Source organism: Hordeum vulgare, chromosome 2H (assembly GCF_904849725.1).
Source record: "Hordeum vulgare subsp. vulgare chromosome 2H, MorexV3_pseudomolecules_assembly, whole genome shotgun sequence".
Classification (NCBI taxonomy): Eukaryota; Viridiplantae; Streptophyta; class Magnoliopsida; order Poales; family Poaceae; genus Hordeum; species Hordeum vulgare.
In genome coordinates this window covers 356,959,226-357,031,314 of record NC_058519.1, presented here as the reverse complement: position 1 = coordinate 357,031,314, position 72,089 = coordinate 356,959,226, and the positions used below count along the sequence as shown (strand labels likewise).

At 45.4% G+C, this 72,089-nt stretch overlaps 2 protein-coding genes and 1 long non-coding RNA gene across 3 annotated transcripts; 1 reads left to right on the top strand and 2 right to left on the bottom strand.

The window, feature by feature from the left end:
• Window positions 1-38,000: 38,000 nt before the first annotated feature.
• Window positions 38,001-38,489, bottom strand: LOC123426275. Its single transcript, XR_006622127.1, has 2 exons — window positions 38,398-38,489; window positions 38,001-38,299 (listed from the first exon to the last, which is right to left on the bottom strand). It is a non-coding gene; the product is annotated as an uncharacterized LOC123426275 (long non-coding RNA).
• On the top strand, window positions 38,299-40,673 carry LOC123426274 (N-acetyl-D-glucosamine kinase-like). The gene is made up of 7 exons (XM_045110075.1): window positions 38,299-38,658; window positions 38,763-38,910; window positions 38,997-39,188; window positions 39,325-39,453; window positions 39,660-39,829; window positions 40,023-40,153; window positions 40,420-40,673. The coding sequence occupies exons 1-7, from the start codon at window positions 38,457-38,459 to the stop codon at window positions 40,501-40,503; spliced, it is 1,056 nt and encodes a 351-aa protein (XP_044966010.1). The 5' UTR covers window positions 38,299-38,456; the 3' UTR covers window positions 40,504-40,673.
• Window positions 40,674-41,782: 1,109 nt separating this feature from the next.
• On the bottom strand, window positions 41,783-47,079 carry LOC123426273 (WPP domain-associated protein-like). Its single transcript, XM_045110074.1, has 6 exons — window positions 46,891-47,079; window positions 44,405-46,365; window positions 44,201-44,327; window positions 43,400-43,501; window positions 42,982-43,079; window positions 41,783-42,531 (listed from the first exon to the last, which is right to left on the bottom strand). Exons 1-5 carry the CDS (start codon window positions 46,906-46,908, stop codon window positions 42,996-42,998), a joined length of 2,292 nt encoding a protein of 763 aa, XP_044966009.1. The 5' UTR covers window positions 46,909-47,079; the 3' UTR covers window positions 41,783-42,531; window positions 42,982-42,995.
• Window positions 47,080-72,089: the final 25,010 nt, after the last annotated feature.

Genomic DNA, 72,089 nt, shown 5'->3' with positions numbered 1-72,089 from the left:
TTAATCAGGTTCGCCATTTTTATTACGTCCAGGCAACCTACACGCTAATAGGTAAAGATAGGTCCTAATCCCACCCGAGTATGTGTAGATTGGGTTCGTTTTCCCATGCTCTGCTCCGGATCCAACGCAAAATTTCGGCAGCACCTCCCCGCTGTTCTCCTGATACACGTCTCCGTAATAAACAGAGAGGATGTGCATTCGGGAACAACACGGAGGCACTGACGAAATTCCGCATCGGATCCAGACCACAGCATACGGGAAAACGAACCCAATCTACACATACTCGGGCTATCCATAGATAATGTTGGACAATTCGAAATGGTGGCGGTTATAAATATGCAAAGACATGCATATTTATAGATGTCGCCCTTTCGAATGGGAGACACATACTGGTCACGCATAATGATAAATTATTTTAATTACCTAAATCTAGAAAGTTTCATCCGAAAACCGAGCCATAGTAAATGAAGGGGCGAGGAGGAGATGAAATTTGTACTGACCCACGAATGCAGGGGCGGAGCTCGTACAACGCACGAGGAGGTCTTCGCACAGCAGACCTCACAGCGACGAGACAACTATCACATGTAAATCCACCCGATCAACACAAATATTCTAATTATGTCATTTTAGAGGAAAACAAGTTAAGAATATAATATTCATGAGCTAACCAAGTTTTTTATGCCATTTTGTAGCAAAATGGGCTAATTATCTCATTGTTGGGGAAGATAAGGTAAGGAGAATAAGATAGAGGAGAAGAAAGAGGAGGAGGAGAAGAAGAAGAAGAAATCAAGAAGAAGGAGAAGGAGGAGGAGGAGAAGAAGGAGAAGGAGAAGAAGGTATTCTTCTTCTCCTCTTCTCTTCTTCTTCTCTTCTTCTTCTCTTCTTCTCTTCTTCTTCTTTTCTTCTTCTCCTTCTTATTTTTGTCTTGTCCTCCTCCTCCTCTTCTTCTTCTTCTTCTTCTTCTTCTTCTCCTCCTCCTCTTCTCCTCTTCTCCTCCTCCTCCTCTTCTTCTTCTTCCTATTCTTTCTATTAAGCTAACTAACTAACTAACCTAACTCACCAAGCTAACTAAACCTATCGCTAAACCTATATAGCACTAAACAACAAAATAATAATAAAAACAGAATCTACCACTAAGTAACTAAAAAAGAATCTAGCTACCACTAAATACCAAACAATAAAAAATCAACTTCTTCTTCTTTTTTCTCTTCTTCTCCTTCTTATTTTTTTCTTATTCTCTTCTTCTCTTCTTCTTTACTTCTTCTCCTTCTTATTTTTTTCTTCTCTTCTTCTTCTTCTCCTTCTTATTTTCTTCTTCTCTTCTTCTTCTTCTTCTTCTTCTTCTTCTTTTTCTTCTTCTCCTCCTCCTCCTCCTCCTACTCCTCTTCTTCTTCTCCTCTTCTCGTCCTCCTCCTCCTCCTCTTCTCCTCTTCTCCTCCTCCACCTAACTAACCAAGCTAACTAACTAACCTAACTAATTTAACAAGCTACCGCTAATTAACAAAACAAAATCTACCACTAAACTACCTACTAAATCTACCAACTAACTAAATCTACCACTAAAACTACTAACAAGAACAACTACTAAAACTACTAAAACTACTAACAAGAACAACTACTAAAACTACTACCACTAAAACTACTAACAAGAACAAAAATCATGCGGGTGCGGGTGGGTGGTGGGGGTGGGGGCTCACTGGGAGGGGCGGTTGTGGCGGGGCCGGGGTGGCGGGGGTGGCGGGGCGGCACCGGGGGCGCCAGGGGGGGGTGGCGGGACGGTGGTGGGGCAGCGGCGGCAGGGGCGAGGTGGGGCAGCGGCGCGACGGTGGTGGTGGCTCAGGTGGGCGTCTGGGAGAGGTGGGGCAGCGGCGCCAGGGGGTTGTGGGACACCGGGGCGGCGACGAGGGCGGTGGGGCGGCGGCGGGGGGGTGAGAGGGGCGGCGGCGCGACGGGGCGGCGGCGCAACGGTGCTGGCGGCGGTGGGCGTCGGGGAGAGGAGTGGGAGAGAGAGAGGGGTGGGGTGAGCCGTTACACAGTGTGGGTGAGAGAGAGAGAGGGGCGGGGTGGGGGCGAAGAGCTGTTAACGGAGTTACCTCTTTGCCGTCCGCCGACGGACGGCAAAGAGTCTAGACTCTTTGTCGTCTGCCTCCGAACTCTTTGCCGTCCGCTAGCACATGGCAAAGAAGGGACTTTAGTTTGCCCTACCGTCCCCGCCATCAGGTGGGCCCATCTACATGTTTGCCGTCTGCTGTGAGACTCTTTGTCGTATGCTAGCAGACGGAAAAGATGTGACTGATGGCAAAAACACTCTATGCCATCAGCCAGTGCTTTGCCGTCCGCTTTGTGGAAGCTGACGGCAAAGACACTCTTTGCCATCAGCTAGCAGACGGCAAAGATTTGACAGATGGCAAAAAACTATTTTCCAGTAGTGTGAACTTAATATGTAGAGAGGCAAGCATAGAAGCGCTCTTTAAGTGAAGTAATAGTAGTATGTGCAGGCAGGAGTCGGTCTATTTGCTGATGGACGTGATACCTATATACAGATGGTCATTGCTATGAACATCGCATGACTATCCGATTTTTTTGTCCATTGCCCAACATTAATTTGTTACCCACCATATGTTGCTTTCATGAGAGATGCCACTAGAGAACACTATGGCCACAGGGTCTATTCACTTATATATTCACAAAACCTATCTTTACCTTGATGTTTTTATTTGTCTTTTATTTTATTTTGCAGTTTATAATTATCTACACACCTCATTTGCTTGCATATAACGAGATCAAGGGGATTGACAACCCTCTTGCGTGCATTTGGTGCAAATTGTTTGCTCTTTTGTGTGCAGCCGCTGAAGACGATTGAGGATTGATATTACTATTGGTTCGATAAACCTTGATTTCTTAACTAAGTGAAATACTTACCTGCATTCTGCTGCAATTACCCATTCTTGTTCATGGAAAACCCAACGCAGATCACAAGCATCAGGAAGGATTTCTCGCGCGTTGCCGGGGAATATCATCACCAACTATCAAGTAACATCACACAAATTATCATTCACTTGTTCTTCTTTTTATTAGCTGTTATATTTAGTTTGCTTCATAAAAATCAAAAATACAAAAAAGATTATCTTTGCTTGTCGCTAGCTCACTTCTTTGCTCGCTAGTTTACTCGTCTTACTTGTTACTTTGCTTACTCGATCACCATGTCTCAAGATACTACTAAGTTGTGTGACTTCTCAAATAATAATAACAACGCTTTTATTAGTACTCCTATACCACCCGCCACTAGTGTGGATGCATTTGATATTAACGCTGCATTGCTGAATCTTGTCATGAAGGAACAATTTTTGCGAAGTCCTAATGAGGATCCAGCTGCTCATCTTAATACCTTTGTTGAACTTTGTGATATGCAAAAGAAAAAGGACATGGATAATGATGTTGTGAAATTAAAGTTATTTCCTTTTTCATTAAGAGATAAAGCTAAGTCTTGGTTTTCATCTTTAACACGTAATAGTATTGGAACATGGGATAAGTGCAAAGATACTGAAAGGATCGATATGGTTGACTAGAGGGGGGGGTGAATAGGCAACGACCACTTTTTAATTAATCTTAGCAAGTTAGGGTAAGCAACATACGGGTTCACTAAAATAGCAACAAAGAGGTGAACCTATATGATGCTAACAACAAGAACAACTAAGACAAGTAAGAGATACACAACAACATAAGCATACACGAAGTAAAGGTTAGAGATAACCACAAGTGGAACCAATGAAGACGAGGATGAGTTACCGAAGTTCCTTCCCTTTGACAGGAAGTACGTCTCCGTTGGAGCGGTGTGGAGGCACAATGCTCCCCAATAAGCCATTAGGGCCACCGTATTCTCCTCACGCCCTCACACGATGCAAGGTACCGTGATTCCACTATAGGTGCCCTTGAAGGCGGCGACCGAACCTTTACAAACAAGGTTGGGGCAAACTCCACACAAAGCTTGGAGGCTCCCAACAAGACCATGGAGCTTCACCACAATGCAATGTGGCTCTGAGATGACCTCAACCGTCTAAGGTGCTCAAACACCCAAGAGTAACAAGATCCGCAAGGGATTGGTGGGGGAATCAACTTTTCTCTTGGTGGAAGTGTAGATCTAGGCCTTCTCAACCAATCCCTAAAGAATCAACAGGTTTGATTGGCTAGGGAGAGAGATCGGGTACTTTTGAGCTTAGGGAGCAACAATGGAGCTTGGGAGGGTCAAAGGTAGTGTTCTAGAGCAAGAAGAACCCCTTATATAGTGGGGGGGGGAATCCAACCGTTTTCCCACTCACGGCCCGAGCCTAGCGGTACTACCGCTGGCTGCAGCGGTACTACCGCTAGCACTCCAGCGGTACTACCGCTGGCTGCAGCGGTACTACCGCTAGCACTCCAGCGGTACTCTACCGTTGGGCCCATGGTAGTGCAGAAGCACTACCGGGCCAACCACCGCCAAGAAAGTCTTCGCAAAAAAGTCCGACGGAGTACAGCCGCTAGGAAGGCGGTACTAAGTCCCCGGAGCGGTACTACCGCTGACCAGGGGCGGTACTACCGCCAGCACAGCGGTACTACGGCCAGCACTAGCGGTACTATCGCTAGGGCTAGCGGTACTACCGCCAGCTCCAGCGGTACTACCGCTAGGCCCAGCGGTACTACCGCTGGGAGACCTTTTTGCTTAGAGGAGATAAACCATAGGCGGGAGCCACTCCAAAGTTGCAGGAAAGGGGAAGGAAGATAAAGTGTGTGCGTGCAAAATTGATTCCACCCAAACCTTTCCAGTACGGGTCCCCTCTTAATAGTACGGCGTTCCTATGACTCAAAGAAAGAGAATCGTAGAGTACACCGTGCTTTTGTTCCATGGAAGGGGGGGCGAGTCGTCTTGTGCCGTTGACATGTGTTATCTGAAATCTTAACACACCCGATTAGTCCTTTGCGGTACTATCATCAATCACCAAAATTACTTAGGCATAAAATATGCCCTAACAATCTCCCCCTTTTTGGTGGATTGATGACAATACCGGATTTGCACAGTGAATAGCATGTGAACATAAAGATAGTGGTAGAGAAAATTAAGGAGCATATGACTCACATCATATGATAGAAATACGTCTCACACTAGTTCAAGTCTCACATCACACAAAGCAAAGATAGCAAATAAGAGCAAACCAAGTCCAAAGCAAACACGATAAGATAAGCAAAGCTCAAATCCAGCTCCTAGACTCTCTCCCCCTTTGGCACAAGACACCAAAAAGGGGCACACCTAATGACACACGTGGTCACTCCTCATCCTCATTAGCCCCAGACTCGTCCGTGGCATCCGGATCGTCCTGCTCCTCCTCATTGTCCTCCTCAGACGCCTCCTCCTCTGCATCAGACCACTGATAACCTTGAGCCCGCATCCAATCAAACTCTGGAGTGAAGTCGTCCTCTGAGCCGCTCGAGATATCAACATCAAGTGTCCTCAAGACACGCTTGTGCCTCTGACGGTTCTCCTTCTAGGCCACATGAGACTGATATTGTCCCTTGGCCTGCATACAGAAGAGAGTCTTCATTTTATCCTTCAGTTTCACTGCCCAAGATGGCATAGCAGAAGAGTGGGACTGAGAAGCGGGGCCTCTTTCAGGAGTAGTCTCTGTGTCAGTGTCCATGTGCTGAGACGAAGTGGATGGGTTGGCCCATTTGTCTTTGATGCGGAGCTTGATAGGATCATGCACAAAGTAATCAGCCTGAATAGGGAACTCATCGATCAGATAGACTTCGTGCCACCTCTAGCGAATATAGGCAAACAAGTAGGGCCCGTAGATGGGAACCTTGCGGTTCATGATGCAGTTCCAGAGCTCATTGAACATCACGTCGGAAATATCGAGAGGGGCAGATTCCTTAGTCTTAGCCTCCTCACAAAGCAGAAGCATCTCAACTAGATAACCATGCACCTCGTCAAAGTTGCCAATGCGAGGAAAGAGAGTGTTCGGAAGATCCGATGCATGATATCCAGATGATTGGGGAGCACACCTTTCTTCACATAAAGTTGCTGCATCCTGTCCTTGGGGGTGGCAGTAGATGAAGATGGAGCATGAGGACGCAACCCAAGAGGATTGTCAGCTCCCTGAAAGTCGACCTTGAGAAGCTTCATGAATTCTAACGAGGAACCTGTCATCTTCTGAGTACCGGTCATCCAAGTCATGGTGCGCTTGTCATCAGGTGAAAAGTGAACAGTGACATAGAATTGGGTCACAACGTCTGGATCAAAGTCACGCTTGAAGGTGATGATCTCCTTAATGCAAAGCTTGTCAATCAAAGAGAGGGCCTCACCAAAGTAATTTGGGTTCCGCTGAAGGTGAGCCAAGTCAATCCACTGAACTGGAACAAACATCTTCTTGAAGTGCTTGATGATGTCGCGATAGATCATGCAGTGATCCCGTGACCAAACATGCTCGACATTCTTGATCTGAGCCTTCTCTTCAAGATAGTGATTGTGGGTGTGGAACCGAAGAAACTCCTTAGGGGGCATATTGCGAACGTTGACCCCCTTGTTCTTGTGAGCTGTCTTCTTGAAAGACTTCTTTTTGGGATTCAGACCAGAAGTGGCGGAGCCCTCTGGAGCATCTGGAGTGCGATACTGCTTCGGTTGGGTGTCCCGTGGGGCATTTGAGCGACGAGCACCACCTGTGACACACGAGACACACACCGAAAAAGAGCGACAGGAGGAGTCAAGGCAATGAACAAAAATAGGCATAAAAGTAAACTCACATTGCCAAGAAAACGGAAAAGAAGAAAAATATCCTCCTGGCGGTAGTACCGCTACCCCTGGCGGGAGTACCGCTGGGGTCCTAGCGGTAGTACCGCTACCCCTGGCGGTAGTACCGCTGGGGTCCTAGCGGTAGTACAGCCAGCCTGGCGGTAGTACCGCTCGGGTCCTAGCGGTAGTACCGCTACCCCTGGCGGTAGTACCGCTGGGGTCCTAGCGGTAGTACAGCCAGCCTGGCGGTAGTACCGCTAGGGGGTTGACTTTCAGATCTGAAATAGAAAAATACCCATAGAAATGGCTAGATTGGATTTACGAGGGCCATGGCTACTGCATAGAATCACTACAATAACCACCATAGCCCTAAACACATGATGATTCAAGTTTTAGATCTAATCCAAAATAAGAGAAAACGTGCTTGATCTAAAACATGAAGAACCTAGAGCATGTCAATATAAACGCAATGAATCATAGGACGTACACTCCCCTAGAATATCTCCTTCGTTCCATCCAAGAACAAAGCACAAAACCATAGTCATGGATCCAAATCACCAATGCTCCTAACCCTAGAACAAGAAAACACCAATCAAGAGAATAAAGGGAGGAGCTTTACCGGAGTCCATGGCACTTGGTGGAGGAAGGAGGAGTGGAGCAAACCCTCCAACTCAATGGAGAGAAGGGGCTCCACAGATAGAGATCCAAATAGGGGGAGTTCGGGGTTGGGGAAGGAAGAGCCACAAGGAAGAAGAAAGAGGGCAGGAAAAACGGTCTCCCCCTCCTTTATATAGTCCAAGGGGTACGGGCCAGCGGTAGTACCGCTGGGGTCCTAGCGGTAGTACCGTTGCCTGTAGTGGTAGTACCGCTGGGGTCCTGGCGGTAGTACCGCTCCCCCTGGCGGTAGAACCGCTCCCCTTTGAGACTGCCCTAAAAGCCCTAGTCAGTTCGTGGTAGGCTGGGGTCCTCGCGGTAGTACCGCCATCCCGAGCGGTAGTACCGCTGGGGTCCTGTCGGTAGTACCTCTACCCCTGGCGGTAGTACCGCTACCCCTGGCGGTAGTACCGCTCAAAATGGCACAACAAGACATAGGATTGCATGATAAAAACGTGGGCAAATGAAAAGTCAGTGTAATAAGTAGATAGCACCAGCAAGATATACTGACTCGTCATTTTGTATCCTTTCTTCCATATGAGAGAAAGGTGGGGGTGGTGGCCGAGGCCACCTATGTTTGAGACAAAGGTATGACACCGCGAAGAATTATCCTTGGGTTCATGACCAACGCTCGTCTTTGAAGCACAAGTGCCATTTGGTAATGGCTAAAGTGAAAGACTTGATCAATTTATGCATAATGGGGGGAGGAAAAGTTCATTGAGAGAACAACACTCCCCCTATGTCCATGCCTACATCTAGAACAAGATCGAATGCATAGTGAGGTGCAAAGTGCCTAGCTTCAATCCACATTACTTGAATCAATGATATTTAGCTCATGCCTTAACTCCCGGAACCTTGCTTCATCTAGGGGCTTAGTGAAAATATCTGCAAGTTGCTCTTCAGTGCGGATGAAGTGAACCTCAATATCACCAAGCTTGATATGTTCACGAATGAAGTGATGGCAAATATCAATATGCTTGGTCTTGCTATGTTGCACTGGGTTGAGGGAAATCTTGATAGCACTTTGATTGTCACATAGAAGAGGCACTTTGTCACAAGTGACACCATAATCCTTTAAAGTTTGCCTCATCCATAGCAATTGTGCACAACAACTTGCAGCTGCCACATACTCAGCTTCGGTGGATGATAGTGAGACACAATTCTGCTTCTTTGAAGACCAACTTACCAGTGAGCGACCAAGGAATTGGCATCCTACAGAAGTTGACTTCCTCTCCACACAATCTCCTGACCAATCTAAGTCAGAATAACCCACTAGGTTGAAGTTTGCTCCTTTGGGATACCATAGACCAAAGTTTGGGGTGTGAGCCAAATATCGAAAGATTCGCTTAACAGCCATATAATGACTTTCTTTTGGTGCGGATTGAAACCGTGCACATATCCCTACACTCAACATAATATCTGGTCTAGATGCATAAAGGTAAAGGAGGGATCCAATCATGGAGAGATATACCTTTTGATCCACTGCATTACCATTGGGATCACTGTCAAGCTTGCATCTTGTTGGCATGGGGAACTTGACCGGCTTGACATCTTCGAGCTCGAACCTTTTGAGCATGTATTGAGTGTACTTGGCTTCTTTGATGAAGGTCCCTTCTAGGCCTTGTTTAATCTCGAATCTGAGGAAGAACTTCAACTCTCCCATCATGGACATCTCAAATTTCTCGGTCATTAGTGCAGCAAATTCTTCATTGAAGGAAATGTTAGGAGAACCAAAAATGATATCATCAACATATAGTTGGCATATGAACAAATCCCCTTTAACCCTCTTAGTAAAAAGAGTGGGATCTATCTTCCCAATTTCAAACCCACGATCTTGTAACAACTCGATAAGATACTCATACCACGCACGTGGGCCTTGTTTAAGGCCATGGAGTGCCTTATTAAGTTTGTACACATTATTGGGGAGCTTGGGATGTTCGAATCCCGGGTTTTTTTTGACATAGACTAACTCATTTAAAGGACCATTAAGAAAGGCACTTTTCACATCCATTTGCTATAATTTGAAATTATGATGAGAAGCAAATGCAAGCAACATGCGAATAGATTCTAGACGAGCAACAGGGGCAAAGGTTTCACCGTAGTCGATACCCTCGACTTGGTAGTAGCCTTGAGCCACCATTCTTGCCTTGTTTCGAATCACAATCCCATTGGCATCTTGCTTGTTTTTGAAAATCCATTTGGTCCCGATGACATTATGTTCCTCCTTTGGTCTTGGCACTAAATCCCAGACTTGATTACGCTCGAAGTTGTTGAGTTCTTCATGCATGGCCATAAGCCAATCCTCATCATCGAACGCTTCATGTACCTGTTGAGGTTCACAATACGAAACAAACGCGTGATGCTCACAATAATTCCAAATCTGTTGACGGGTGGATACTCCCTTTTTTAAACTGCCAAGTACATTCTTCATAAGATGTGACTTGACTCTCAGCTTGTTCGCAATCTTGGCTGCTCGACGCTCCAAGAGTTCTTCATTGGATAACTGGGGAGCATCGACTTGTTTACTTTGCTTGCCCTTGCGTCTTGAACCTCCCTTGGCACCGTCAGTTGGTGCTGCAAAAGGGAATTGCGAGACAGTATCCTGATCATCTTGACTTTCGACTTGAGCAGGTTCACTTGTTTGTCCTTGTACTTGTGGTTGCTCTTGATCTTGATCTTGTGCTTCTATTTGGTCTGGATCTTGTGGTTGAACTTGATCTCGATCTTGAGCAGGTTCGGAACCTTGGGTAAGTGCTTGAACATCATGGGACACATCACCATCGTTGGGCAATTGATCTTGACCTTGAGCTTGTTCAACTTGTTGAGAGTCTTCTCTTCATTCATCGGAAGCGTGTGGGGCTTGTGCGGGTGATGGCTCCACTTGAGTAGAGCATTGTCCTTGTCCTTCGGCCACAAGGGGTTCCTCAATGGGGAGTATTTGACCAATCCCCATTCTTCTTATGGCTTGGGGAGGAATTTCATCACCTACATCACAAAGACCACTTTGCTCCACTTGGGAGCCATTATTTTCATCAAACTCCATGTTACACGTCTCCTCAATGAGTCCGGTGGACTTATTGAGGACACGGTAAGCATGAGAGTTTGTAGCATAACCAACAAAGATGCCCTCTTGTGCTCTAGAGTCAAATTTAGCTAAACGTGCACCTTTCTTGAGAATGAAACACTTACAACCGAATACCCGGAAGTACTTGAGATTGGGTTTATTTCCAGTGATAATCTCATATGGAATCTTGTTCAAGCCTTTGCGGATATAGAGCCGATTGGACGCATGACATGCTGTGTTGATGGCCTCAGCCCAAAAGTTATATGGAGATTTGAATTCCGCCATCATTGTTCTTGCAGCATCCATCAAAGTCCGGTTCTTCATTTCTGCCACGCCATTTTGTTGAGGGGTATATGGTGTTGAATATTGATGTTTTATTCCCTCATCACCTAGAAACTCATCCAAGGTGTAGTTCTTGAACTCAGTCCTATTGTCACTTCTAATCATCAAGATCTTTTCTTCATGTTGACGTTGAGCTTCATTAGCAAAGTTGATGACAGTTTGTTGAGTCTCACACTTCCTTTTGAAGAAATATACCCAGGTGTATCTTGAGTAGTCATCAACAATCACCAAGCAATACTTTCTGCCTCCAAGACTATCAAATGATGGAGGACCGAAAAGATCCATATGGACGAGCTCCAATGGCCTCTTAGTGTAAATGAGAGTCGTTGGACGATAAGCAGTTTCATGAATCTTTCCTTCAATGCAGGCACTGCAAGCACGATCTCTAGCAAAACTCACATTTGTTAGTCCACGAATATGGTCCCCTTTGAGAAGACTTTGCAAAGATCTCATATTGACATGAGCTAGTCGGCGATGCCAAAGCCAGCCCACATCAACTTTAGCCATTAAACACGTCGCAGTCTTAGTGGGTCGCTTTGAGAAGTTCACCACATAAAGACCATTTTCGACTTATCCAACATAGGCTACTTTAAGAGTCTTGCTCCACAGGAGGACCACGGTATCAAGATTAAAGAAAGTGGAAAAACCCATAATTGCAAGTTGACGAACCGAAAGTAAATTGTAGGCAAGAGACTCAACAAGCATGACCTTCTCAATAGATAACTCTTGAGAGATGACCACCTTACCAAATCCCAATACCTTTGACGAGGATGCACCGGCGAATTGGACATGGGTGGGCATAGATGGAGAAGGATGCACATCCACCACTAAGTCCTTGCTTCCGGTCATATGATTTGTTGCTCCACTATCGAGCAACCATGACACCCCACCGGAAGCAAACTCCTGCAATAGATCAAGGCTTGGTTTTAGGTACGCATTTTTTAATGGGTCCTTTAATGTTAGAGACAAGGTTGTTAGGAACCCAGATAGCCCATTCAATGGACTCATAGTAAGAACCAACAAATCTGGCATAAACATGCCCATCACCAGCACGACATAAAACATAGGAAGGATTGAGTTTGTCGGCTGTGTTAGTAGGAATGGTTTTGCCCTTCTTGACGTTACCATCGTCCACCTTGTTCTTGTTCACCTCCTGAGTCCCTTCGCCCTCTTTGACAAAGATGTCCATGAGGGTAGGGGATCGTTTGTTCCTGTTCCTCCTTTTTCCTTTTGACTTGGGGGTAAGTCCAAGTCCCTCCTTTCCTACAACACCCTTTTGATTGCTCAAGAGGTCGTTCAGGTCACCCTGTATGCATGCCACAAGGCCCTTCTCAAGCTTCTCCTTTAACTTGGCATTTTCCTCCACAAGATGTACATGCTCACAACAAGGGTTAGTTGTACAAGCATTATCAATTAACACAAAGGGAGGACAAGTAGAGATTTCCTTGGTAAGCTTTGCTTGGAGTTGATCATGAGACTCTTTCAGAGAGAAATGAACACCTTTCAAGACCTTGTGAGCCTTGTCAAGTGTGTCAAACTCCACTTTGAGTTTGTCATGGCCAACCCCAAGAGCATACTTTTCAGACTTAAGCATACGAGTAAGAACAGTATCATGATCTAGTTTCTTTTGCATTTTAGCGCAGTCATCGTTGTATAACTCCTCAAGATCCAAACGAAGAGTGCGCTCCTTTTCTAGTGCAATAGATAATTCAGCAATTTCATCGGCATAGTCACGACTATGTCCCTGAAGCTCGGAGATGGTGTCCTCATGAGACTCGATGAGGTCATTGGCCTCACCCAGTTGTTCCAAGAGAGCAACAAAGTGCTTCATGGATTCTCCCTTAATAGTGCACAGAAATTTGTCAAGATCATGCTCATTAAGTTTCCCAACATCACTATCATCAACAAAATTCAACAATGAAGGAGCAGTAGCGATGTTGGTCTTAATGATGGGGGTTACCTGATCGATACCTTTTGCCATGAGGCACTTGGCGATGTGGTTCTCGTTGGCGGCGTTGAAGAGAGACACCTTCTTGGGAGAGGGGGTGACAATAGCAACAGTTGTCGTTGCCACCATATCATCATCATCATCATCGGAAGGGTACTCCTCAAGGGCCACCATGCCCTTTGGGTGGGGTTTCCTCACAAAGTTGTTCTTGATTGGGAATGACTTGGTTTTGTCTTTGCGAATGAGCTTGCCCCCGTTGTCTTCCCTTTTCTCATAGGTACATTCGGCCACGAAGTGACTCACGTTACCACAGTTATAGCATGTCCTCACTCGTTGCTTGGGTTTGAACCCACTTGAGTTGTTCTTGGTGAAGGTGGGTCTTGAGTTCCTCTTGTTGCCCCAGAATTGCCTTGACGCAAGAGCCATGTGCTCATGATAACCATACTTCGTGTCTTTAGGGCAGCTCTCCTCTTCCTCATCCTCTTCTTCTTCTTCAAAAGTTGCTTTTGCCTTTAACGCAAGGTTGGGTGAAGCTATCTTTGAGCGAACACGAGCAAGTGCATTGTCAGCTGTCTCGTTCATGATTGACATTGCAATGAATTCATCCAACACCTCATTGGAAGACAAGGAGTGGAAATCTGGTCGTTGACGAATGACAAATGACATGGCTTTATTGAAAGGCATGATGGCTTTGAGAAACTTGCGCTTGACCCATGTATCATCCACATCCTTGCTCCCATGGTCCTTGAGTGCCACATCAATAGCAGTCACCCTCTGATAGAGATCACGAGGGTCCTCGTCTTCCTTCATCACAAACTCATCGGCCTTATCAAGTACCACTTCATAGTTGGACCATTGAATGCTTGAGCTTCCCTTGTACAACACCATAATGTGCTCCCAACAGTCCTTGGCCAAAGTGAAGGGACGCAAGTGAGGAAGATCTTCAGGTGGCACTGCGGACTGGAGAATAAACAAAGCAGAGTGATTATATTGATTGTCCGCTTCTTCTCTTGGAGTGAGGTTGCTTGGGTCATGGGGATAATAGCCTTGCTCGATGATTCTCCACAAATTTGTTGAGCTTTGATTCAAATGAGACTTAATAGAAAATACCCAGTTAGCAAAATCACCTTTTACAAGCTTAGGAGGAGGACCAACAGGATTAAGACGCGGTGTGGGAACCGGTCCTCCATAGACTAAGGGTGGTGGAACAGATGCATACGTCCCATTCCCATCATTTTCGAGAGGAGGGGAAGGTTGCATACCTTTAGCCGTTTCCCTAAAGGAATTGGCCTCCGAATCCGTGTTGGTGGGTTTAACCACCAATGCCGGTTCGGGAGAATTTTAAATTCCCTCAATTAACTCTTTAAGCATGGTCTTGACCTCGTTCGTCATGGACGTCTTGAGTGCGGCCATAGCCGTATTCAAGTCGTCCCTTGTGATCGAAGTCAAGTCCATGCCCTTAGTTTGTGCACGGGGAACTCCCTCGTCATCTTCCATACTCTTCGGGTGGTTAAACCCTTAATAAAGAGACGTGGCTCTGATACCAATTGAAAGGATCGATATGGTTGACTAGAGGGGGGTGAATAGGCAACGACCACTTTTTAATTAATCTTAGCAAGTGAGGTAAGCAACATACGGGTTCACTAAAATAGCAAAAAAGAGGTGAACCTATATGATGCTAACAACAAGAACAACTAAGACAAGTAAGAGATACACAACAACATAAGCATACACGAAGTAAAGGTTAGAGATAACCACAAGTTGAACCAATGAAGACGAGGATGAGTTACCAAAGTTCCTTCCCTTTGACAGGAAGTACGTCTCCGTTGGAGCGGTGTGGAGGCACAATGCTCCCCAATAAGCCACTAGGGCCACCGCATTCTCCTCGCGCCCTCACACGATGCAAGTGTAGTGCCCCAGATGTAAACCTTCCCTATTTTGGAACCTATTGCAAGTGGGTCCACCTTGTCAGGGATATGATGATATCATTTGTGCCATGATTCCATGTGTATCACCTTGTTTTGATTTCCCTTTGCATGCATGCATCCCATCCATCCTATGTCTTGTGTTGTGCCTTTGTGAATCCATGTGTGTTTGTGGTGTGATGAATATGTCATGCGTTGTTAGTGCATGTGAGTGATGGAGTGGTGCAATTGCTAGTAGGAACTATGTGGTTTGCATAGGCTTCAAACCCTCTCCCTCTTTTCATCTCAAGCCCAATTTTTAACTTGTTCCTTCCCTGTTAAAAAAGTCCATGTTTTAGTATATTTTGTGGTGATTGTGGAGGTAGGTATTTGTTGTTTTAAACCTTGTTTGAGAGGTGATATAAATTCACAAAACAGTGGTATAAATACTGTTTTTGTAAATATTTGCTTGCCACTAAAATCCCTTTTCTGTTTTATTAAAATAGGTCTTATTTTTCTATCTCCAGGAATGTGCTTGTGATATTTTTATCACTTGTATATTTCCTTGTGCATTTCTTCTTCTCTATTTGTTTTTCTGTAAATAGGATATCTAAGGGAATTATTTTCCCTTATCTGCCGCAACATGTAGGCTCCCTCCCACTTTGCTGGCCCATCTAACCCCCCTCCCTCGCGCCAGGAGCTCACGCCTGCGGCCTCCTTCCCTCCTTCTGACGTCGTTTCCTCCCCGCGCGAGCTGACCGTCAGGCGCCACAGAGATCACGCGCGACGCCGTGAGGTCTCACCGACGTCGACGTCCCCCCTTTTTAAACGCGTTGGCGTCCGTGCCCTCTTCCCCTCATCTAGGGTTCCTCCTTCTCTCCCATCTCGCGCCGCCACCATCTCTTTCCCCATCTCTCTCCCCCTCTCCTCTGTCAGGTAAGTCCCTGGTAGGAGCAGCAGAGAGAGGTAGAAGGCCACCGTCGGCGTCCGCCGCGCCCCCGTCTCCTTTCGCCGTCGTCGCCATGTCTGGGAGCTCGGGGTGGATCCCCGCGATCCATTCCCGGCGCTAGGAGCCCCGGGGATCGACCACACCGACGGCCCCGAGCTCGTCAAGGACGTGCCCGCGGCGTTCTTCCACCTCTTCTTCGGTTAGGCAGCAGGAACTTCTCCGAGCTTCTTCTTCCCCTCCGGCGCTTCTTCCTCCTCAGACCAAACCCCTTCTTCCTCCCCAAGGTGAGGGTCAACCCCCTCCTTCCTTCCCCCTTCGTAGATCGGCCGGATCTGGTAGTGCTCGCATGTTTTTGTCAGGTAGTCGGCAGCAGTAGTTGTAGTGGTGTAGTAGATGGTTGGCTTGCAGTGGATGTGGGTGTGTAGTGCAGCGCAGGGTTCCCCTCCCCCTCGTAGCGCCACCCCATCGATCAGAGTAGAGGTGCCTCGCGTGAGCGCAGTAGTAGCAGGATCTGCCCCGCCGTCGATCTCTGTCGCCGGCGTGCGCGTGTTCTGCAGAGCAGAGGCAGGCAGAGCCAGCTGTTCTAGTTTCGGTCCCCTTCTCTGTCAGTAACCTTGCCCGTAGCGTAGTGGTAGTGCTTGCTGAATGCCTGATGAGAGGGCGCGGGTTCGATCCCCCCTCGACACATCTTTTATTTCTGATTTTTTTTCATGCACAGCAGCAGATAGGGACATGTTACTCTGCTCTGTTCCCCTCTCTCTGTCAAAACAATGCTAGCAGGAGAGTGGTAGGAGGCAGTGTGGTGCACTATGGGGTACAGGGTTCGAATCCCTTCGAGCCCCTTTTTGCTTTTTTCTTCTTTCTTTCTTATTTTTGTTTTCTTTGCTATTCTTTGCTACTTCTTGTGCCTAAATAATGGGCATTAAAAGGGTGCAATTATTTTTCCTTCCTGCAATGCATTAGAGGTGTGTTATATATGTGTGGTGTGAAGGTGGTGTGTTGTGCACATACATGGTGATGTGCATGTGTGTGTGTGTGTATGTGTGCACATGGTGATGTGCATGTGTGTGCAAGTATCATGTTGTGTGTGCACCTTGTGAGTGATTGGCACCATGAGATGATGCATAAGTAGATGCATGTGCTAGTATAATCTTGTGCTTGCGAGCATAGTGGAGTGCATGTATGTGTTGTTTCCAAGTGTACTTGTTTAGTAGATTTTACCTTCATGTTATACTTTGGTTCAAGTGCTTGTGGAGTGTGTGTGATGACTAGAGTTTCATATGTAAGTGCATCTTATGGGGGTTATGATGTGTGTATGGTGGCCATATGATGCAAGCTATGATTAGCATGTGTAGGTATGTGATTTGATCTTGAGAAAGATGTGCTTGTGGGTGATGTGGAGTAGATGTGTGTGTGAGAAGCAATCCACCTTGGCAAGCAAAGCCATGCACCTCCACATGTCCATATGTGAGAGGGCATGGTATATTGTTTGTGTGGGAAGCTTAGTAGTAGGGTTTGTAAAGTTGATGTGCATGACACAAACATGGGGTTCAAATCCCCATGTCACTTTGTCATTGTGCACATGAGCTCAACCATGTAGTTGTGATATAGTTGAACTACATGAAATGATGTCCTATTCACTAGGCATGATTTGGAGTGGTTTCCTCTTCCCTAATATGTGGTCACTTGTTCCAAGTAAGTGCCCACATATTATATATGATTTTGGGGTAGAATCTCCCAAGGAATCCAGTGGTGAAGTTAGTTTTTCCATTGGGATACTTTATGGAGTTGACATATTCAGATTTGTTGCAAGGTTGCTCTTTGATTCCATGGAATAGGTGGAGCCCAAGGGCATGAGTTTTTGTGTGATAGTAGTAGGGGTTTTGCTCTACACCATAGTGGTGTCATTTATCACTTGGTGTTATTTGTGTGCAAACTATGCCTAGATAAAGTGGGCATGTGGCTGAAAAGGTCCAGCTTAGTGAAATCTGGAATTTCACTAAGTCTGGGAATTCTGGAAACATTTTCTTCTCCTATAGATGAGGATGTGCTGGTCATTGTGTTGAGAACTAGCCTTAGTTCAGTGCTAGGATTTTGGACCTGATATACTTGTGAAGCTCCCTGTCAAATTTCATATCATTTGGAGTCCAGTAGGTTGTATTTTGATTGCTGTAAAAAAGATTCAGAACAAAGACAGAAATTCAGGTGCAGGAATTTTCACTAAGTCCTTGAGATCTGATGGTTTTGGGAAAGTTTGTGGCCTTGTATCTTCTATAGTTTAATTCCTTTTGCTGTGATTCTTTCTGGTGCTTGTAGTGTTCTTGGTTGGCTACAGCCACATATATTATTTGTCATATTTAGGGGGCTGTAGATAAGTTGCATGTAGCTCAAAAAGAGCTAAGATGCAGATTGGGGCAGATTGAGTTGTATAGTCATTTTGATCATTGGGTGTGCTTAGTTGATGTTGTGGTGTTCTTCCTTGCTCCAATATATTCATGTTGGGTTGTTACATGTCTTGGCAACCTGGGAATACCAGATTTGTGCCAATTGTGGGTGTGGTGTTGATTCTTCCACGTAGAGCTTCATATCTTGTTTCGTTGATTCTCGTTGATCGGTAGCTCTGTTTGCAATGTTCTTTATATGGTTTTGCATCGTTTTCACGAGACGCATCTATTCATGCCATCCTCATGCATGTCAAAATAGCTTAGTGTACAGTTATGTCCAGAAACTTGCAGTAGTTTATTTTGATTGTGCTAGTGATAGAAATAGTGGTGCATGCTCACTTGCGTCTCATGCATCATGTGATTGTTGCATCTTGTGGTGCTGCTGTTCATTGTCTTTTATTCTTATGTTGGGTAGCACCGGGATCGGAGAACGAATACGTGGAGTCAGGAGAGTACGTGTAGGACGAACCAGAACCATTCCAAGCTGAGGATATCACAGGCAAGATGATATGACCTTGATTCCATCTCTAGACTTGTTATGCTAGTTTGCGTTTCCATGTCATATTGCTCGCTGCCTACCACTGAAATATTTGCCTCTTGATATGCCATGAATCCAAACACTGATCCCTTCCTAGCAAACTTGAATGGCTAAGTAGGCTTTGCTCAGCTACTAATGTTAGCGTTGCTAGATGCAGGTGCTTTGTCTCATGTGATAATATGAGCTTGATATCATTATCTTAAATGTTGTTATTTAATTAATGTACCTATATACTTGGTAAATGACGGAAGGCCTAGCCTTTTGCCAGGTGCTTTGTTCCGTTATTGCCGCCTTAGTTACCGGCTACCGGTGTTTGATTCCATAATGATCGCTCCTAACATGTTCGGGGTTGTTATGGGGACCCCCTTGATAAATCGTGTAGTGCTAAGGCTTGTCCGGCAGGACCCAACATTGGTTTTAATCTGCTAATCAAAAAATAATCTTCATAGGGAATAGCTACCCCGAGGAATTTAATCAACAACCCGGGCCAGTGCTCCTCATGAGTGTTGGTCCCACCTGAGCGATGTCCGGAGCCCCACTGGTCACCTAGAGGTTTAGCCATCCCGACGTCTAGCTCATCCATCGTGTCCTGAGACTGAGATACGCGACTCTTATCAAGGTCATCGACACGACGGGAGGTCCTGCTAGCCTTGTCTTACCTTAGCGGTATATCTTGCGTATAGGAATCCCAGTGAAGCTTTGGTTTCCCCCAGAGTTGAGGTTTTCCTCTAAGGAATCCGACGAGATCACGAGATTCATGATAGAGGATGCCTTTGCGGCCTGTGTTCGTTTGTGATGGACTAGTTAGAGCACCCCTGCAGGGTTTAATCTTTCGGAAAGCCGTGCCCACGGTTATGTGGCAACTTGGAATATTTTGTTAACATCCGGTATTAGAGAACTTAAACATAAGCTAATAAAATTGCCAACTGTGTGTGTAACCGTGACTGTCCCCTCGAAGATCTCTCTTCGATCGGGAACACGGTGGGGTTATGAATGTCGTAGGTAGGTGTTCAGGATCACTTAGTGATCAAGTAATCCCGACCGCTAGTGTAGACCACCTTCACAATTACTTTGCGTAAGTTAGCCACTTAATCCAGCTTAGGATGCTGCAGCCTTATACACTTCACCCTTGCCCTACCTAATAACATGACTAGTTCTGGCACCAAGGGCTTAGATTGCTGAGTCCTCGTGACTCACAGATTCCTCCGAAACTCCCAACAGGTACAGGTACCCCAGAGATAGATGATCCCAACGGCACCCAGTTGGCGTGGCAGTACGACGAGGAGACAGACCGCCTCTACGTGAACTATCCAGAGGACTGAGGCGTGGTCGTGATCATGGGCCTGCAGGCAGGGTAGCATAGCATTTTCATGTTTTGTAGTCCGTAGCGGAACTACCTTGATTGTATCTGTGATGTACTCTGAGTTAATAATGAGAAGACAGTTGAATCCCGAATTGTGTACTTTTATTATTATTTGTGCTATGTTACTTGCTTGTGAAACGCTTAGATGTGCTTCTTTCCTATTCGGGGGCCTCGACCCCCAGATCGGAAAGGACCGCATCTTGGTCGTTACAAGTTGGTAATCAGAGCCTTACGACCATAGGAGCCTTTGTGTGATCGTATTTGGCCGAGTCGAGTCTAGAAAATGTTTTGAGTCTTAGTTATATCGGAGAGTAGGATTCTTTTTTCTCCTCTTCCATTCTCTGGTGAGGTCCCGTCTTAGGAAATCTTTAACTCTACTCCTTTTCTCGCTCAAAAAAAATTTAGGATCACGCGGATATTTGTGAAATCTATATGATTTCGATGTGATGGAATCATGTCCTGGTGCCTCCTATCTGCTCTAAGTATCAGGGAGTTGAGCTCCAGGGATTATCGCGCACATCGCCATCATTCAGATTTCTGAGTATCTAAGAACGGAGGATGTTCGTTATTGCTTCAATACGGGTAGTGGTGAGATAACCCCGATGTCCCCAGTACTGGTGTAGATTGTTCGGGGGTATTACCACACTTGGTATCGTTGTGATCACGAGGATCTGTTGTAGATGAAGGTCCGAGATGCTGGTTGTATGTTGAAGGATGTGATACAGGTGACGGGTTAGTTTAGGAGTTGTGTGAAATACTCCTTGTATCTGTGTACTTGATTGCATGACCAGTTATTTCGGGAATTCATAGGTGGGATATCTAGTAGTATCTTATAAGACTATCTTCCTACATACGCTTGATTGAGGTTTGGGAAATCTCGGTCATATGTTTGTTCCGAGCAGTTCTAGCTCACACTTGTTTGTAGTGGTCCTTATCAGAATTTTGTTGTCTGTTACTTTGAGGATGCACTCTTGCTATGTTGATCGAGTGAAATGCTAAATTCTGTTCAGATATTCTGTCTTTTGATTCAGCAATATCTTCAATTATTCTGTGGACTAATATGTTGTCCGTCTTCAGGATGGCTCCACCGACTCGTCAGACCCCAGCGCGTGAGGATATGCCGCCTCCACCTCCTCCTCCTCCTCCGCCGCCGCCTCCTCCTGCAGAGGCCTGGCAGGCGATGATGGCAACTACTAATGCAAACACTTAGATGTTGTTGCAGTTGATCCAGGAGAGAGCCAATCATCAGCAGGGCAATTTCCAGCAGGGTGGCAATCACTTCGCCAATCTGAGTCAGTTCTTGTCAAACCAGCCTAAGACGTTCACTTCTTGCGACCAGCCGTTTGATGCGGAAGATTGGATCCGTGATATGAACAAGCATTTTGAGTGTAGCAATGTGCGTCCGGAGGACTATGTCAAGTTTGCAACGTTTCAGTTGAAGGGACAGGCTTCTATTTGGTGGCACCAGCTTAAGGACTCCAGAGGCGACAGGGTGATGTCTTGGGACGAGTTTTGTCGTGACTTCACGTCCCACTACACCCCTTCTAGTTTTGTGGAGGAGATGCGCGAGAAGTTCACGCGTTTGAAGCAGGGCAGCAATTCTATGTACAAGTACAATGTCGAGTTCCATGAGCTGGCCCGTTACGCGCTGCAGGATGTCCCGGATCAGAGGAGCAAGATCTATCAGTTCAGGGGTGGCTTGAAGGAGGACTTGTAGTTAGCGCTTGCTTTGCACGATCCTGAGGAGTTTGACAAGTTCTACAACTTAGCTCTCAGAGCAGAGGCAGCCTTGCTCAGGGTGGAAACTCCAAGAAGCGCTTCAGAGATTCCAGCTCTTCCTCGACTCAGGTGGTTCAGAAGCAACAGAGGTTTTGGGTTTCTCCTCCTCCTCCTCGGCACTCACAGCAGCTGAAGCACTCAGGTGGACGTGGTTCTTCCCACCCACCCAACCCTGGCTTCCAGCAGAGATAGCAGCATCAGAAGCAAGGGCCTTCTCAGACTCAGTACCGGCAACCAGCAGATGTCACTTGTCAACAAATGTGGGCAGAAGGGTCACTATGCCAACAAATGTACTTCTCAGCTCCGTCTTCCTCCTCCTCCTCCAGGCAAACCTCCAAGCAACGCTATTGTCAAATTCAACCCCAGATCAGCTTGAGTCAACATGGTGAATGCAGCTGAAGCAGACAACTCCTCTGATGTGATCATGGGTAACCTCCTCGTCAATGATATTCCTGCTAAAGTGTTATTTGATTCTGGTGCTTCGCATTCGTTCCTCTCCATTCCATTTGCATCCAAGCATAATGTTCCTATTGAAGAGCTTCCTAGTCCGTTGTCAGTAGTTTCACTAGGAAAGTTCATGCATGCTAGTACTCGTGCTCCCGATATTTCTATCAGGATGGGCAATTATTCTTTTCTAGCCTCTCCGTATGTCTTACGCAAGTCCGGCATCGACTTGATTCTTGGTATGGACTGGTTGGCCATGAACAAGGCGTCAATTGATTGTGAAGCCAAAGAAGTCAAGCCTACCCACTCTTCGGAGGATGTGATTATATTCGCGGCGCGCGATGATACAATCCGTTTGTTCTCCTTGAATGAAAAGGGTGAGATCAATCCTATTGAGAAAGTTCCAGTAGTCTGCGAATATCAAGATGTGTTTCCTGAAGAGCTGCCAGGCATGCCTCCGCACCGTGAAGTTGAGTTTGTCATTGAGCTTGAGCCAGGCACAGAGCCAGTGTGCAAACGGCCGTACAAGCTGGGTCCAGAAGAATTGAAGGAACTTAAGAGGCAACTCGATGAGCAGGAGCGTTTGGGTTTTATCAGACCGAGCTCGTCTCCGTGGGGATGTGGTGTTCTATTTGTCAAGAAGAAGGATGGTTCGGACCGGCTGTGTGTCGATTACCGCCCGTTGAACAAGAAGACAATCAAGAACAAATATCCACTTCCAAACATAACTGAGTTGTTCGAACAATTGAAAGGTGCTAAGGTAGTCTCCAAGCTTGATCTCAGAATGGGCTATCATCAAATTCGCATTCGCGAGGAAGACATTCCGAAGACGGCCTTCAGGACTAGTTTTGGCTCGTATGAGTATACGGTCATGTCTTTTGGTCTGGCAAATGCTCCTCCGACATTTTGTCGATTGATGAACTATATTTTCTCCCCATACAAGAATGAATATGTCTTTCTCTATCTCGATGACATTCTGGTCTTTTCTGAGACTGAGGAAGAACATGAAGAACATCTCAGATTGGTGCTTGATAAGCTGAGAGAGTACAAGTCGTATGCTAAGTTTTCCAAGTGCGAGTTCTGGCTGAAAGAAGTGGTTTATCTTGGGCATATTATCTCTATCGAGGGCATTAAGGTTGATCCATCCAAGGTTCAAGCCATTGTTGAATGGGAACCTCCGCAGAATGTGAAGCAGCTTCGAAGCTTTCTCGGGCTTGCCGGATATTGCAGAAGATTCATTGAGAACTTATCCAAAATCACCAAGCCGCTCTCTAGTCTTCTTCAGAAGGGTGTCAAGTATGCTTGGTCTCCAGAGTGTCAACTGGCCTTCGATACACTCAAAGAGAAGCTTATCTCCACTCCTGTATTGGCCCCTCCGGATGATTCCAAGCCGTACCAGGTCTTTTGCGATGCTTCTCTCCAGGGTCTCAGTGCAGTCTTGATGCAAGATAGGAAGGTGGTTGCTTATACCTCCAGGCAGCTGAAGCCTGCGGAGAAGAACTATACTGTGCACGATCTCGAGCTGGCAGCTGTTGTGCACGCCTTGATGACTTGGAAACATCTCTTGTTGGAACTTAAGGTTGAAGTTTTCACCGATCACAAGAGTCTCAAGTATATCTTCACTCAGCCTAACTTGAATCTTCGGCAAACACGTTGGGTGGAAATGCTCCAGGATTTTAATCCGAGTGTTGAGTACACGCCAGGTAAGGCAAATGTTGTGGCAGATGCATTGAGCAGGAAGGCATATTGCAATAGTCTGATTCTGCAACCTCTCCAGCCGGGTCTTTCTGAGTCTTTCAGGAAGCTCAATCTTCAGCTAGTCCCTCAGGGTTTTCTTGCGAACCTTCAGATCTCTCCTACCTTGGAAGATCAGGTCAGAGCAGCTCAGCTACTTGACGCTATGGTGAAGAAGGTCAAGATTGGCGTGGGAAAGAGTCTCCCCAAGTATAAGTGTTTCACTGTTGATGCCAGGGACAAGTTGTTTTTCGAGGATCGCCTTGTCGTCCCGAAAGGTGATCTCAGGAAGGTGATCATGGAAGAAGCTCATAACTCTCTGCTCTCTATTCATCCTGGAAGTTCCAAAATGTACCATGACTTGAAGCAGACTTTCTGGTGGACTCGTATGAAACGTGAAATTGCACAGTTCGTAAACGAGTGTGATGTATGTCGAAGAGTGAAAGCAGAACATCAAAGACCAGCAGGCCTCTTGCAGCCTTTGCTGATTCCCGAGTGGAAGTTTGATCACATTGAGATGCACTTCGTCACCGGGTTTCCGAAGTCCAAGAAGGGAAATGATGCTATCTTCGTCGTCATAGACAAATTGAGTAAAGTGTCTCATTTCCTTCCAGTCAAGGAGTCCATTTCAGCAGCTCAGTTGGCAAAGTTGTACACCTCCATGATTGTCTCTTTGCATGGCGTACCCATGATGATCTCTTCAGATCGCGGAAGTATCTTCACTTCCAAGTTCTGGGACTCCTTTCAGTCTGCTATGGGCACGAAGATCCGCTTCAGCACAGCGTTCCATCCTCAGACTAGTGGTCAAGTGGAGAGAGTGAATCAAGTTCTTGAGGACATGTTGAGAGTCTGTGTTATCTCTTTTGGCATGAAGTGGGAGGATTGTCTACCTTTCGTGGAGTTCTCGTATAACAACAGTTATCAAGCTAGTTCTGGCAAGGCTCCGTTTGAAATTCTCTATGGCAGGAAGTGTCGTACTCCGCTCAACTGGTCCGAGACCGGCGAGCATCAGATCCTTGGCAATGATATGATAGAAGAAGCTGAGGAGATGTGTCAGATCATTCGTGACAACCTCAGAGCAGCTCAGTCCCGTTAGAAGAGCTATTACGATAGCAAGCACCGTGACATGTCTTATGAGCTTGATGATTTTGTCTATCTCAAGGTGTCGCCTATGAAGGGTATGCAACGCTTTGGTATCAAAGGCAAGCTTGCGCCTCGTTTCGTTGGTCCGTTCAGAGTGGTTGGCAAGAGAGGCGACCTTGCGTACCAGCTTGACCTTCCGTCAACCTTTACAAATGTCCATGATGTGTTCCATGTTTCTCAGCTTCGGAGGTGTTTCAAGACCCCCGAGCGCATTGTTCATCTTCAAGATATCGACCTTCAGCCTGACCTTTCTTATCGTGAGCATCCACTTGCGGTTCTCGAGGCGACTGAGCGCAAGACCCGTAACAAGACTGTCAAATTTCTCAAAGTGCAGTGGTCTCACCATTCCGATAAAGAGGCTACGCGGGAACGCGAGGATCACCTCCGTTCCAAAATTCCCGATTTCTTTGAGTCTTAGATCTCGAGGGCGAGATCTTCTTTGTAGTGTGGGAGAGTTTGTAGTGCCCCAGATGTAAACCTTCCCTATTTTGGAACCTATTGCAAGTGGGTCCACCTTGTCAGGGATATGATGATATCATTTGTGCCATGATTTCATGTGTATCACCTTGTTTTGATTTCCCTTTGCATGCATGCATCCCATCCATCCTATGTCTTGTGTTGTGCCTTTGTGAATCCATGTGTGTTTGTGGTGTGATGAATATGTCATGCGTTGTTAGTGCATGTGAGTGATGGAGTGGTGCAATTGCTAGTAGGAACTATGTGGTTTGCATAGGCTTCAAACCCTCTCCCTCTTTTCATCTCAAGCCCAATTTTTAACTTGTTCCTTCCCTGTTAAAAAAGTCCATGTTTTAGTATATTTTGTGGTGATTGTGGAGGTAGGTATTTGTTGTTTTAAACCTTGTTTGAGAGGTGATATAAATTCACAAAACAGTGGTATAAATACTGTTTTTGTAAATATTTGCTTGCCACTAAAATCCCTTTTCTGTTTTATTAAAATAGGTCTTATTTTTCTATCTCCAGGAATGTGCTTGTGATATTTTTATCACTTGTATATTTCCTTGTGCATTTCTTCTTCTCTATTTGTTTTTCTGTAAATAGGATATCTAAGGGAATTATTTTCCCTTATCTGCCGCAACATGTAGGCTCCCTCCCACTTTGCTGGCCCATCTAACCCCCCTCCCTCGCGCCAGGAGCTCACGCCTGCGGCCTCCTTCCCTCCTTCTGACGTCGTTTCCTCCCCGCGCGAGCTGACCGTCAGGCGCCACAGAGATCACGCGCGACGCCGTGAGGTCTCACCGACGTCGACGTCCCCCCTTTTTAAACGCGTTGGCGTCCGTGCCCTCTTCCCCTCATCTAGGGTTCCTCCTTCTCTCCCATCTCGCGCCGCCACCATCTCTTTCCCCATCTCTCTCCCCCTCTCCTCTGTCAGGTAAGTCCCTGGTAGGAGCAGCAGAGAGAGGTAGAAGGCCACCGTCGGCGTCCGCCGCGCCCCCGTCTCCTTTCGCCGTCGTCGCCATGTCTGGGAGCTCGGGGTGGATCCCCGCGATCCATTCCCGGCGCTAGGAGCCCCGGGGATCGACCACACCGACGGCCCCAAGCTCGTCAAGGACGTGCCCGCGGCGTTCTTCCACCTCTTCTTCGGTTAGGCAGCAGGAACTTCTCCGAGCTTCTTCTTCCCCTCCGGCGCTTCTTCCTCCTCAGACCAAACCCCTTCTTCCTCCCCAAGGTGAGGGTCAACCCCCTCCTTCCTTCCCCCTTCGTAGATCGGCCGGATCTGGTAGTGCTCGCATGTTTTTGTCAGGTAGTCGGCAGCAGTAGTTGTAGTGGTGTAGTAGATGGTTGGCTTGCAGTGGATGTGGGTGTGTAGTGCAGCGCAGGGTTCCCCTCCCCCTCGTAGCGCCACCCCATCGATCAGAGTAGAGGTGCCTCGCGTGAGCGCAGTAGTAGCAGGATCTGCCCCGCCGTCGATCTCTGTCGCCGGCGTGCGCGTGTTCTGCAGAGCAGAGGCAGGCAGAGCCAGCTGTTCTAGTTTCGGTCCCCTTCTCTGTCAGTAACCTTGCCCGTAGCGTAGTGGTAGTTCTTGCTGAATGCCTGATGAGAGGGCGCGGGTTCGATCCCCCCTCGACACATCTTTTATTTCTGATTTTTTTTCATGCACAGCAGCAGATAGGGACATGTTACTCTGCTCTGTTCCCCTCTCTCTGTCAAAACAATGCTAGCAGGAGAGTGGTAGGAGGCAGTGTGGTGCACTATGGGGTACAGGGTTCGAATCCCTTCGAGCCCCTTTTTGCTTTTTTCTTCTTTCTTTCTTATTTTTGTTTTCTTTGCTATTCTTTGCTACTTCTTGTGCCTAAATAATGGGCATTAAAAGGGTGCAATTATTTTTCCTTCCTGCAATGCATTAGAGGTGTGTTATATATGTGTGGTGTGAAGGTGGTGTGTTGTGCACATACATGGTGATGTGCATGTGTGTGTGTGTATGTGTGCACATGGTGATGTGCATGTGTGTGCAAGTATCATGTTGTGTGTGCACCTTGTGAGTGATTGGCACCATGAGATGATGCATAAGTAGATGCATGTGCTAGTATAATCTTGTGCTTGCGAGCATAGTGGAGTGCATGTATGTGTTGTTTCCAAGTGTAATTGTTTAGTAGATTTTACCTTCATGTTATACTTTGGTTCAAGTGCTTGTGGAGTGTGTGTGATGACTAGAGTTTCATATGTAAGTGCATCTTATGGGGGTTATGATGTGTGTATGGTGGCCATATGATGCAAGCTATGATTAGCATGTGTAGGTATGTGATTTGATCTTGAGAAAGATGTGCTTGTGGGTGATGTGGAGTAGATGTGTGTGTGAGAAGCAATCCACCTTGGCAAGCAAAGCCATGCACCTCCACATGTCCATATGTGAGAGGGCATGGTATATTGTTTGTGTGGGAAGCTTAGTAGTAGGGTTTGTAAAGTTGATGTGCATGACACAAACATGGGGTTCAAATCCCCATGTCACTTTGTCATTGTGCACATGAGCTCAACCATGTAGTTGTGATATAGTTGAACTACATGAAATGATGTCCTATTCACTAGGCATGATTTGGAGTGGTTTCCTCTTCCCTAATATGTGGTCACTTGTTCCAAGTAAGTGCCCACATATTATATATGATTTTGGGGTAGAATCTCCCAAGGAATCCAGTGGTGAAGTTAGTTTTTCCATTGGGATACTTTATGGAGTTGACATATTCAGATTTGTTGCAAGGTTGCTCTTTGATTCCATGGAATAGGTGGAGCCCAAGGGCATGAGTTTTTGTGTGATAGTAGTAGGGGTTTTGCTCTACACCATAGTGGTGTCATTTATCACTTGGTGTTATTTGTGTGCAAACTATGCCTAGATAAAGTGGGCATGTGGCTGAAAAGGTCCAGCTTAGTGAAATCTGGAATTTCACTAAGTCTGGGAATTCTGGAAACATTTTCTTCTCCTATAGATGAGGATGTGCTGGTCATTGTGTTGAGAACTAGCCTTAGTTCAGTGCTAGGATTTTGGACCTGATATACTTGTGAAGCTCCCTGTCAAATTTCATATCATTTGGAGTCCAGTAGGTTGTATTTTGATTGCTGTAAAAAAGATTCAGAACAAAGACAGAAATTCAGGTGCAGGAATTTTCACTAAGTCCTTGAGATCTGATGGTTTTGGGAAAGTTTGTGGCCTTGTATCTTCTAGAGTTTAATTCCTTTTGCTGTGATTCTTGCTGGTGCTTGTAGTGTTCTTCGTTGGCTACAGCCACATATATTATTTGTCATATTTAGGGGGCTGTAGATAAGTTGCATGTAGCTCACAAAGAGCTAAGATGCAGATTGGGGCAGATTGAGTTGTATAGTCATTTTGATCATTGGGTGTGCTTAGTTGATGTTGTGGTGTTCTTCCTTGCTCCAATATATTCATGTTGGGTTGTTACATGTCTTGGCAACCTGGGAATACCAGATTTGTGCCAATTGTGGGTGTGGTGTTGATTCTTCCACGTAGAGCTTCATATCTTGTTTCGTTGATTCTCGTTGATCGGTAGCTCTGTTTGCAATGTTCTTTATATGGTTTTGCATCGTTTTCACGAGACGCATCTATTCATGCCATCCTCATGCATGTCAAAATAGCTTAGTGTACAGTTATGTCCAGAAACTTGCAGTAGTTTATTTTGATTGTGCTAGTGATAGAAATAGTGGTGCATGCTCACTTGCGTCTCATGCATCATGTGATTGTTGCATCTTGTGGTGCTGCTGTTCATTGTCTTTTATTCTTATGTTGGGTAGCACCGGGATCGGAGAACGAATACGTGGAGTCAGGAGAGTACGTGTAGGACGAACCAGAACCATTCCAAGCTGAGGATATCACAGGCAAGATGATATGACCTTGATTCCATCTCTAGACTTGTTATGCTAGTTTGCGTTTCCATGTCATATTGCTCGCTGCCTACCACTGAAATATTTGCCTCTTGATATGCCATGAATCCAAACACTGATCCCTTCCTAGCAAACTTGAATGGCTAAGTAGGCTTTGCTCAGCTACTAATGTTAGCGTTGCTAGATGCAGGTGCTTTGTCTCATGTGATAATATGAGCTTGATATCATTATCTTAAATGTTGTTATTTAATTAATGTACCTATATACTTGGTAAATGACGGAAGGCCTAGCCTTTTGCCAGGTGCTTTGTTCCGTTATTGCCGCCTTAGTTACCGGCTACCGGTGTTTGATTCCATAATGATCGCTCCTAACACGTTCGGGGTTGTTATGGGGACCCCCTTGATAAATCGCGTAGTGCTAAGGCTTGTCCGGCAGGACCCAACATTGGTTTTAATCTGCTAATCAAAAAATAATCTTCATAGGGAATAGCTACCCCGAGGAATTTAATCAACAACCCGGCCCAGTGCTCCTCATGAGTGTTGGTCCCACCTGAGCGATGTCCGGAGCCCCACTGGTCACCTAGAGGTTTAGCCATCCCGACGTCTAGCTTATCCGTCGTGTCCTGAGACTGAGATACGCGGCTCTTATCAGGGTCGTCGACACGACGGGAGGTCCTGCTAGCCTTGTCTTACCTTAGCGGTATATCTTGCGTATAGGAATCCCAGTGAAGCTTTGGTTTCCCCCAGAGTTGAGGTTTTCCTCTAAGGAATCTGACGAGATCACGAGATTCATGATAGAGGATGCCTTTGCGGCCTGTGTTCGTTTGTGATGGACTAGTTAGAGCACCCCTGCAGGGTTTAATCTTTCGGAAAGCCGTGCCCACGGTTATGTGGCAACTTGGAATATTTTGTTAACATCCGGTATTAGAGAACTTAAACATAAGCTAATAAAATTGCCAACTGTGTGTGTAACCGTGACTGTCCCCTCGAAGATCTCTCTTCGATCGGGAACACGGTGGGGTTATCAATGCCGTAGGTAGGTGTTCAGGATCACTTAGTGATCAAGTAATCCCGACCGCTAGTGTAGACCACCTTCACAATTACTTTGCGTAAGTTAGCCACTTAATCCAGCTTAGGATGTTGCACCCTTATACACTTCACCCTTGCCCTACCTAATAACATGACTAGTTCTGGCACCAAGGTCTTAGATTGCTGAGTCCCCGTGACTCACGGATTCCTCCGAAACTCCCAACAGGTACAGGTACCCCAGAGACAGATGATCCCGACGGCACCCAGCTGGCGTGGCAGTACGACGAGGAGACAGACCGCCTCTACGTGAACTATCCAGAGGACTGAGGCGTGGTCGTGATCGTGGGCCTGCAGGCAGGGTAGCATAGCATTTTCATGTTTTGTAGTCCGTAGCGGAACTACCTTGATTGTATCTGTGATGTACTCTGCGTTAATAATGAGAAGACAGTTGAATCCCGAATTGTCTACTTTTATTATTATTTGTGCTATGTTACTTGCTTGCGAAATGCTTAGATGCGCTTCTTTCCTATTCGGGGGCCTCGACCCCCAAATCGGAAAGGACCGCATCTTGGTCGTTACAGCAAGGTACCGTGATTCCACTATAGGTGCCCTTGAAGGCGGCGACCGAACCTTTACAAACAAGGTTGGGGCAAACTCCACACGAAGCTTGGAGGCTCCCAACAAGACCACGGAGCTTCACCGCAATGGAATGTGGCTCCGAGGTGACCTCAACCGTCTAGGGTGCTCAAACACCCAAGAGTAACAAGATCCGCAAGGGATTGGTGGGGGAATCAACTTTTCTCTTGGTGGAAGTGTAGATCTAGGCCTTCTCAACCAATCCCTAAAGAATCAACAAGTTTGATTGGCTAGGGAGAGAGATCGGGCACTTTTGAGCTTAGGGAGCAACAATGGAGCTTGGGAGGGTCAAAGGTAGTGTTCTAGAGCAAGAAGAACCCCTTATATAGTGGGGGGGATCCAACTGTTTTCCCACTCACAGCCCGAGCCTAGCGGTACTACCGCTAGCACTCCAGCGGTACTACCGCTGGCTGCAGCGATACTACCGCTGGCACTCCATCGGTACTACCGCTAGCTGCAGCGGTACTACCACTAGGCCCATGGTAGTGCACAAGCACTACCGGGCCAACCATCGCCAAGAAAGTCTTCGCAAAAAAGTCCGACGGAGTACAGCCGCTAGGAAGGCGGTACTAAGTCCCCGGAGCGGTACTACCGCTGACCAGGGGCGGTACTACTGCCAGCACAGCAGTACTACCGCCAGCACTAGCGGTACTGCCGCTAGGGCTAGCGGTACTACCGCCAGCTCCAGCGGTACTACCGCTAGGCCTAGCGGTACTACCGCTGGGAGACCTTTTTGCTTAGAAGAGATAAACCATAGGCGGGAGCCACTCCAAAGTTGCAGGAAAGGGGAAGGGACATAAAGTGTGTGCGTGCAAAATTGATTCCACCCAAACCTTTCCACTACGGGTCCCCTCTTAATAGTACGGCATTCCTATGACTCAAAGAAAGAGAATCGTAGAGTACACTGTGCTTCTGTTCCATGGAAGGGGGGGCGAGTCGTCTTGTGCCGTTGACATGTGTTATCTGAAATCTTAACACACACGATTAGTCCTTTGCGGTACTGTCATCAATGACCAAAATTACTTAAGCATAAAATATGCCCTAACAGATACTTTTATTGCCAAGTATTTTTCTCCTGCTAAGATCATCTCCCTTATAAATCAAAGAATGAATTTTAAACAACATGATCATGAACATATTGCACAATCTTTGGAGAGGATAAAATTGATGATTAGAAATTACCCTACTCATGGTTTAAACTTGTGGATGATTATCCAAAACTTCTATGCTGGACTAAACTTCGTGTCTGCAAATCGTCTAGATTCTATTGCAGGTGGTACCTTTATGGATGTTACCTTAGGAGAGTCCACCAAACTTCTTGACAACAACATGACAAATTATTCTCATTGGCACACCGAGACAGCTCCAACTGGTAAGAAGGTAATTTTTGTTAAGGAAATCGCTACTTTGAGTGAAAAAGTGGATGCTCTTATGAATATGGTTGCTAGCAAAAATACTCATGTTGATACAAATTATATGCATTTGTCTACTTTGGTTGAGAAAATAATGATGCTATTGATGTTGACTTTATCTCGCGAAACAAATTCAACAACAATGCTTATGGAGGAAATATCAATGTTAGGTCGTATCCGTGTAACTCCTCTAACAACTATGGAAATTCTTATGGTATTTCTTATGGGAATTCTTCTATGAATGCTAATAGTATACCCTCTAATCTTTAGAATACAATTAAATATTTAATGGTTCTCAAAAGATTTTTAATACTATGGTAGATGAAAAGCTACATATGATCGATACTTTGGCTAAAAACATGGATAGAATTGCTCTTGACGTAGAAACTCTTAAAAGTAAAGCTTCACGTAAGCATTAATTCAATGAGACTATTAAATCTATCCAAGTATCTATTAATGAAAGTAAGGAGAGGACCGCTAAGTTGAGGACGAAGCAGGAATTCCTAGAAAAAGCTATCCCACTCGGTTTTTACCAAAACCATGATGAAGATCTTAAAATGATTGGTATTTATCCTATTGAATCCTTATTTACTTCTCTAAATATAAATGATAAAGGTACTCGAGATGAGTCAACTTTAGCTATAAAACGTCACATTTGCTTGGAGGGTGATGATTCTAATGCTAAAACTGAAAAAGTGGGTTTGGAGAGATCAAAACTTTAACTAGTGATGACCCACTATCTTGGATTACAAGGACTTTAATTATGAAAGTTGCTCTTTAGTAGAATGTATTTCCTTGTTACAAACCATTATTAGGTAACCCAATCCTTATGAACAAAACAAGTCTTTCACTAATCATATAGTGGAAGCGATGATAAAAGCTAATAACATCACAAGGTGATAAGTTTAAACTTCCATGTATTAGATGTGTAGTCTCATGTGAAGTGTAGTGAAACAAATGTATCAGTAGTGTGTGTCAAATTGTATTAGCAAAGGATGTTGTATGAAACGTGCAAGTCTTTGTCTATGTGATGACATATGAAAAGGCAATGTTTATATGTTTGTTCTTGTTTTTGGTATTGCCTCTGCAATTTGTGTGTTGTTGTTTAGTACTTGTGAACCCTTCTCCATGCAGCGGCGGACGGTCACCCGACTGTTATAACAGTTTGTTCATAGTTATCACTGACCGATTAGCCACTCAATGGTGTCACTCGTCACGAACCGGGGAGCTAGCCCGTGTGTGATGGACACGTAATCACTAATTCTGAGGCATTAACAAACAAACAACAACAAAGCATTTAATCCCAAACAAATTGGGATAGGGTAAAGGTGAAACCCATAAGATCTCGCGATCAACTGATGGCTCTGACACATGAATAGCAAGCTTCCACGCATCCTTGTCCATGGCTAGTTCTTTGGTGACACTCTAGTCCTCCAGATCTCTACTGACGGACTCCTCCCATGTCAAGTTCAGTCTACCCCGGCCTCTCTTGACATTCTCAACACGCTTTAGCCGTCCGTTACGCACTGGAGCGTTCGGAGGCCTGCGTTGAATAAGCCCAAATCATCTCACATGATGTTGGACAAGCTTCTCTTCAATCAGGGCTACCCCAACTCTATCTCGTATATCATCATTCCAGGCTAGGTCCTTTCTTGTGTAGCCACACATCCATCTCAACATATGCATTTCCGCTACACCTAACTCTTGCATATGTCGTCTTTTTCTTGTCCAGCACTCACCGCGATACAACATTGCGGGTCGAATCGCCATCCTATATAACTTGCCATTTAGTTTTTGTGGCACTCTCTTGTCACAAAGAATGTCAGTAGCTTGGCGCCACTTCATCCATCCGACTTTAATTTGATGGTTCACATCTTCATCGATATCCCCATCATTCTACAATATTGACCTCAAATATCGAAAGGTGTCCTTTTAAGGCACCACCTGGCATCAAGGCTAATCTCCTCCTCCTCCTCGTGCCTAGTAATACTCACACATCACCTCATGTACTCGGTTTTAGTTCTATTAAGTATAAAACCTTTCGATTCCAAGTTTTGTCTCCATAAATCTAACTTCCTATTGACCGCCGCCCGACTATCATCGACTAGCATCACATCGTCCGCAAAGAGCATACACCATGGGATATCTCCTTATATATCCCTTGTGACATCATCCATCACCAAGGCAAAAAGATAAGGGCTCAAAGCTGACCCCTGGTGCAGTCCTATTTAATCGGGAAGTCATCAGTCTCGTCATCACTTTTTTGAACACTTGTCACAACGTTATCGTACATGTACTTGATGAGGGTAATGTACTTCACTAGGACTTTGTGTTTCTCCAGGGCCCACCACATGACATTCCGCGGTATCTTATCATAGACCTTCTTCAAGTCAATAAACACCATATGTAGGTCCTTCTTTTGCTCCCTGTATCTCCCCATAAGTTGTCGTACCAAGAAAATGGCTTCCATGATCGACCTCCCAGGCATGAAACCAAATAGATTTTTGGTCACGTTTTCCAAGCGAGGTTCTCAATGACTCTCTCCCATAGCTTCATTGTATGGATCATTAGCTTAATTCCATCAAAATTAGTACAACTCTGAACACACCGCTTGTTCTTGAAGATTGGTACTAATATACTCTGTCTTCATTATTCTGGCATCTTGTTTGCCTGAAAAATTAGGTTGAAAAGCTTGGTTAGCTATGACATCGCTATGTCCCTGAGGCCTCTCCACACCTCAATGGGGATACAATCAGGGTCCATCGTCTTGTCTCATTTCATCCCTTTTAAAGCCTCCTTGACATTCGACTCCTGGAGTTGCCGCACAAAACGTCTGCTAGTATCATCAAAGGAGTCGTCCAGTTCAATGGTAGAGCTCTCACTCTCCCCATTAAACAACTTGTCAAAGTACTCCCACCATCTATGCTTAATCTTCTCATTTTTCACCGGGAGATGATCTGCTCCGTCCTTGATGCATTTGATTTGATCAACATCCCTCGTCTTCCTCTCTCGGATCTTGGCCATCTTATAGATGTCCCTTTCGCCTTCATTCATGTCTAACCACTTGTAGAATTCCTCATAAGCACAATCCCTTGCTTTACTCACAACTCGCTTTGCGGCCTTCTTTGCCATCTTGTGCTTCTCTATGTTGTTCGCACCCTATCCAAGTATAAGCGTCTGAAACAATATTTCTTCCCCTTAATTGCCTTATGAACATCATTGTTCCACCACCAGGTATCTTAAGTTTCACTTCTACTTCCCATGGACACTCTAAACTCCTCTGAGGCCACCTTACAAATGCAAGTTTCCATCTCCATCCACATGTTCTCTGTATCATCTCCTTCCTTCCAAGGGACCTTCTTAATGAACCTTTCCTTGAACGCCTGAGCTACCTCCCTCTTGAGCTTCCATCACTTCGTTTTAACGACTTTGACATCCTTGTCCTGCTCGACATGAATCCGAAAGCAAAAGTCAGCAACCACAAGCTTATGATGAGGGCCAACACTCTCTCCAGGTATGACCTTACAATCTAGGCATGCACGCTTGTCTTCTCTTCTCGGGAGGATGAAATCAATCTGGCTAGAGTGTAGACCACTACTAAAAGTCACTAGATGTGATTTTCTCTTTTCAAAGAGGATATTAGCTACGATCATGTCGTAGGCTATAGCAAAGTTTAAGACATCTTCTCCTTCTTAATTCCTGATGCCATAGCCAAAGCCTCCATGCATCCCTTCAAAACCTGTGTTAGATGTATCCATGTGGCCATTGACATCTCCTCCTATGAAGAGCCTCTCACCAATCGGTACACTCCTAACCATGTCATCTAGGCCTTCTCAAAACTCCCTCTTGGTGTTCTCATTATGGCCTACTTGCGGGGCATACACACTGATAACGTTGAGAACTAAGTCCCCAACTACCAGCTTGACTCGAATAATCTGGTCACCACGTCTCTTACCGTCTACCACTCCATACTTGAGGCTCTTATTGATCAAGATGCCTATTCCATTTCTGTTGGGCAGTCGTCCCCGTGTACCATAGCTTGAAGTCGGTACCCTCCACCTCCTTCTCCTTCTGTCCCCTTCATTTGGTCTCTTGGACACGAGGGATATCAACACCTCTCCTCACTGATGTATCAACTACCTCCCGAAACTTACCCTTCAAAGACCCTACGTTCCAGCTACCTAAGAGGATCCTCCTAGACTGGACTAGCTTCCTTACCCTTCGCACTCATCGAGTCAAATGTGAAGACTCTTGCTCATTTTTCACTACACATGGGCGCCAATGTAGCGCTCCACTAAGAATGCGGGTGCGGAGCCGATCCTTGCCCATTTGACACCACACCCGGTTTCGATGTGGCGCGTAGCTAAGAGGGTTACGCCCCAACGAAAATCTTTTGGGTTTCACCTTCATAAAAGTGGTTGAGTTTTGACGTTTGCTCACCAAGCCCATCACAACCCTCCTCGGGGTTAATGCCTGACCCCGAGGCATTAACTGGTCGAAAACTCGTCTCTGATGATGCAATCTCGTGGTCGGTGTTGTTCAGTTCCGTAATAGTATTTACATTTTCTTGTGCAATATCAACGCTCATTTGTACCAAAGAACGCAAAATTTGGTTTGCTTCACATTTCAAATCTACGCATTTTCTATTCATATGTTTTCAAATTCTTGTAATGATATAAAAAGCCCTAAGTTGATTAGTTTTTCATTTGACCACTATAACGAGTAGGGCATTTGAGACCAAGCTCCATGGCAGTTCTAATTTTGAAAAACTTAAATTTACTTTTTAGTTTTAAAAAACTATGAAAAAATATACATATATAAAAGGATGTAATGTGTATGTCTGTAAAATTTTAGGATGAAATATCTTAAATTGCGAGCTGTAAAAAATAAAATGATGAATTTTGAGGGAGAACAATGCAAATGCTAAAATAGCACCTATTTGTTTTTTAGCTCTCATTTTAACATATTTCCACTAGAAATTTACACACATCTATATTTATGTCTCTAGGTACACACAAATTTTTTCCAGTAATTTTTAAATGAAAAAGATTAAATTTTAAAGTTTTCAAATTTGTTCTCCATGGAGTCCGACCTTCATTTGGCATTTTCTCACCATAACCACTTATTGAAATTGGTACCCCTCCGTCCCTAAATATAAATCTTTTTAAAGGTTCCATTAAAAGACTACATACGGATGTATACGAACATAGCGTAGATTCATTCATTTTGTTTTGTATGTAGTCTCCTAGTGAAATTTTTTAAATGACTTATATTTAAGAACGGAGAAAGCATGTTATAATCTAAAACCGTTGATTCAGCTAGGGGTACCGAATTTTCAAAAGAAAATAAAAACTAGGGGGTGCCGAAGAAAACATTGTCCAACATCAACGCCCGTTTTTACCAAGAACAAGAGATTGGAATCTTCTCCCAGCGGCCGACCGGTTGTACCAATCACCGGCACCGGCAGAGATAGAATCAAGAGAGCAGCTGACAAAAAGTTAGAAATAACAGCAAAAATCTCGCGGTACCCATAAAACTGTAACTTTGGCAGCAGACTGTCCAGTAAGATCCATGGTTTATACCAGTGCTGTCAGTAACGAACCGTGTAACTTTGGCAGGAAATGACAAAGCACGCGGATTACTAGAGGCGTGTCCCTAAACAACTCGGCCGTCGCGCCATTGGACGCGCGCGCGGACAGCCGCCCTTGCACTTGCAATTTCGTTCCATGCGTCACCTTCGTCTCCCTGTCCTTTTCTCCTCGACGAAACATGTCGCCATTAGATGCGACTTATTAGTGCACCCGCTACATGTACATATATATAACAAAGCTGCAGTCACCAATCGAGCTGCATCATTTGGTAGGGAGAGCCTAGAAGGAGAAGGAGAGCATATACCTCCTACCTTTCGTCTGTCTGCTGGGTCTGGGGTAGCTAACCAGGGGGGGGAGGAAGGGAGGGAGGATGCAGAGGTACACCGCTAGGGACATATGGGAGATGGAGGACCGCCACAGCCCGCGCATGGGCTGCAGCGTCGTCCTCGGCGTTGACGGCGGCGCCAGCAACACCGTCTGCGTCTGCATCCCGGCCGCCATGCCCTTCGCCGACCCGCTCCCCGTCCTCGCCCGCGCCGTCGCCGGATGCTCGAACCAGAACTCAGTAGGAGGTACGTAGGCGTACCACCACCTGCCATCCAACCATCACATCAACGCTGGCCTGCCCGGCTGGATTCCACTTCCACCTGATAACTTTTGGCTTGAAATTCTTCAGAGGACAAGGCGAGGGAGACGCTGGAGCGAGTGATGGCGCAGGCTCTCCACAAGGCTCGCCGGAGACGATCAAACGTGTGCGCGGTCTGCTTGGCCGTGGCCGGCGTCAACCACCCCATCGACCAGCACAGAATGCTGGACTGGCTCAGGTGCTTATCGATCTGTTAGTACCTGCTGCCAAGAAATCCGTAGGGAAGCTGAATTAGCTCTGAAAAACAACATCTGTCTGTTCCAGGGAGATCTTTCCGAGCCATGTGAAGCTGTTCGTGGAGAACGACGCGGTGGCGGCACTGGCGAGCGGCACCATGGGCAAGCTCCACGGTTGCGTGCTCATCGCAGGGACAGGGACCATAGCCTACGGTTTCACCACCGACGGCAGGGAAGCTCGGGCAGCTGGTGCAGGGCCAGTGCTAGGTGACTGGGGAAGGTTAGACACAACAAACTTCTTCTCCATCTTTTAACTCCTTGGTACATGGTACTATATCTTTTAAGTGGAGGAGGAAACTGGTTAAGAAGCAACTACTGAAGCTGATTTCTAGTTGTTGTGGCACTATATATTGCAGTGGCTATGGGATTTCAGCACAGGCATTGACAGCAGTTGTGAGGGCCTATGATGGCAGGGGTCCTGAAACACTACTCACAAACAACATCCTTGACTTCCTTGGACTCGCATCGCCTGATGAACTGATAGGGTAAATATCCTTTTGAATCGATCAACTTGTTTGGTTTTACTTAGTGTGGAAACAAGTGCAAGTCTACTCAAATATTCATCTGCTGGCATTATGTGAGCTGAAGCATAATGTTAACTAGGATTGAAGATCACAGAATGAAAAACTGCAATAATGTGCTACCATGAAAATTGCAACAATTGCTTACCTGCTCACTCTTTTCATGACAGTTGGACATACGAAGACCAATCTTGGGCACGCATCGCTGACATTCTGCCTGTTGTGGTAGAATCCGCCGAAGCCGGCGATGAAGTAGCAAACAAGATCTTGCACAATTCAGTTGGTGAACTAGCTTCCAGTGTCAAGGCTGTAGTGCAGAGACTTGCGCTGAGTGGGGAAGGTGAAATAGCGACTTCCTTCTGAATGACATGCATAACAGGCCTTGCCACAAAAATATAGGCCACTTGCCATAAAAATGGCAAATAGAAAAATAAATTTAGTGTCCTCACAAAAAATTGAACTTCTGGATCCTCTATATTTGTTTACCTCAGGAAGAAAGATCTCAACATGTTTCTGACCTTCTAATTTTGCAGATGGAAAAGATCTATTTCCGCTCGTTATGGTCGGTAAAGTTCTTGAGGCAAACAAGCGGTGGGACATTGGAAAGGAAGTGATAAATTGTGTTACCAAGACTTATCCAGGGGCATATCCAATACATCCCGAGGTGAGCCAAACTATAAACATATTGTGTGTCTACCATAATGCCTACTCGGAAACGTTCTGCCGATCCTGCCATCTTTAATTAAATGACTGATGTAAAAAAATACTCCTATGTCAGAGAAGATTTTAGTTGCACCAGGAATAAAGTTACGGATTAGTTTACAAAGTTGTAGAAATGGTGTTCACCTCAGGAATGAATATCTTCAGATCCCAAGACAAATGTCCAAACTAAATCTCATATAGAAAGCTTATGTCTGTCTGTACCTGCAGGTGGAACCAGCTGTTGGTGCAGCATTACTAGCATGGAATGCCATAGCAAGTGAACTGGATGGTGACCTGAGGGCTGTTGCTTAAAGTGTCCAGCGCTCAATCTCCTACCACATTCGTGTAAATTATGTTCTGTGTCGCACTATCACCTAGTGTTTTGCATTTGTTGTAGCAAGTTGTTTTGAATGTGTTGTAATGTCTTCAGCAAGGTTTATATCACAAATATGTGAAAAAGGAAAGAAAGAATACTAGTTTAAGAAATATGTGAAAAAGGAAAGAAAGAATACTAGTTTAGCTGAAAGTTTTTCAATAGAAAAAGGTGCAATAAAAAAGAATTGAAGATGTTTGTGTCCTCTGTGAGGTCTTGCTCTGAATGAACGTTCGACATTAACAACTCACTCTGACGACGACACCGCGGAACCCTAATCGCGCTGCCACCGCCCACCAGGCACCTCCCCTTCCTCCCTCCACCCAAGGGGACGCCAGCGAAGGGAGTGCATGCCCCAGTGAGGTCTCATTTGGTTAAGGGGGATTGGAGAGGTTTTGAGAGGGAGGGATTTCAGGAGATTGGGTGAATCCCTTTGTTCCACCCAATCCTCTCAAATCCCCGGGGTTTTGCTTTCACTAGTCCCTCGAGGAGGGTTTTAAAACACATGGATAGGAAGGGATTGAAGGGGAACGGAGGGGATTGGGCTAAGCAAACCCCTCCTACCAAATGGATGCCCGAGGATCTGTGGGGTTTCTGGGCCCCCGGGGATTTTCCTCTCAAAACCTCCCCAATCCCCCTTAACCAAACGAGGCCTAAAGGTGGCGGGGGGCGTTTCTTTCCGCTCACCCCACGTCCTCCTGTGGGGGTGTGGGGGCATGCTCTGCTCCGGGGACTCTCTCTCTTTCTCCCTCCCTCTCCCTTCAGAGGGAAGTTCCTTAGTGCGGGTGGCTCTGCCTGGTCGTGGCGGTCATTTTGTGATGGTCAAGAGGAGGTGCAGGGGTTGACTCAGTGGAACATTGTCCTTCGACATGATCTGTGGCTCTCTGTTTCCCCTGATCGGGTCATACTTTCTGTACCCGTTGTGTTTTCTCTGTGTTTTATCGCCTTCTATCCTTTTGAAAATGAAAATTGGTTCAGGATGGCCTTTGCCCCCGTAGTCGCCCTAAAAATACCTAAAGCTCAGTATGACACGGTGCCCAAAAATAAGCCCGGATGCCTGGAAGAGAGACATATAGGTATTTCAGAATGAACAAAATAAGCCAAATGGCAGGCACTTGCCTCAAATGCGGTCAACTATTGCTCAAGCAAACATCAAAACAATGGCCACAGGTCCACAACAGTCATATCAGTCAACCACATACATTGCTCAGGTACACGTTAACCATGTAACTTCAATAACTTATTGATAAATTGAAAAGTACTTCAATCATGACTAAAAACTGGAAAACTTGATACATTTCGACTTACATTCGAAATACATCCATTTCTTGAAAAAATAGCTTCCTCTAAGATAGTACATTGGTATATTACATATAGACTTATTATGGCCATTAGTAAAACGAGAATTTTGATAAAAGGGGGAAAATAACTAAACTACACCACATTTGTATATCTTGATGCTACAAGTCATTACTACAGGATAAACAATATGAGTACATGGCTAGTATAAGTGTATATACAAATTGCTGGCGAAAATACCATCACCCGCACTGATTATATGAACTAAACATGCCGTAACTATTCAATGTTCAATATCCCCCCACAAAAAAATGCTATTCAGATTAATCAGAATGCTATTCAATATTCCACCGCGAAAAAATGCTACTCCATATTCACTTATACATACACAATGCAATATGTATACCATCTGCGGAGTGGCCAGCTATGAAACAACTTAACCAACTATTCACATTTCGTTTAGCCATATGCGTATAGAAATCAGAAAGCTATGCGCAGTGCACCTAGCTTCTATTCATAACCCCGTCTTTCAACGTTCAGTTTGATAGACACCCACAACTTCGTAATGACTGTCAATTCGTAATAGGATAATGTTTACTCCACCATGACATCAATAGCCTTCTAGCACATCTTAAGCCTCTCCCGACTAAATTTAGAACCTATATTATCTGTGAAATGCCAAAGGTAAATCAATAGTAAGCACCGATCAGCCTTCATACACATAATCAGTTGTGATGGAACATCAGTGATGAGTTAATGACTAAAATTTAGAGCCCTAGTTTGTAGAACCTGAGTCTCATGTGTCAAATATGTAATCCCTAAGGTACTGGTGATACATTGTCTATTCAAACAGTATGGCAGTGTGGGGATTTTGAGGTGACTAAATGAATCTACAGTAGCATGCCACACCTTCATCCTGAAATATTAGAGAATATGCTAGCTGGTTATGATTAATAGTTAGATTTTCCCCATACAAGCAGTTAACAAGTTTCCATGTTAATGATAAGATAATTTCAAATGGATATTTATAAGAAATCTAATCAATTGGGTTGGAGTGTACGCTGAAATTTACAACTTGATCATATCCATTTAGTGCTAGATAAGAAAGGTTATCTCACCTAGCAGCTCCAGCTTATGTTGTATCTTGTAAGTCATCTTCTTGTTTATTCCGTAGACCTGCAACAAGCTTGCAGGTCTTCAAGAATGCATCCAGTAACTGCACACAAGGCATTAAGTATGAGCAAGATTCTTCCCATCTTCTTAGAAAACTGAAGATATATTATCTCCAGCATCTGCATCATTGATGCACAGAGCAAGGATTCTTCCCTTCTGAATGCTAAATACAAATGGTCCATCATCATAAAGCACATATATGCAAGTACCAAAACATGGAAACCAGTTATTTTGGACTTTCACTTGTAACAGGCAAAAGCATGCAGGCGGCCACAGGAGGTGCAAAATTCAATCACATTAGGTATCCAAAGCAAGTGATTCACATTAGATGAGTAAGTTAGAATAACCACATGACCCACTTACCCCAGGATACTGCTGAAAGACCGGAGAATAATTCTTGAGAGTCACATATATCTTTTGCACAATACTTAGGAGTGCAGTAACCTTGTTTTCCAGAATGTCAACCTGAATCAAATGGGCAAACATTTAGAGAGGTCATAATATGAATTTAGCATACACACAAGTTATCTTTTGCACAATAACTGAAGTCAAGCAAAAGTATACTCAAACAAAGGGCATGCAATGTATCCCAACCAAATTCGAAGGGGTTCATATCAGCAGACTCACTTGCATGCTGATAATGAACAACGTCTTATTTGCCACATTATTGCCAATCCTCTTTAACAGTCACAGAATGAACACGATTATGTAACCATCTATGAGTTTTACCCTCAGATGCTCAAATAATCGAAAATAATAATAACTGAATCAAAAATAAGAAATGGGGCTCAGAAGATATTAAATTAACTTGATGCAGCTAAGAAAATCACAGGTTTATCTGAAAAATGGATGAGCATAGCTTGGACCAAATGTTTGGTTAGGCTTAGCCTTGGCTTATAAGCCAAAAGCACAAAAATAGGTGCTTCTTTGGCTTATAAGCCAAAGTTATGCCCAACCAAACACCCAGCTTCTTGCCGGAATCATGCATCCTTTCAATCCGGAGAATTCACTGTCTACTTATAGCAAGAAATAAGAACCACCTTCTTCTTTTTGCAGGGATAAGAGATGCCCTTATGAATTAGATACCTCTCGACATAAGACCAATTGGAAAGGATTGATCCCTTGTTCAAAAAGAAACATTAGATATGACCAGAAAACAAATACCTCAGCTTCAGCTTTTCGAAGCTCGGAACGTCTTCTATCTAGCATTTGCTTATATGAGAGGCCCTTCTTTGTTAGTACTATTGCCTGCTGAACCACATGGTTACATTGATCTCTCCGATTATCTGACCTGAATTCAGCAATACTAATATCAATTTGTGTGGGAATCAACAATATGGATTATATTCAGAAGACAGATGGACATACCTTTTCTCATTTCCTTTGATGTCTCCTGAAATTTTATGTTCAATCTCCACAAATTCTTTTGATAAATCCATAATAGATACCATAATGAAATCTAGTTGTATTATGTGCTCATTTTTACCTAGAAACCCATTGTATTCCAACTTTTTTGTTTCAACTTCCTGTAAGGTAGTTGATGCAATCTCTAAAGTCTGGCTCAGTTTGACGAGCTCCTTATCCTCCATACTCTGCTCAGAACTCTCATATGATCTTGGTGATACACGAGGCTCCATCTCGATATCGCGAAGTATCATTTCCTCGCTCTCTTGCTTGGTTAGCTCCGGATCGTCCTGATTATTTTGGATGAAGAGCTCCTTTTCTAGTAACAACAACTTCTCTTTTAACTTCTGATTTTCTTCATTAGCTAAACATAATGCCTTCTCCTTTTCTGAGAGTTTAGCTTCAAGTGAGGACACTTCTGCTTGAGAATTCCGTGAGACATCTTCCATGCTGGTCCTACAGTCGTCAACAAAATTTCTTGTCACGGTACGGTATACTTCATCTCTAATAGTGCTTTCAACAAATAAATCATCATAGTCTCCTTGAATGGTGCCGACTTGTCTCATAAGTTGTTCTTCAAGTGACAATCGAAGTGATATGTCCCTCCTGGCATCAGATATCTGGCACGATAATTCCTTAATATCATTCACCTTTTCTGCAAGCAAACCGCTAAGGTGCTGGTTTTCAAGGTATAGTGAATCGATTGTATTATTCAATCTACAATTTTCCTCAAGTGCCTCACTAGTGCTGCAAACTGTAGGCACCTTTATGGTATTAGAAATGATTGTGTCCACCCTTGAAATGATATCAGGAACTTTCTTTCTTAGATGCTCAAATTCTACATCATGCTTAAGATCTAATGACGCCTTCTCTCGTTTGAATTTGAAAAGCTCTTCCGTTTTATCTTGCAAGTACAATTCATGCAACCTCTTTAATTTACTGATCTCAGATCTGAAGTAGTTTATGATTTCTTCCCTAGTCAAACCCTTGAGATGCCGAAAGTCAGATTTTTCAGAAATAACTTCTCTGGGACTTATAGATCTCTGTGTTGCAGACTTTTTGTTTTCCACACTGGAAGATGCAGAGTGTTCCTCCTCTGTTTTCTTTCTTAAGAGATTGTATTTCCATCTGTTACTCCTGCTACCCAGATTTTCATGTTTACTGTGGGAACTATGTGATTCGTCTTCTGAAGGTAACAGCATATCCGATATAGAAATCAATTCTTGACGGATTGCACCACACTGAACCACAGTTTCCTTCCGGTTCTTCCTTAGATTGTTGACAATAGAACTTTGTACAAAAAACTTTTTGTCTAGCTCATCCTCAAGAGTTCTGATAGAGTCTCCGAGCATAATGCCGGTGACCTCTAATTGCAAGTCATGCTCCCACCGAAGATCGTGAATCGAAGCGTTGAACAGGCTCAGCATCTCCTTAATTTGCCGGAAGACCACTATCAAGAGTAGCTTTAGGTCATCGAACCCCTCATCCATCTCTACTACTGGCTTTCCATGAAGGCATATCACAGGGCATGAAACATCTGCATCACTCTCATGAAGAAAGGTATGGCTTTTCAAGGGCATCATATCCTCCTTGAGCTTATCAAGCTGCTGGTCGACTTCCAGCTTCATCAAATCTAAGTACTCTGCGTAATTGATCTCTACATCTGCATCCAAGATGTGGTGATGCAGCCGCGACATTACATTTGCAAACGCCTCAAAGTCGCTTCCGACATCACAGCTGCAATTGCAGGACAGCAAGGATGGCGGCGGTGGCACTGCTGAACCTTGTTCCAAAGACGAGTGCGTGTCAAGAGAAGGCCCATTGAGTAAAGACAACCCATTCTGAGCTGTACATCGTGATTGGCTAGTGTTGGCGGCTGGTATAGTGAGCCTACCGAGAAACGGATCCATTCCTTGGTCAAACACCTGCAGCATTTAGAAGAAGAAAAATTAGAAAAGTTAATTCTAGGATGATGTTTACGCTTTGGCAGTAGTAGAAAAATGTCCAAGTGGAGTATATACTGTTGCCTCATTGTGATGTACGAGTAGTACAATTTGCTTTCCACTTAACAGCCGGCCATAACAATGGGCAGAAAACAGCAAAAAGGTGTATCTCCTCCACTCCAGCCCACACCAAAAAAAAACTGTCCCGGCCGGTTGCGGTAAAAATGCAGAGTCGGAAGTAACAGCATTTGGTTCTTCTTATCCCTATCATTACCAAGCACCAAACCAACCAAGAGCAGAGCACAGAGTGAGACCCTCAACCTTGCTAGATTCGCTCGCGCAGCTCCCTCAGCCCATATATAGAACCCTAAACAAAAACGGCCGCGACGCTCTCCGTTTCCAGTTACAAGCCATCGGGTCATCGGCCGAGTGTAGACGGTTGATTTACCGCCAAATTTGACAGTAGTGCACAAGGAAACAGAAGCGGGAGCATGGGGAAACACTTACGGGCTGGATCCGCGCCATGGATGGGCAGCAGGAGTTGCGGCCCCGAAAGCGGTGGCCGCCCGGCTGGGAGGAGAGGAGGCCTCTGGCTAGGGTTGGGAGAGGTAGGGTGGTTGCAGCGGGAGAAGCGGACACGGACGGAGAGGCGGTGGCGGTGAAACCGGGCCGTGGATTGGACCAGGCGAGGCGACCGATCGCTGGCTCTCGCCGCGGGGAAGACGACACAGCAGACAAGTCACCACCGGGCCTTGCGAGGCGGGGTGGTAAATAACGGACGGACCAGCGGCTGGGGGTCGGGGGTGAAGCGAGAAGCCACATCGCACGGCACGGAGAAGCTGACGTCGGGGGTCCGTTTCAACGCGGGGCCCATCGGACGGCGGGGTCGTTGGGAGGTGGGAGCGTGGGACTGGTGATGTGTCGCCGGGGCCCAGCAGTCGGCGGTGGCGAGAGAGAGAGAGAGAGAGAGAGTGGGGCGCTGAGCTGGATTGATCATCCACGTACAGCACGGGACAAGAACGAGGGAGATGCGCACGAGCTTCAGGATTCGCGCGGAGTTTGAGGGCGGCCGTCCGATGTGCCGGGTGCGGCCAGCTGCTTCCACTTCGCCGCTCCCATGGCTTTTTGCCCTTGGTTTTTCTTTTTGCCTCGCTTTTCGTCTCATCACCTTGCCGGCAAATATTTGTCCGTTCGTTCGGGGTTATTTTACTCTTGGTTGATTGATCCTATCTTTTTTTAGCTAATGACTCAAGTAATCACGTATCAATCTTTTTTCTTCATGCCATGGCTAAAGTAAGGACCTCCTAATTATAGACTCGAAGAATCGAATTTTAAAGTGCGGCATCAAGAGGTCATTAAACTTTTTATCCATTGAAAAAGTCAAAGGCCGTATGTTTAGAGCATCCTCTATATGTCCACAAACATGTTCAAAAAAGTGTCCTGATATGTCCTAATGCGACCCTCCAAATTACCGGAATACATGCATATGATAGAGACAAAGTGAAAAAAAAGAGAAAAGATAGTTCATGATAGTGTGAATTCGACGTAGTGGGCTAAGGGCATCTTCAACGCTGACCTTTAAATTGGCTCTCACATCTAGGCATGGACACGGGAGACTAGTCCGGAGACACGGATGCGGGATTCGGCGATCTAAAACTAGCCATATATGTTAGGTTACGTTTCAAACAAATTTTAACTAAAATGACAAATTTTGATGCAAACTCAAACAAGCCAAACGAAAGCCATTTTAACTTAGATAACTTCTATAAGAAACCGAGATATATCATCAGGTGAACTAAAAACCTTAAAAATAAAATAATGACATACTACCCTATACTTCACGGTGACCTGTAGCCATAGGCCATGCTGGTTCAGTCGGCTGCTCCTCCGTCATCGTCGTCGGAGCCGTTGTCATCGACGACGGCTTCGGGCGACTGAAGTGCGCGGCCTCATAGAAGGGCTTCCTGGCGGCCGTCTGATGCTCGCGGATGATCCTATCTGCTTCCTCATGCGTCGTGTGCAGTGCGACTACGGCCATTGACAATGTGGGCGAGGGGAGAGGGCGACGGGCCTTGGAGGAGGTAGCATTTGCGGTGTTGATCTCGCTGAGAGACCACTCTTCGCCGTACTTCCTCATCAAGGCGCTAGCGACGACGCTTGCTCCATCGTGACATAGAGGTCCATCGCCCACGCGTATGCCAGGTCCGCCATGATGTGTGGCGATGGTACGTCGGAGTCCAGGAAGTCCGACTGACGCACCATGTTGCGCCTATCTCGCAGACGTTGCTCCCTGACCACGCGCCTTCTTGAAGATCGCACGGGACAGGGGCGGGAACGATCGGTGCTCCTCTTTGACGTGGCGAGATGGCAGATTGTGCCCTCCTCTATGCGGGGGGGGGGGGGGGAGGGGGGGCGGAGAGAACCGTTCTTCCTTGACACGTGGGGGGCGGCGAGAGGGGCTCCTCCTTGACGTAGTGTACGATTTCAATGTTGCGGTTGCGCAGGAGAGAGCGAGTAGGGGAGGCGGGCTCCGGCTTCACGTGAAGGAGCATCTCTGTGGCCCCACCGGGTTGTTGACGTGGGGGATGGAGCGACGGAGCATCACCTTCATGTGCTGCTCATACTCTTCATCCATGACGGCGAACACCGGCGTTAGCTGCTGCTGCGACTGATGGTCCTCGTCACCGGACGAGATGCCGATCTCCGCCTTCTATGAGGAGCCGCCCATCGATGAGGAAGACAGTCCCGGAGTTGGAGGGCAGTGTTGCCAAGATCCTCCGGACCCGCCGCATGTCGGCATCAAGGCCCATGACTTGCCCATCCTTGGAGTTGTGGAGGGAACCGGAGAGGAGGAGGAGGATGTGCAAAGCGATGAGGTGAGCGTGATGTGGATGGCACCGGAGCAAGGCTAAAGCCGCTACCAAGCCATGCGAACGGCCAGTCAGCCGCTTCAGTGCAGCGAGTGGTTGGAGTTGGTTCCTCTCGTCGGTCAGCGATGTCCATCCGTCTGGTCACATCATGGAGCATCAATGTCGGTCGCTGCATGCTCTGAGCCGGCATTGATGCGTGCATCGGAAGGAAATCACGGAAGAATCAGTATTGAAGATGCCCTAAAAGGAAAAGAACTCGTTCTAGTTCCCCTGAGAGGTGGTCATGCATTTTCAAATCGAAGGGAATAATAATAGTCTATGGAAATGAAACTAGAAATAGAAGGGGATAATAATAGTCTATGGAAATGAAACTAGAGCGATGTATCACAACGAAGTAAGCATGTGCTGTGAGAGGTGATCATGTGATACTCTCGGCAAGCATAGCAATATGTAACGTCAGAATAGTAGAGATCGTCCACTTAACTCATCTGCAATAAAGTATATTTGGATCTGATCTATTGGCCATTAACTTAATCCTAGATATAAGATTTCGCATGTTCATATTGGCAGTTGAGACAAACAGGAGACACACAGCATGTGACCTGTTTTTTCTATTACGACCGTACAAAATCTTCCTAAGGATAGCGTGTTCATATGAATCTACAGTCACACGTCTTAAACACATATACCCTGTAGCTTGGGCAGATGGTCTGGTCATTGACCGGTGAGAAAAGCTCACTCAGATTTATGCATCATATTGTCATTATACGCCCGGACTGATAGACCGTTGTCTAGCCCAAATCTAGGGCAAAAATAGAAGGGACAATTACACTTCTCCTCCTAACTTGAGCCACCACCTGGGATTTGCCCCTAGTTTTCAGGTATGCTTAAAAATACCCCTCTTCCGTCTGTGACCCTTACAGAAATCCCCTTCCGGGCCGTTTTCGTCTAGTCAATGGTCTTTGACCGGCAACTGGGCATCTGTCAGACATTTTGGCCCCTGGTTCTTACATGTGGGCCCGCATCTAAACATTGTCCACTCGCTCACTCCTACCTCGCGACACACCTCTTCTCTCGTTCCCCTCTTGGCGACCGAAACCCTAAACCTAGGTCACCCTAAATCCCTCACCGGCGGTCTACTAGCTGCGGCGGATCTGTAGGACTGCGGGCGTCGGGATGCGGTGGGAGTGGAGGTGATTATCCACCGTCTATTTCCCTCTGCTACAGCGCTAAAGGAGGCGGTGTCGACAAGAGATGGCGGCTGCCGGTGATTGCGGTGGTGCCAAAGAAGCATCGAGGCAGACGACGCAGACGACAGGAATGCAAATTCCAGCAGGGTAAGTTTCTTTGAATCTTGACCTGGATCTGTGTTTTGTTACTGTACATAGATTTACCCCGATTGAATGCGCTCTTAGTGGTTACTACATGCTTGTATCGTAGGATGAAACCAGAAAGAGCTTTTCGTCTCAGCTGTAGAATGGAGACCACTATCATAGGCAATGGTGGCACAAGAGGAGCCGGTACAGGCTTCACATTTCCTTCTGTGGTGGACAAAACATCAACATTTGTCCAATTTAGAGGTGCTATAAGTGATAAATATCCATGGGGTATTTTTGATGCTGTAGAATCTAGATATTGGGACATGCAGAATACTGTATGGGTGTCAGTTCAAAATGATGATGAGTTAGGGGTTATGTTTGCCACAAATGCTGAGAGCAATTCAATTCAGCTAGAAATTAATGTCATACAAAGGAAAAGAGGGGAAACAGAGAGTAGAGTAGCAAGATCTGCACCCAATCCTTCACAACCTAGAAGCAATCAAACTAGTAGAAGGAAAGCAACAACTAGTAGAAGGAAAGCAGCAGCTAGTAGTTCAGAGTCTCAAAGGTGTGAATCTAGAGGAAGGAAATCAGCAGCTGCAACTTCAGAGCCTGATAGCAGTCTGAGGATGATGGTGAAGATTACATTCCACCCCCACAATTTGAGGAGACAGACTCTGATGAAAGAGAGGAGGACATGGACATGGGATATTCTGAGACAGAGGATGAGGGTAGGCCTGATGTGCAATATAACAGAGATGATCCTTCTTTAGCAGAAGGAACTATATTTTCAGATATCATAGATTGTAGGAATGCACTTGCCACCTTTTCAATCAAGACCCAGAGTGAATTTATAATTGACAAGAGTGAGCCCAGTAGACTAACTGTTCACTGTGCTTACGAAAGGTGTAAGTGGAGGATGCATGCCTCCAGAATGAGAAATAGCACACCTTTTCAGGTAATACACTATAGGACTAATATAGTTAGTGTAAATAATAACTTCCCTTAGTAATAACTGTGCATTCATGATTGTATGGACTGTTGCTGACTATTACTTGCTGCAGGTCAAAGTGAACAAGACAGCTCACATATGCCCAAGTGTTACAAGGAGGCAAAGGCTCAGGTCCGCAAAGAGTAGGTGGGTGGCAGATGCTATGAAGAACTGGGTGAGGGAGAACTCTAATATTTCAGTGACAACTCTGCAGACAGACTTGAGAAAGAAGTATGGGGTGCAGCTCCCTTACATGAGAGTTTTTTATTGTAAGCAAATGGCACTGGATAACATCTATGGTAAATGGACTGATTCATTCCAACTCTTGTATACTTCCAAAGCTGAAGTAGAAAAGGCATCTCCTGATAGTGTGGTTAATATTGATAGACACACTGTAGAGATTAAACTCAATGGGCAAAAAAGGTACAAAGAGTGCTTTAGGAAAGTTTTTGTATCATTTAAGGCCTCTTGGCAAGGTTTTATGGCTGGTTGTAGGCCATATCTAGCAGTAGATGCAACAACATTAAATGGAAGGTTTAGAGGACAACTTGTTAGTGCTTGTGATGTAGATGCATGCAACTGGATCTTTCCAGTTGCATATGGAGTGCTAGAGACAGAGAACATTGAGAGTTGGACTTGGTTTTTCCAGAACTTGAAATACCTAATAGGCCATCCAGAGGGATTAGTTATTCACACTGATGCCTGCAAGGGACTTGAGTCAGCTGTAGAAGATGTGTTCCCAGGTGTAGAGCACAGGGAATGCATGAGGCATCTTGCAGCTAATTTTAGTAAAAAGTTTAGAGGAAAATTCTTTGATGAAAACTTGTGGCCCTGTTCTTTGACCTACAGCTTGAAAAGGCACAAGTACCATCTCACTCGGTTGTACAACAAGCCAGGTGTGCAAGAGTACATAAAGGAGCACCACACTAAGTTATGGGCAAGGGCTCTTTTCAATGAAAATTGCAAGCTAGATTATGTTAACAATAATCTTGCAGAGTCTTTTAATTCAAAGATTAGAAAGTGGAAAGGGCTACACATTGTTGATTTCCTTGACAGAATAAGACAATACATAATGGAGAAAATTTACATTAGGCAAAGCATTGCTGCAGCAACATATGTTGGTCATGTAATAATTCCAAAAGTTATGAAAATGTTGCTTGCAAAATCAAAAGGGTTGGACATGACTGTAGTCAATGCAACATATGCTTTGAACCATCTGTTTGTTTGAACTATTTAGTTGATGTTGATGTGTGAACTATGTAATGGATCATGTTTTGTCATGTTACTTTTGAACCTATGTACAAGTATCTTAAGTGATGTTGCTGGTAGTCGTACCTTGTTGTTGATCTTGGCATTTTGTTAGTATTATTTGGAGTGACCACAATGATGCATTATCATTGATCATTGATGTTGTCGATCACTTCATCCGGCACGTATTACCTGTCGCCCAAATGGATGTTGATCATGTTTCGTTGGGACCATTTGATCGGCGAGTAATATGGATTGGAGAGGTACAAACAAAAACAACAAGACAGAGAGAGATCACAAGATCCAACTGATGCTTTTCAATTACTTTGTTTTCCAAAAGATGCATAGCATCAAAGTTACACAACCAGGAACAACTCACATCATGAAAAAGTTCACAAGATCAAGCTAATTTCTACTCAGTGCCAAACTAGCTTATTCTCACTGACTAATATGCATTCTTTGAACCAAACAAATAGGATAGAATGCATATGCCAACAATTATCATCAGAAATGCCCATGTTTCCATCTGATCATTCTTCTTCTGCAACTGTAACTTTAACTTCTTCTTTTTCTCTCTTAGATGTGTCACCCTCTTCTCTAAACGATGAGCTTTGATCTAACTTGCTTCTAGTCCATCATGTAGTGTCTCAAATGCACGCCCAACAAGATCTCGAGGAGTAGGGTCAACCCAAATAGCCCATTCACATTCATCAGGAAGCTGCAACATAAAAAATATCGTCAAAATGCGATCTCGGCACCAATTAGTTGCAAAGCAGATACAATCTACCAAATTACATCAAGTGGGCATCCAAGAAAACGTCTCCCCGTGCTTGCTCCTCCCCAGGCGACACGGCGAGCGGGAACGAGCCCGTGCCCCGGGCATCGATGCTTGGAAAGCTTATCAAGGCCGCAATAACTCGGATCCGACATGTAGAACTCGGAGGAGAACTGCACTATGCCGACCCCATCGACCTACGAGAGAGCAAATCCCCAATTTTAGCTCAAACCCTAATGAGAAATCCGCAGGCGCACACAAATCAGAGAAGAATAACTTACCTCCACGGCGACAGAAGAGCTTCCGGACGACATGCGTGAGGTGCACATCCACGCGACCTCACTGTCTGAGCTCCAGAACAATGTCGTTCGTGCGCCTCCAGTGAATCACCTTACTCCAGTCCGTGCGTGGTCGCAAGGTAGAAGAAACAGAGTGAGCGAGTGGATAACGTTTAGATGCGAGCCCACATGTAAGAACCAAGGGCCAAAATGTCCGACAGATGCCCAGTTACCGGTCAAAGACCATTGACCCGACGGAAACGGCCTGGAGGGGGATTTCTGTATGGGCCACAAACGGAAGAGGGGTATTTTTTAGCATACCTAAAAACTAGGGGCAAACCCCACGTGGTGGCTCAAGTTAGGGGGAGAAATGGAATTGACTCAAAATAGAAGGTCCGGACGCGTCCATTACGTCGGATTCAGTCCAGAACAGCTCACCATGATCCCACATATATTCATCTTCATTCGCTTCCCAAAACCCTAGTCACCCCACTCCGTTCTCAAGCTTCATTCCTGCGATGTCTGACCTTCTCCGACATGGCGGGCGGATACGACTCTGACCATTTGTGACCTGTCAACTTGGGAGTCATCCCATGCGAGGTGGAGGAGGCTATGGCCCTGCACCACTCCCGAGAGGAGCGTACCCAACCGACGACTGAGTCGATCTGACAGGAATCCATTGCGTCCGTGGCAGAGCTTGAACCCCAACTCTGGACGGGTTGGGCTTACCAAAATGAAAGAAATAGCCTCGGGCTGGTGTTCTAAGGCGCTAGTGTTCTAAGGCCTAACATTGAAAAACGTTGTGTACAAATTTCTAAATATTGGGCGGGCCATTGCCCATTCGGCCTTGTGGTAGCTCTGCCTCAAATTTGCCGGTGCTAGAGGCTCAAGGTCCGTCTGCTACCCCATCTTCGATGCACTGGGTTATGATGGCTATAGGGACCGTTCAGCCCATCATGGTAAGGCAAGGATGCGGGTGGCCGAGGCTCGCCTCGCTGACGACATCGTGAAGACGAAGGCGACGGACGTAGCGTCATTCGCTGCGTTGGGGAAGGAAACTGTGTGTGCTTGCGTCCTACACAAGCAACAGGCGAGGAACAAGTGCACCCTCGCTCGAGAGAAAAATTAGATGATCCATGTGTTAAACATAAGATAGAGTAGAGTCCTAGATATTTTCTCTCTCTCTCTTGTATTCTATTAGCACAATCTCTCATGATCTCGCAATCCCCTCGATCTCTTTGTACCGAACGTATCCTAGCGATCGTTCCAACTTGTACGCCACGGCAGGTTATTCGCCCCATCGATAAAACCCCACAGCCACCTACGGATGGAGATACGCTTCCTCATATGGTCATAGATCCTCTTCCTCCTATATCGCACATAGATCGCATCTAGATTCAATGTCGAACCCATCTACCCTCTCCGTCGGTACCATGAGTACGCTCACCACCCAACTGTTGGGGAACGTCGCATGGGAAACAAAAATTTTCCTACGCGCACGAAGACCTATCATGGTGATGTCCATCTACGAGAGGGGATGTGTGATCTACGTACCCTTGTAGACCGTACAGCAGAAGCGTTAGTGAACGCGGTTGATGTAGTGGAACGTCCTCACGTCCCTCGATCCGCCCCGCGAACCGTCCCGCGATCAGTCCCACGATCTAGTGCCGAACGGACGACACCTCCGCGTTCAGCACACGTACAGCTCGACGATGATCTCGGCCTTCTTGATCCAGCAAGAGAGACAGATAGGTAGAAGAGTTATCCGGCAGCATGACGGCGCTCCGGAGGTTGGTGATGATCTCGTCTCAGCACGGCTCCGCCCGAGCTCCGCAGAAACGCGATCTAGAGGTAAAACCGTGGAGATATGTGGTCTGGCTGCCGTGGCAAAGTTGTCTCAAATCAGCCCTAAAACCCCACTATATATAGGAGGAGGAGGGGGAGGAGGCAGCCTCAAAACCTAAAGGTTTGGCCGAAATTGGAGGTGGAGGAGTCCTACTCCAATCCTACTTGGAGTAGGATTCCACCTTCCCACTTGGAAACTCTTTCCACCTTGTGTTTTTTCCTTCTCAAACCTTATGGGCCTTAGTGGGAACTTATTCCAGCCCACTAGGGGCTGGTTTATCTCTTCCCATAGGCCATGAGACCCCTTGGGGCGTGACACCCCTCCCGATGGTCCCCGGCACCCCTCCCGGCACTCCCGGTAAACTACCGATGAGCCCGGAACTTTTCCGGTAATGCACGCAAACCTTCCGGTAACCAAATGAGGTCATCCTATATATCAATCTTCGTTTTCGGACCATTCCGGAAACCCTCATGACGTCCGTGATCTCATCCGGGACTCCGAACAACATTCGGTAACCAACCATATAACTCAAATACGCATAAAACAACGTCGAACCTTAAGTGTGCAGACCCTGCGGGTTCGAGAACTATGTAGACATGACCCGAGAGACTCCTCGGTCAATATCCAATAGCGGGACCTGGATGCCCATATTGGATCCTACATATTCTACGAAGATCTTATCGTTTGAACCTCAGTGCCAAGGATTCATATAATCCCGTATGTCATTCCCTTTGTCCTTCGGTATGTTACTTGCCCGAGATTCGGTCGTTAGTATCCGCATACCTATTTCAATCTCGTTTACCGGCAAGTCTCTTTACTCGTTCCGTAATACAAGATCCCGCAACTTACACTAAGTCACATTGCTTGCAAGGCTTGTGTGTGATGTTGTATTACCGAGTGGGCCCGGAGATACCTCTCCGTCACACGGAGTGACAAATCCCAGTCTCGATCCATACTAACTCAACGAACACCTTCGGAGATACCTGTAGAGCATCTTTATAGTCACCCAGTTACGTTGTGACGTTTGATACACACAAAGCATTCCTCCGGTGTCCGTGAGTTATATGATCTCATGGTCATAGAAACAAATACTTGACACGCAGAAAACAGTAGCAACAAAATGACACGGTCAACATGCTACGTCTATTAGTTTGGGTCTAGTCCATCACATGATTCTCCTAATGATGTGATCCCGTTATCAAGTGACAACACTTGCCTATGGCCAGGAAACCTTGACCATCTTTGATCAACGAGCTAGTCAACTAGAGGCTTACTAGGGACAGTGTTTTGTCTATGTATCCACACAAGTATTGTGTTTCCAATCAATACAATTATAGCATGGATAATAAACGATTATCGTGAACTAAGAAATATAATAATAACTTAATTTATTATTGCCTCTAGGGCATATTTCCAACAGTCTCCCACTTGCACTAGAGTCAATAATCTAGTTCACATCACCATGTGATTCCAACGAATCCAACACCCATATAGTTATGGGGTCTGGTCACGTCTTGCTCGTGAGAGAGGTTTTAGTCAACGGTTCTGAAACTTTCAGATCCGTGCGTTCTTTACAAATCTTTATGTCATTTTATAGATGCTGCTACTACGTGCTATTCGGAAATGCTCCAAATATCTACTCTACTATACGAATCCGTTTCACTACTCATAGTTATTCGGATTAGTGTCAAAGCTTGCATCGACGTAACCCTTTACGACGAACTCTTTAATCACCTCCATAATCGAGAAAAATTCCTTAGTCCATTAGTTACTAAGGATAAATTTTGACCGCTGCTAGTGATTCAATCATGGATCACTCTCTGTACCTCTCAACAGACTTTGAGTCAAGGCACACATCAGGTGCGGTACACAGCATGGCATACTTTAGATTCTACGGCTAAGGCATAGAAGACGACCTTCGTCTATTCTCTTTATTCTGCCGTGGTCGGGTTTTGAGTCTTACTCAAATTTACACCTTACAACGCAACCAAGAACTCCTTCTTTGCTGATCTATTTTGAACTCCTTCAAAAACTTGTCAAGGCATGCATCTTATTGAAACTTTCATTAAGCGCCTTTGATCTATCTCCATAGATCTTTGATGCTCAACGTTCAAGTAGCGCAATCCAGGTATTCCTTTGAAAACTCCTTTCAAACAACCTTATATGCTTTACAGAAATTCTACATTACTTCTGATCAACAATATGTCAACCACATATACTCATCAGAAATTCTATAGTGCTCCCACTCACTTCTTTGGAAATACAAGTTTCTCATAAACCTTGTACAAACCCAAAATCTTTGATCATCTCATCAAAGTGTATATTCCAACTCCGAGATGCTTGCACCAGTCCATTGAAGGATCACTGGAGCTTGCATACTTGCTAGTATCTTTATTATCGACAAAACCTTCTGGTTGTATCACATACAATGTTTGCTCAAGGAAACCGTCGAGAAAACAATGTTTTGACATCCTACGTGCAATATTTCATAAATAATGCATCAACAACTAACATAATTCTAACAGACCTTTAGCATCGCTACGAGTGAGAAAGTCTCATCATAGTCAACTGTTTGATCTTGTCGAAAACATCTTTGCGACAAGTCGAGCTTTTCTTAATAGTGACTTATCACCATCATCATCTGTCTTCTTTTACAGATCCATTTTTACTCAATAGTCCTATGACCATCAAGTAATTCTTCCAAAGTCTACACTTTGTTTTCATACATGGATCCTCTCTCGGATTTCATGGCTTCCAGCCATTTGTCGGAATCTGGGCCCACCATCGCTTTCTCCATAACTCGTAGGTTCACTGTTGCTCAACAACATGACCTCCAAGACAGGGTTACCGTACCACTCTGTAGTAGTACGCGACCTTGTCAACCTACGAGGCTTGTAGTAACTTGATCCGATGCTTGATGATCACCATCATCAGCTTCCACTTCAATTGGTGTAGGCGCCACAGGAACAACTTCCTGCGCCCTGCTACACACTGGTTGAAGTGATGGTTCAATAAACTCATCAAGTTCTACTACCCTCCCACTCAATTCTTTCGAGAGAAACCTTTCCTCGAGAAAGGATCCGTTTCTAGAAACAAACACTTTGCTTTCGGATCTGAGATAGGAGATGTACCCAACTGTTTTGGATATCCTATGAATATGCATTTATCCACTTTGGGTTCGAGCTTATCAGACTGAAACTTTTTCACATAAGTGTCGAAGCCCCAAACTTTCAAGAAACGACAGTTTAGATTTCTCTAAACCTCAGTCTATACTGTGTCATCTCAACGGAAATACGTGGTGCCCTATTTAAAGTGAATGCGGTTGTCTCTAATGCTTAACCCATAAACGATAGTGGTATTTCGATAAGAGACATCATAGGATGCACCATATCAAATAGTGTGTGGCTATGACGTTCATACACATCATCACATTATGATGTTCCAGGTGGCATGAACTGCGAAACAATTTCCACATTGTCTTAACTGCGTACCAAAACTCGTAACTCAAATATTCATTTCTATGATCATATCGTAGACAGTTTATCCTCTTGTTACGACGAACTTCACTCCGAAACAGAATTGAACTTTTCAATATTTCAGACTTGTGATTCATTAAGTAAATACTCTAGTATCTACTCAAATTGTCATTGAAGTAAAAACATAATGATATCCACTGCGTGCCTCAGCACCCATTGGACTGCATACATCAAAATGTATCACTTCCAACAAGTTACTATCTTATTTCATCTCAATGAAAAAAGGGCCTTGCTCATGTGGTATGATTTGCATGTCACTAGTGATTCAAAAACAAGTGAGTATAAAGATCCATCAGCATGGAGCCTCTTCATGCAATTTATACCAACATGACTCAAGCGGCAGTGCCACAAGTAAGTGGTACTATCATCATTACCTCGTGTCTTTTGGCACCAATATCATGAACATGTGTAACACTACGATCGAGATTCAATAAACCATTGAAGGTGATTATTCAAGAAAATAGAGTAACCATTATTCTCTTTAAATGAATAATCGTATTGCAATAAACACGATCCAATCATGTTCATGCTTAACGCAAGCACCAAATAACAATTATTTAGGTTTAACACCAATCCCGATGGTAGAGGGAGCGTGCGACGTTTGATCATATCAACCTTGGAAACACTTCCAACACGTATCGTCACCTCGCCTTTAGCTAGTCTCCATTTATGCCGTAGCTTTCATTTCGTGTTACTAATCACTTAGCAACCGAACCGGTATCCAATACCCTCATGCTACTAGGAGTACTAGTAAAGTACACATCAACATCATGTATATCAAATATATTTCTTTCGACTTTTGCCAGCCTTCTTATCTACCAAGTACCTAGAGTTGCTCCGCCTCAGTGACTGTTCCCCTCATTACAGAAGCACTTAGTCTCGGGTTTGGGTTTAATCTTGGGTCTCTTCATTAGTGCAGCAACTGTTTTGCCGTTTCACGAAGTATCCCTTCTAGCCCTTGCCTTTCTTGAAACTTAGTGGTTTTACAAACCATCAACTATTGATGATCCTTCTTGATTTCTACTTTCGCAGTGTCAAACATCGCGAATCGCTCAAGGATCATTGTATCTATCCTTGATATGTTATAGTTCATCACGAAGCTCTCACAGCTTGGTGGCAGTGACTTTGGAGAACCATCACTATCTCATCTAGAAGATTAACTCCCACTTGATTCAAGCGATTGTCGTACTCAGACAATCCGAGCACACGCTCAACGATTGAGATTTTCTCCTTTACTTTGTGGACAAAGAATCTTGTTGGAGGTCTTGTACCTCTTAACAAAGGCACAAGCATGAAATCACAATTTCATCTCTTTAGAACATCACTTATGTTCCGCGACGTTTCAAAACGTCTTTGGCGCCTTGCTTCTAAGACATTAAGTATTTTGCACTGAACTATCGTGTAGTCATCAGAAACGTGTATGTCGGATGTTCACAGCATCCACAGACGACGCTCGAGGTGCAGCACACCGAGTGGTGCATTAAGGACATAAGCCTTCTGCGCAGCAACGAGGACAATCCTCGGTTTTACAGACTTAGTCTGCAAAGTTTGCTACTATCAATTTTCAACTAAATTTTCTCTAGGAACATATAAAAACAGTAGAGCTATAGCGCAAGCTACATCGTAATTCGCAAAGACCATTAGACTATGTTCATGATAATTAGTTCAATTAATCATATTACTTAAGAACTCCCACTCAAAAAGTACATCTCTCAAGTCATTTGAGTGGTACATGATCCAAATCCACTATCTCAAGTCCGATCATCACGTGAGTCGAGAATAGTTTCAGTGGTAAGCATCTTTATGCTAATCATATCAACTATACGATTCATGCTCGACCTTTCGGTCTCATGTGTTCCGAGGCCATGTCTGCACATGCTAGGCTCGTCAAGCTTAACCCGAGTGTTCCGCGTGCGCAACTGTTTTGCACCCGTTGTATGTGAATGTTGAGTCTATCACACCCGATCATCACGTGGTGTCTCGAAACGATGAACTGTAGCAACGGTGCACAGTCGGGGAGAACACAATTTCGTCTTGAAATTTTAGTGAGAGATCACCTCATAATGCTACCGTCGTTCTAAGCAAGATAAGGTGCAAAAAGGATTAACATCACATGCAATTCATAAGTGACATGATATGGCCATCATCATGCGCTTCTTGATCTCCATCACCAAAGCACCGGCACGATCTTCTTGTCACCGGCGTCACACCATGATCTCCATCAACGTGTCGCCATCAGGGTTGTCGTGCTACTCATGCTATTACTACTAAAGCTACGTCCTAGCAATATAGTAAACGCATCTGCAAGCACAAACGTTAGTTTAAAGACAACCCTATGGCTCCTGTCGGTTGCCGTACCATCGACGCGCAAGTCGATAATAACTATTACAACATGATCATCTCATACATCCAATATATCACATCACATCGTTGGCCATATCACATCACAAGCATACCCTGCAAAAACAAGTTAGACGTCCTCTAATTTTGTTGTTGCATGTTTTACGTGGTGACCATGGGTATCTAGTAGGATCGCATCTTACTTACGTAAACACCACAACGGAGATATATGAATTTCTATTTAACCTCATCCAAGGACCTCCTCGGTCAATTCCGATTCAACTAAAGTGGGAGAAACTGACACCCGCCAGTCATCTTTGAGCAACGGAGTTACTCGTAGCGATGAAACCAGTCTCTCGTAAGCGTACGAGTAATGTCGGTCCGAGCCGCTTCGATCCAACAATACCGCGGAATCAAGAAAAGACTAAGGTGTTGGGGAACGTCGCATGGGAAACAAAAAATTTCCTACGCGCACGAAGACCTATCATGGTGATGTCCATCTACGAGAGGGGATGAGTGATCTACGTACCCTTGTAGATCGTACAGCAGAAGCGTTAGTGAACGCGGTTGATGTAGTGGAACGTCCTCACGTCCCTCGATCCGCCCCGCGAACAATCCCGCGATCAGTCCCACGATCTAGTACCGAACGGACGGCACCTCCGCGTTCAGCACACGTACAGCTCGACGATGATCTCGGCCTTCTTGATCCAGCAAGAGAGACGGAGAGGTAGAAGAGTTCTCCGGCAGCGTGGCGGCGCTCCGGAGGTTGGTGATGACCTTGTCTCAGCAGGGCTCCGCCCGAGCTCCGCAGAAACGTGATCTAGAGGAAAAACCGTGGAGGTATGTGGTCGGGCTGCCGTGGAAAACTCGTCTCAAATCAGCCCCAATACCTCCGTATATATAGGTGGGAGGGAGGGGACCTTGCCTTGGGGCTCAAGGAGCCCCAAGGGGGTCGGCCGAGTCCAAGGGGGGAAGGCTCCCCCCCCAAACCGAGTTGGACTTGGTTTGGTGGGTGGGAGTCCTTCCCTTCCTTCCCACCTCCCTTTTTTTTTCTTTCTCTTTGATTTTTCTTTGTATGGCGCATAGGGCCCTTTTGGGCTGTCCCACCAGCCCACTAAGGGCTGGTGCGCCAGCCTTATGGCCTATGAGCTTCCCCGGGGTGGGTTGCCCCCCCGGTGAACTCCCGGAACCCATTCGTCATTCCTGGTACATTCCCGGTAACTCCGAAAACCTTCCGGTAATCAAATGAGGTCATCCTATATATCAATCTTCGTTTCCGGACCATTCCGGAAACCCTTGTGATGTCCCTGATCTCATCCGGGACTCCGAACAACATTCGGTAACCAACCATATAACTCAAATACGCATAAAACAACGTCGAACCTTAAGTGTGCAGACTCTGCGGGTTCGAGAACTATGTAGACATGACCCGAGAGACTCCTCGGTCAATATCCAATAGCGGGACCTGGATGCCCATATTTGATCCTACATATTCTACGAAGATCTTATCGTTTGAACCTCAGTGCCAAGGATTCGTATAATCCCGTATGTCATTCCCTTTGTCCTTCGGTATGTTACTTGCCCGAGATTCGATCGTCAGTATCCGCATACCTATTTCAATCTCGTTTACCGGCAAGTCTCTTTACTCGTTCCGTAATACAAGATCCCGCAACTTACACTAAGTTACATTGCTTGCAAGGCTTGTGTGTGATGTTGTATTACCGAGTGGGCCCCGAGATACCTCTCCGTCACACGGAGTGACAAATCCCAGTCTTGATCCATACTAACTCAACTAACACCTTCGGAGATACCTATAGAGCATCTTTATAGTCACCCAGTTACGTTGCGACGTTTGATACACACAAAGCATTCCTCCGGTGTCAGTGAGTTATATGATCTCATGGTCATAGGAATAAATACTTGACACGCAGAAAACAGTAGCAACAAAATGACACGATCAACATGCTACATCTATTAGTTTGGGTCTAGTCCATCACGTGATTCTCCTAATGACGTGATCCAGTTATCAAGCAACAACACTTTGTTCATAATCAGAAGACACTGACTATCTTTGATCAACTGGCTAGCCAACTAGAGGCTTGCTAGGGACGGTGTTTTGTCTATGTATCCACACATGTAAATGTGTCTTCATTCAATACAATTATAGCATGGATAATAAACGATTATCTTGATACATGAATTATAATAATAACTATATTTATTATTGCCTCTAGGGCATAATTCCAACAGTCTCCCACTTGCACTAGAGTCAATAATCTAGCCCTCACATCATCATGTGAATTACATTGTAATAAATCTAACACCCATACAGTTCTGGTGTTGATCATGCTTTGGCCGTGGAAGAGGTTTAGTCAGCGGGTCTGCTACATTCAGATCCGTGTGCACTTTGCATATATTTACGTCCTCTCCCTCGACGTAGTCGCGGATGAGGTTGAAGCGTCGTTTGATGTGTCTGGTCTTCTTGTGAAACCGTGGTTCCTTTGCTAAGGCAATGGCACCCGTGTTGTCACAGAACAAGGTTATTGGATGCAGTGCGCTTGGCACCACTCCAAGATCCGTCATGAACTGCTTCATCCAGACACCCTCCTTAGCCGCCTCCGAGGCAGCCATGTATTCCGCTTCACATGTAGAATCTGCTACGATGCTTTGCTTGGAACTGCACCAGCTTACCGCACCCCCATTAAGAATAAATACGTATCCGGTTTGCGACTTAGAGTCGTCCGGATCTGTGTCAAAGCTTGCATCGACGTAACCTTTTACGGCGAGCTCTTCGTCACCTCCATACACGAGAAACATCTTCTTAGTCCTTTTCAGGTACTTCAGGATATTCTTGACCGTTGTCCAGTGATCCACTCCTGGATTACTCTGGAACCTACCCGCCATACTTATGGCCAAGCTAACATCCGGTCTAGTGCACAGCATTGCATACATGATAGAACCTATGGCTGAAGCATAGGGGACGGAGTGCATATGCTCTCTATCTTCATCAGTTGCTGGGCACTGAGTCTTACTCAATTTCGTACCTTGTAAAACTGGCAAGAACCCTTTCTTGGACTGTTCCATTTTGAACCTCTTCAAAACTTTATCAAGGTATGTGCTTTGTGAAAGTCCTATCAGGCGTTTTGATCTATCCCTATAGATCTTAATGCCTAGAATGTAAGAAGCTTCTCCTAGGTCCTTCATAGAGAAACTTTTATTCAAGTAATCCTTTATGCTCTCCAAAAACTCCACGTTGTTTCCAATCAGCAATATGTCATCCACATATAATATTAGAAACGCCACAGAGCTCCCACTCACTTTCTTGTAAATACAAGATTCTCCAACCACTTGTATAAACCCAAATGCTTTGATCACCTCATCAAAGCGTTTGTTCCAACTCCGAGATGCTTGCACCAGTCCATAAATGGATCGCTGGAGCTTGCACACCTTGTTAGCATTCTTAGGATCGACAAAACCTTCGGGTTGTATCATATACAACTCTTCCTTAAGGAAACCGTTAAGGAACGCCGTTTTGACATCCATCTGCCAGATTTCATAATCGAAAAATGCAGCTATTGCTAACATGATTCTGACGGACTTAAGCATCGCTACGGGTGAGAATGTCTCATCGTAGTCAACTCCTTGAACTTGTGAAAAACCCTTTGCCACAAGTCGAGCTTTATAAACGGTCACATTGCCGTCAGCGTCCGTCTTCCTCTTAAAGATCCATTTGTTCTGAATAGCCTTGCGGCCCTCAGGTAGTACCTCCAAAGTCCACACTTTGTTCTCATACATGGATCCTATCTCGGACTTCATGGCTTCTAGCCATTTGTTGGAATCTGGGCCCACCGTTGCTTCTTCATAATTTGCAGGTTCATTGTTGTCTAACAACATGATAGATAAGACGGGATTACCGTACCACTCTGGAGCAGCACGTGGTCTCGTCGACCTGCGTGGTTCGACAGAAACTTGAACCGGAGTTTCATGATCATCATCATTAACTTCCTCCTCAACTGGCGTTGCAACGACACAGGTTTCCCCTTGCCCTGCGCCACCATCCAGAGGGATGAGAGGTTCGACAACCTCGTCAAGTTCTATCTTCCTCCCACTCAATTCTCTCGAGAGAAACTCCTTCTCGAGAAAAGCTCCGTTTTTAGCAACAAACACTTTGCCCTCGGATTTGACATAGAAGGTGTACCCAACTGTCTCTTTTGGGTAACCTATGAAGACGCACTTTTCCGCTTTGGGTTCCAGCTTTTCAGGCTGAAGCTTTTTGACATAAGCATCACATCCCCAAACTTTAAGAAACGACAACTTTGGCCTTTTGCCATACCACAGTTCGTATGGCGTCGTCTCAACGGATTTTGATGGTGCCCTATTTAAAGTGAATGCAGCTGTTTCTTATGCATAACCCCAAAACGATAACGGCAAATCAGTAAGAGACATCATAGATCGCACCATCTCTAATAGAGTACGATTACGACGTTCGGACACACCATTACGCTGTGGTGTTCCAGGCGGTGTTAACTGTGAAACAATTCCACATTGTCTTAAGTGAGTACCAAACTCGAAACTCAGATATTCACCCCCACGATCAGACCGTAGGAACTTGATCTTCTTGTTACGATGATTTTCCACTTCACTCTGAAATTGCTTGAACTTTTCAAATGTTTCAGACTTGTGCTTCATCAAGTAGACATAACCATATCTACTCAAATCATCAGTGAAGGTGAGAAAATAACGATATCCGTCGCGTGCCTCCACGCTCATCGGACCACACACATCGGTATGTATGATTTCCAACAAGTCACTTGCACGCTCCATAGTTCCAGAGAACGGAGTCTTAGTCATCTTGCCCATGAGGCATGGTTCGCACGTGTCAAGTGAATCAAAGTCAAGTGACTCCAAAAGTCCATCAGCATGGAGTTTCTTCATGCGCTTTACACCAATATGACCTAATCGGCAGTGCCACAAAAATATGGCGCTATCATTGTTAACTCTAACTCTTTTGGTCTCAATGTTATGTATATGCGTATCGCTATCAAGATTCAATATGAACAATCCTCTCACATTAGGTGCATGACCATAAAAGATGTTACTCATAGAAATAGAACAACCATTATTCTCTGACTTAAAAGAGTAACCGTCTCGCAATAAACAAGATCCAGATATAATGTTCATGCTCAACGCAGGCACTAAATAACAATGATTTAAGTTCATCACTAATCCTGATGGTAACTGAAGCGACACTATGCCGACGGCGATTGCATCAACCTTGGAACCATTTCCTACGCGCATCGTCACTTCATCTTTCGCCAACCTTCGTCTATTCCGCAGTTCCTGTTTCGAGTTGCATTCTCATATGAAAATATGAAAACACCTCTTGGAAAGATTTGAAATCACCACTTGACATCGAAGCAACTGAATTACCATATTCCAACAAAACAAAGGGTGCGGCTTGCAATTAGCCAGAACAAACTCATGAGAAAGATTTCCGTTCGATATTTTCGTAGACAGGATCGCACGGGCTCGATTTTACACTAGCCATCAAGTGCAAGGCAGTGCACCCGACATACGAAGCGTCCCCGAGTCGTAGCAAGCTACAAGGACTCTTTAAGACACAACGTGTACCGCTGTAAGTCGACTGTGAACAAACGAATCCACTAGATGTCGAACCCCAACCTAACATCATGCATTTGTTGGAAGAATGTCCTATAAGCAACTACTTGAATTCCCACCTATGAATTCCCGAAATATCTGGTCATGCAATCTGGTACACGGATACAAGGAGTAATAATCACACAACTCCTATACTAACCCGTCACTTGTATCACATCCGTCAACACACGACCAGAATCTCAGACCTTCATCTACAACAGACCCTCGTGATCACAACGATACAAAGTATGGCAGTACCCCCGAACAATCTGCACCAGTACTGGGGACATCGGGGTTATCTCGCCACTACTCGTATTGAAGCAATTACGAACATCCTTCGTTCTGAGATATTAAGAAATCTGAATGATAACGATGTGCTCGAGAATCCCCTGGAGCTCAACTCCTCGGAAGAAGATCAAGTCAGACAGGAGGCACCAAGACAGAACTCCGTCACATCGGCATCATATAGATTCCAAGAATATCCGCGTGATCCTAAATTTTTTTTGAATGAGAAGAGGAGTAGAATAAATTATTACGTCAAGATTCCTCACCAGAGCATAGAAGAGGAGAAAAAAGAATCCTACTCTCCGATATATAACTAAGACTCAAATAATTTTTCACTAGACTCGACTCGGCCAAGTTCGATCAATCAAGGGGGCTCCTAGGTCGGAACCTGGCTCTGATACCAACTTGTCACGCCCAAGATGCGACCCTATCCTCAATTTGGCACGAAGGCCTCGTCAGGGATAGAAGCGCATCTCGTCGTGTCGCAAGAATGGATATCGTTACAAGTACATGTACTAAAAAGGACAGTTACATAAAGAGTTGGCTTACACTCGCCACAAGCTACATCAGAGTCACATCAGTACATTACATAATCATCAAGAGTAAGAGCAGGGTCCGACTACGGACGAAAACAAACGAGAAAAATAAGAACAACGTCCATCCTTGCTATCCCAGGCTGCCGGCGTGGAACCCATCCTAGATCGATGAAGAAGAAGAAGAAGAAGCAACTCCAAGTGAACAAACAACGCGCTCGCGTCGAGTAACCTTTACATGTACCTGCAACTGGTGTTGTAGTAATCTGTGAGCCACGGGGGACTCAGCAATCTCATTTCCAAAGGTATCAAGACTAGCAAAGCTTAATGGGTGAGGCATGGTTATGTGGTGAGGTTGCAGCAGCGGCTAAGCATATATTTGGTAGCTAACTTACGAGTACCAGAAATAAGAGGGGGAAGATCTACGCATAACGGACGTCACTACAGATGATCAAAAGAATGATCCTGAACACCTACCTACGTCAGACATAACCCCACCGTGTCCTCGATCGGAGAAGGAACTCACGAAAGAGACAGTCACGGTTACGCACACAGTTGGCATGTTTTTAATTAAGTTAACTTCAAGTTATCTAGAACCAGTGTTAAACAAAGCTTCCACGTTGCCACATAACCGCGGGCACGGCTTTCCGAAAGATTTAACCCTGCAGGGGTGCTCCAACTAGTCCATCACAAATTACCACAAGCCGCATAGAAATCCTCAATCACGAAGCTCGCGATCTCGTCGGATTCCCTAGTGGAAAACCTCAACTCTGAGATTACCCAAAGCATCACCGGAATCCCGATGCACAAGATATCTCGTCAAAGGTAAAACTAATCCAGCAAGGCCGCCTGACGTGTCGACGATTATGATAGGAGTCGCGTACCTCGTTCTCAGGACACGGCGGATGAGCTAGACGTCGGGATCGCTAAACCTCCGGGTGACCAGAGGGGCGCCGGACATCGCTCAGGTGGGGCCAACACTCATGAGGAGCATTGGCCCGGGGGTTGATTAAATTATCCTCGGGGTCCGGAAAGTCCCTATGCAATTTTATTAGGTGTTTAGGAAAATGTAGTACCAAAGTTGGGCCTTGCCAGACCAGCTTTAATCTAAAACGAATTATCAAGGGGGTCCCCATAACAACCCCGATCGTGTTAGGAGCGCTCATTCATGGAACATAACACCGATAGCCGGTAACTAAGGGGGCAAAGGTGGAACAAAACACCAGGCTAGAAAGGCCGAGCCTTCCACCTTTTACCAAGTATATAGGTGCATTAAATTAAATAGCATTTAATAGGGTGATATAACAAGGAACCCATGTTCCACATGGAAGCAACTGCACCTGCAACTAGCAACGCTATCAACAGGTTAAGCAAGCAGTAACATAGCCAATCAGTGGTTTGCTAGGTCGAACAGGTTGAAGGTAATCATGGCATTGTTGAGAGGCTGATATGGAAACATGTGGTAGGCAACGAGACATAAACGATAGAAGCGATAACTAGCATGGCAATGATAGTAATGGTATCTGGGGAAATGATCATCTTGCCTGAGATCCCGCTTGGAAGAAGAACAACTCGATGAAGTCAGCGAACCAACGTAGTCGAACGGGTCCTCACAATCCGGCACGCTGCGGAACTCTATCGAGACGAAGCAAACCGGAAACACAAATCAACACACGAAATTCATCACACGATGCACAACACATATGATGCATGAGCTACTGAATACATGCAAGTCACGGCATGGCAAATCACACAATCAAACACTACACATTAAGTGAAGTTCAATATGCACGAGTTGCATATTGACGAAACTCCACGTTAATTATTTAGTTCACTCCCGGTTATCTACGCGGAAATATTGATGTTGTCAAACATGCAAGAGGTGAAGCGGAAATTAAACTACTATCTAGGCATTTTAAATGAGGTCGGAAATGTCATATAGCACCTCCGAAACGACCTCACATGTTAATTTACAATTCTGTCCAGATCTGAATTAACACCTTTAATTAGTTGTTAAACAGCAAAACAAATAGGTTCACGTGATTCTACGCGTCAAGGCAAGCAATCTACACATAGAAAACATCTCCAACGGAGCTACGGACCAAAAGTTACAAGCACCGCAAGATATGATGGCATGAATGCAAAATGTGTGCAACGGCGGCTACGAGCACTTCAACACATGCAATCAGCAAGAGAAAACGAAACTACACAAGATTCTAAGCAAATTTCATGTAGGACATGATCAAATCGGAGCTACGGTTCAAAAACTACGAGCAAAACAAGAAAACACTACAATCTGCCAAAATCAGCCACATAGCAATTTCTACGCCTCACAACTTGGGCTACACAACTCCGATATGCTCAAGCAAGGCATGGCACGGAAGAGGGCAAGAAGCACTTCTACGAACAGCTAACAACAACTAGCATGGAAGCAAGGAGCACTAGGAAAAGAAGACACAAAATGGCATCTCACGCACTATTTCAGACATAGTGAAAATAACACCTCGTCAAAGTGCAGTTTTCAGCCTGAGGCAATATTGACAGCAGCAAAACCTATAGCTACAGGACTCCAAATGGCATGAAACTTAACAGCATGCTAGAGAAACATAAGGGGAACAACAATCTCCATTGGACCAACCTCAAAAGAGCTACAGATCTAAGATGCAAGCAAGACAAGACAACAACAAAATATAACAGATTCCAGACTTAGAAATATTTCAGCTCCTCTGAAACAGCACTATTCAAGCAACTTGAGGGCAGTCAAACAACACCTAAACATGCATTTCTATTGCAACTAAAAATACCAGGGGCTAATCAAAACATCCGAGATCAACTCTCTAGTTGACAACTAATTCAAACGAGGCACGGAATAAATCCTACGAATTAAACAAAAGGGCATCACGGCAAAATATCTCGCGAACTAACTTCCTCAAAAGCTAAAACTAATTGCACAGAAAAATCCATGGGATTTTTCTACCCCGGAAACATATATAATATGTGGGGTTTGCAACACAAAATAATGCCACACAATAAAGCGGGAAAGTAACCTATATACGGAAAAATATACTACCGGCAAATCCCTACACGTAAAAATACAATTGACCCCTCTAAAATACAAGCAAAAATGATCCCTAAAACACGAGCATTTCTATTATGGCATTCGAGTAATTCAAACACGCGTGGAAATATCTACGGGCAACAAACCTATCGGGACATCACGTAAAACTAGGCATACGGCACGCTAAACGGTGTCAAACAATTATGCATGTTTTGTAGACGGGTCCTACGCGTAAAACTACCCGAAAAGCATATATAACTCATCGCGATCCGATATACGGATAAAAAGATACGATCGTTTAAATATACGTCTATTCCCTAGAATTTATTAATTCCTAAAAACCTAAATGGGCCAAAAGGGCAGCGACAAATAACAAAATAATAAAAAGACGGGGAATAGCTCACCTTGGGCCAGCTCGGGCCGGCCTAGGCGACCTGGGGAGCAGGAGGCCTCGGTGGCCTGCTCGCGCAGGGGAGTTGGGCCGGGGCGAGGCGCCTGCTGGAGGAGGCGGCCCACGAGCGGAGGGGCAGGCCCGGCGCTGGCGAGGCCCAGCTGGAGGCGGCCCAAGGACGGCAAGGTGGCCCAGGCGCGCGACGCTGGCTCGCTCGATCCCGTCCCCGATCCAGATCGGGATCGCGGGGAGGAGCAGCAGAGGCGGCGCTGCCCGGCGCCGGTGCGGGCACAGGGCCACGACGGGGCCGGCCGGATCGATGGGTCCGAGGCGGCGGCGGAACGGCGCAAGGAGCGGCGGCGATGCAGCCCCCGGCGGCGGCGGGAGAGGCGGCGGCAGGAGAGGCGGCGCGCATGGCGGCAGCGGCGAGGGGGCGCACCGGCCGGCGGGGATTGCGGGGAACGGCGCGAGGGGAACTCCGGCTGGCGGGCGGCGGCGCTAGCTCCGGCGCGCACCCAGCAGGCGGTCGTCGGCGAAGGCGGCGGCTGGAGGCGGCTCGGGCACGCGAGCGCAGGAGG

Excerpts from the sequence above, each read along its gene's own strand:
- LOC123426273 (XM_045110074.1), bottom strand. Across the intron at positions 43,502-44,200 it reads TTCGAAAAGCTGAAGCTGAG|GTTGACATTCTGGAAAACAA; the intron begins GTATTTGTTTTC and ends CATTTGATTCAG. Across the intron at positions 43,080-43,399 it reads TCTTTCAGCAGTATCCTGGG|TTACTGGATGCATTCTTGAA; the intron begins GTAAGTGGGTCA and ends CCTTGTGTGCAG.
- LOC123426274 (XM_045110075.1), top strand. The coding sequence starts at position 38,457 with ATGCAGAGGTACACCGCTAGGGACATATGGGAGATGGAGGACCGCCAC. Across the intron at positions 38,659-38,762 it reads GAACCAGAACTCAGTAGGAG|AGGACAAGGCGAGGGAGACG; the intron begins GTACGTAGGCGT and ends GAAATTCTTCAG. Across the intron at positions 39,830-40,022 it reads ACTTGCGCTGAGTGGGGAAG|ATGGAAAAGATCTATTTCCG; the intron begins GTGAAATAGCGA and ends CTAATTTTGCAG.